The sequence below is a fragment of the Enhydra lutris genome, unplaced genomic scaffold (genome assembly GCF_002288905.1).
Source record: "Enhydra lutris kenyoni isolate GAN:26980312 unplaced genomic scaffold, ASM228890v2 scaffoldscaffold55, whole genome shotgun sequence".
In the NCBI taxonomy this organism is placed as follows: Eukaryota; Metazoa; Chordata; class Mammalia; order Carnivora; family Mustelidae; genus Enhydra; species Enhydra lutris.
This window is the reverse complement of record NW_019154139.1, coordinates 9,047,251-9,107,602: the sequence shown is the minus strand read 5'-3', so window position 1 is coordinate 9,107,602 and position 60,352 is coordinate 9,047,251. Positions and strand designations below refer to the sequence as shown.

The following is a 60,352-nucleotide window of genomic DNA, read 5'->3' as shown; positions in this document are numbered from 1 at the left end:
CAGTTAACACCTTAGCAAGGAGCAGATCCACGCCCAAGAGAGAAGGAAACCCAGACCTGGGACAAGCAAGCTGCCCGGGATAACACAGAGGGGAGATTTGAACTCAGGACTTTTCTCTCAGCACCACGATGCTTCCTCCTGACTTTCAAACCCCTTCCCGGGGTTGGACGGGGATGTCCCCATGCCAGTTTAACCGGATGGTACGTGCCGACGCCCCCCAGGGCAGGAGGGAAGCTCTCATGCCGAGGACCCTCTGAGATCTGAGATCGTGGGGTTGTGTTACCTGTTCTGACTCATCCCTTGGGTCTGGGGACAAGGGAGGTACCAAGCCTTCCCCAAGCCTTGCACCTCCGCGGCAGACCCAGCAGGAATCAGCCACAGCCTGTCCTGAGGAGCTCACACCCCGGGGGTATCCCTGACGAAGACTTGGGGGCTCCTGGCAGGTTGCCTGGAAGAAGTGAGCCTGCATCTTGAAGGAAGGACAGGAGTCACCGGGTAAGGACAGAGGAGAAGCAGCCTCTGATGACAATGAAAAAGGCCAGGAGAGAGCACGGCCTGGGGGGTGGACGGCCTATGCGTGGCAGGGCCATGGGGTTCAGGCCGTCCTTTCTCCAGAGGCCGAGGGGAGACGGGGCACTTTAGTGAGGGAATGTCAGGCTGTTGACAGGGCAGGTGGGAGGGGCCTGGGACGGGAGTCAGGCGGTGGAGATGGCCGAGGTGGGTTTCCAGACCCTTCGGAGAGGACCAACCCCTTGAGCTGACCCCCAGCAGGACCTGGGAGGTGATGCACACAGCAGAAGCTTCTATGACTTTGAGGAAGGAACATGAAGATGACGGGCATTTCAGGCACCCGGAAGGAGCGTGTGTCAGACTGTGCGGTGGTTCCACCATGAGGTCCTCTGGCCCTGGCCCGCCAGCTCCCACCCTGCACCTTCCTGGGCCAGATCAGGTCTCCCCACCCTCCTGGGACTGGGCCAGACCCCTTCGTGCATCTCTGTGCCGATGCTTTCCCTGCTGCCCGGGAGGCTGTTTCCCCAGGGTGAGAACCATTCATTCTTCAGGACCTGACTAGGATCAGCTCCCTCTCCAGGCATGCCTTCCCTGGCTCACCCTCTCCCCGGCACCCCTGCCCTGGGGCCATTGGGAAACTGGGGCTGAGGTTCGGACCCACAGACTCTGGTCTCAGGGTCCCAGCCATCTGCGCGGGGCCGTTTGTGGCCCTGAAGGGAGCTGGACCCAGCTGTCCCGAGGGAAGGAGCAGGACCCCACTCAGCCAGGAGCTCGAGCAGGTGGGTGACCCCTGCCTGGGGCAAAGACACACTGTGACGTCGGTGGGTCTCTTCTCCCCAAAAGTATCAGACATTGTACTTTACAACAGCAGTGGTATCAAGACGAATGGATTATTATAGAGCAAAACATTTTCTTAGAACCAAAAGTTAATTTTGGGGGTGCCTGGGTGGCTCAGTCCCCGCCTCACCCCAGTCTCTATCTCCTTCCCTGTGTGTCCTTCCCTTTCTTCTCCAGCAACACAGTGGGCTGGGCAGCGGCCGTGTGTACCATGCGGGGGCTGTGACAGGGAGACAGAAGGCGACCAGAAGTGTCACAGCTGACACTCCTGACTCAGAGGGGCTCACAGTCTCTGGGCTACAGCCAGCCAGCCCTGAGCTCCGGCCAGAGTGAGTCCTGAGACCCGGGCTGAGGAGGGGACCCTCCTGGAACGGGCTTCCCAGAAGGTTCCCCACAGTGGGGGGGCTGGAATCTTGCTCAAGGACTCGGGCTTCTTGGGACTATCAGGCTGGTCTTGGCCTGACGGCTCGGCTAAGGATGGCAGATTGAACACACACACCAAATGTCCCCCCTCGCCAAATCCCAGGAAGGCTACAGAGAGGGCATCCTTTTCCTTTCATTCTGAGGTAGAGACACAAGGACGGGGCAATCTGGATGGAGACCGAACTGCGCAGCCCTGAAGCTGGAGTTAAGTGAGGGTAGAGGCAGCTGAGTCAGGGGCTCAGAAGAGCCGAGTCCCAAGCCAGCTGGGACAGGCGTATGCTGAGCCCCAGCATGAGGAACGCCACACAGCCAGTAAGGGCTTGGCCCCAGCGGGCAGCACCAGGTGGGGATATTGGGTGGGGGCAAAATATGGAGCAGTCAGACTCCTGAACCCCCTTTCAGGACGTGAGAGCTCGGTGGCCACCTGCCCACCCCAGCCCCAGCAGAAAACTGGAGTTAGGTTTGCTGATGGAAAAGCAGCTGTCCCTGGCCTGGGGATGGGGCATCGAGCTGAAAACAGGGAGCCAAGTACCGGGGAATTCCGAGTGCTGGGGACCCTGTCCGCTGTCCCCTGTCCCCTTGCTGTACTCCCAGCAACAGCCAGGCCTTTGCCCCCCAGGCAGCACGCTGAAGTTCCTCTCCAGAGAGTCGGGTCCTCCCAAGGATAAAGTCCTAAAAATACTGACATACTGGGGCACCTGGGTGGCTCAGTCGATTGAGTATCTGACTCTTGATTTCAGCTGGGATCATGATCTCAGGGTCCTGGGATCGAGCCCCACGTAGGGCCCCGCTTACAGCAGGGAGTCTGCTTGTCCCTCGCCCTCTGCTCCTCCCCACCCCTGCCCCTCTCAAATAAGTGAATAAAATCTTAAAAAAAAATACTGGCGTAGAGTTCTCCAAAAAGTGCGCCCCCCTGCCCAAGCTCCCTTCAGTGGTGCTCAGGTGTCTATCCTAGCACACCCTGAGGACCCAGGTCCAGATGCGTGTCCAGAGCTCTGAGACATAAGTAAGAAGAATGTTAAAACGACGAAAAGCAGCAGCCACGTGACCCAGCAATTCCAGCCCCAGGAAACGAAAACCTAACAACCACACAGAAAGCATACACACACGTGCATTACTCAGAAGGCAGAGACGACCCCACTGTCCATCCGCGGGGTTGGCATGTAGTGGGGTACCCACACGACGGGGTCATCTCCAACCATAAAACCAACAAGGCTCTGACACCTGCCACAACCAGGATGAGCGTTGGGGACATCGTGCTGAGAGAAGGCAGACATCAAAGGTCACATATTGTATTATTGTATTATTCCTTTGAAATGAAATGTCTGGAATAGGCAAATCTGTAGAGACAGGAAGCAGATCGGTGGTTGCCAGGGGGAGGCGGGATGTCGAGTGATTGCTTAATGGGTGCATTTTTCTAGGGCGATGAGAAACTCAGAATCTAGAAGGAGGTGATGGGTGCACAGCACTGTAAACTTGGAAATGGATTTTTGTGTGTTATGTGAACTTCACCTCAACTAAAAATCCTCTAGGCTTGGAAAACACCTAGATGAACCTGCTAGGTTTAGCATCCCAACACAAAGACAATGAGAGCCTGAAACGCTGGGTTAGATTCTCCAGCAGTCCCATTTTAAAAAGGAAAAAGGAACAAGTGAAATTAATTTTAGTGTATCGTTTCTTGAACCCGGTATAGACAAAACGGTATCATTTTGACATGTACTCAACATAAATACTACTAACAAGATATCTCCTTCATATGAAGTCTTTGAAATACAGGTGTATTTCCCCACGCAGGACATCAGAACGCAGCCAGCCCCATTCCGGGGCTCCTGGCTCATGCTCCCCTCGCTGGAAGGGACAGCTCTAGGGTGTCTCACACTGGAGTCTCAGGACAGAAGCTGCAGAGTATGAGGGTTTAAAATTCTGTGGGTGTTGGGGCACCTGGGTGGCTCGGTCGGTGAAGCATCTGCTTTGGGCTCAGGTCATGATCCTGGGGTCCTGGGACCAAGTCCCGCATCGGGCTCCCTGCTCAATGGAGAATCTGCTTCTCCCTCTCCCTCTATTGCTCTCCCTGCTTGTGTTCTCTTTCTCCCTCTGTCAAATAAATAAATAAAATATTTAAAATATAAAGTAAAAATTCATGGGCGTTGAATCTATGAATTTAAAAATAAAGAGGCTATAAGCCTACTTGGGGTCATCTGAACAATCGCATTAGAAATAAGTCCTCAATCAAACATAGAATTACAGTGTGATTCAGCAATTGCATATCTGGGTATACATGCGAAGTAAGAACAGGAACTCGAAGAGAAACTCATACACTAATGCTCACAGCAGCATCATTCACCATCATTCACGATGGTGAAAAGATATGAGCAACCACTCACTGATGCCCCCGAGGAACGAATGAATAGAAAAGCCAAATGTGGTGTATACATACAATAGGGTATTATTCAGCCTTAAAAAGGAAGGAAACATTCAGGGGCACCGGGCTGGCTCCGTGGGTGGAGCATGAGACTCTTGATCTCGGAGCTGTGGATTTGAGCACCATGTTAGGAGTAGAGTTTACTAAAACGTAATAAAAATTAAAGGCAGGAAACTCTGACGTTGCTCCAACACGCAAACCTGGAGGGCACTAGAGTAAGTGCAATAAGCCCGTGGCAAAAGGACAAATAGTGTGTGGTTCCCTCCTAGGCAGAATGTGGAGGACTCAAGTTCACGGAGACTGGAAGTAGAATGGTGGTCGCCCCCAGCGTTGGGGGCGGGGTCTGGGGAGGGACAGTTTCAGCCTGGGAAGAGGCACAAGGTCTGGAGGTGGCTAGTAGTGCCCGTTGCACAGTGCCATCCGGTACTCGATGCCTCTCAGATATACCCACAGAAATGGTTAAAATGGTAAATTTTATCTTGTGTATATTCTACCCCAGTGAAGACAAATACATCCCACCACCCAGGTTTGGGTTCCTGTTGCCCAGGATGGTTGAGACTATGGTCACTGGTGGGGGGACCACGCAGGCGGTGACCCAGCTGCGGCCCCGCAGGATGGGGGACAGGGAGGTGACCAGAGGAGGCTCAGGGAGGAGGGAGGACCGCCCCCCTCCCTCCCACTTAAGAACCAGACCCGTCTGTGCTGAGAACCAGCAAGATCCTTCCCTGTTGTGAGTTTGAACTTGTGTTGCTTCCGCTGCTGGTCACATTCGGTTCTGTAACTCTCCTTCAGTTTTCATGTTGGAGGCCAGCATGAGCAGGGGAGGCTTACTCCTGGATCTGAGTCTGTGCGTAATTAAGAAACACTGTAATAGGGGCACCTGGGTGGCTCAGTGGGTTAAGCCTCTGCCTTCGGCTCAGGTCATGGTCTCGGGGTCCTGGGATCGAGCCCCGCATCGGGCTCCCTGCTCAGCAGGGAGCCTGCTTTCCCCTCTCTCTGTCTGCCTCTCTGCCTACTTGTGATCTCTGCCAAATAAATAAAATCTTTAAAAAACAAAACAAAACTAATAAAGTGACTGAAGACAACCCCAGGATCCATGAGAAATACTTTCCTTAAAAAAGCTCTCATGTTGGGGCACCTGGATGGCTCAGTGGGTTAAAGCCTCTGCCTTCGGCTCGGGTCATGATCCCAGGGTCCTGGGATCGAGCCCCGCATCGGGATCTCTGCTTATCAGGGAGCCTGCTTCCCTCTCTCTCTCTGCCTGCCTCTCTGCCTACTTGTGATCTTTGTCTGTCAAATAAATACATAAAATCTTTAAAAAAAAAAAAAAAGCTCTCATGCATTGCCTAGTTTTGAGCAATGCTATGACTTGGCTTCTAGGTTTGTGTCCCCCCGCCTTTTTAAAAAGATTTTATTTATTTATTTGACAGAGCAAGAGAGGGAACACAAGCAGGGGGACTGGGAGAGGGAGAAGCACGCTTCCTGCTGAGCAGGGAACCCACTGTGGGGCTCGATCCCAGCACCCTGGGATCAGGAACCAAGCCGAAGGCAGAAACTTAACAACTAACGACGGAGCCACCCAGGGGCCTCTAGGGTGTTTTTGTTTTTTAATATTTTATTTATTCATTTGACAGTGAGAGAGAGAGATCACAAGTAGGCAGAGCAGCAGAGAGAGAGACAGGGAAGCAGGTTCCTCACTGAGCAGAGAGCCCGATTCGGGGCTCGATCCCAGGACCCCAAGAGATCACGACCTGAGCAGAAAGTAGAGGCTTAACCCAGAGCCACCCAGGCGCCCCGCCCCTAGGTTTCTGTCCCTTGAGACACAGTCATCTCTGCATCCCCAAGGGGCCAGAATCCATGGCCAATTTCAGAACCATTTCCTGAGTGAAGAAGTAAGTGCAGGCAAGCATAGAAGGAGGAGGAATTTGTGAGCAGGAGAATCAAGGAAGGCTTCCAGGAGGAGGGGAAAGAGGGAATGCAGGTTGAGGAGTGGAAGATGGGGCAGGCCGGAAATAGCTTGGGGCTAAGCACCAGCCCTGGCCCAGAGGATATTGAGGGTGATGAGACAAGGCCCTGCCCAGCTGCAGTGACACACCTGGGACCCAGCTGAGTCCTGCTGTCCTGGTTGGTGGGCCAAGGGGACCGCCTTCCCCATCAAACACCCCAGCAGGGAGTTGCCCCTCCCTCCTCCTGCCCCACACCCAGGACAGTATCACCTCCTCTTCCAGCCCCACCCACCTGGCCCTGCCTCCATCACCTCGGAACTGAACCCCACTGCCCTACTGCGGAGCCACTCATTCACTTGCAAATATGCAGTGGGAGGGAGCCTGATTTCTGCCGAGAAGGAAACAAACTGCGGCTCTACCCGGGGAAAGACGGACTGCAAACAAGGAAATAGTAAGTATGTTGTACGACATCAAGCAGTAACAGGTATGGAAAACAAAAGAAATCAGGGGAGGGGTCCTTCTGCCACCTTCTCGGGGCCCTCAGCTAAGTCCACAATCCAGGCCCCTCCGGGGATGGACGCCTGGCTTCGGGAGGGCCTGGCTTTGGAGTCTCAGGGTCTCCTCCTGCAGGATGGGCTCAATGTTACGGGAGAGAACACTGCTGGGATGAGTGGGGCCCAGAATCCCCTGGGGCAGCTGGAACAGGCTGGCCCAAGGAGGGAGAAGTCATCCCGGCTCCAGCGCCCAAGACCCAGATCTATCTCACAGGTGTTTTTTAACACAAAGGTAAGAGGCCTGGCCTGTGCCCACCTCCCTGTGGGCCAGGAGTACAGGTAACAGATGGTCCCTCTGTGGCCTCAGGGTCTGCCATGGGACCCTCGTTGCCAGGGGCCTAGTGCCAGGAGGGCTGGAGATGGAGGGGACAACTGCTCTGAGCTGGGTGCTGGAGGAAATGCGGCAGGAAAGCAGGAGATGGGGGCACCCTGGTGGCTCAGTGGGTTAAGCGTCTGCCTTGGGCTCAGGTCATGTTCTTGGGGTCCTGGGATGGAGCCACGCGTCAGCCTCCCTGCTTAGCGGGGAGCCTGCTTCCCCCTCTCCTTCTCCCTCTGCCCCGCCTTGCTGCCTGTGCACTTGCGCACACACGCTCACTCTCTCTTTCTCTCTCTCTGTCTCTCTCAAATAAATAAACAAAATCGAAAGGAAAAAAAGAAAGAAAGAAAGAAGAAAAGAAAGAAAGTAGGCGATCTGAAGGTTTGGGCTGTCTCCATATGTGCCAGCTCCGGGTCCTCCTGACCTCCCCGTGCCTCAGTTTCCACATACATGAAGTGGAGATGGTCCCTCCCAAGGTGGTAGGAGGAGCAGACCATGGTGGGGAGCCAGTCCTCCACGAGAATGAGCTGTTTTTTCAGTTGGTGATAATCTCAGTGGCAGAGGCGGAGTGGCCCCTGGAAAAACGGGATGTGGTTAGCTGGGGCCATGTCATGTCCTCCCATAAGCTCCAGAGAAGCCGTTTCCTCTGAGCTGCCGTGAATATGATCAGGAAGCCGCTCTGGGGGCGGGGGAACACTGGATGGGATTCCAGGCTCAGCTCCATCTCCTTCCTGCTGTGTGGCGTGGCCAGGTCACTCCCCATCTCTGGGCCTCTGCTTCCTCTTTGGGGTCTGGTCATGACGATAGCTCAGGGCCCCAAGCACCCCCTAGGAGGCCAGCCCCAGGGACCCAGTTGCTTTGAACCCCCACCCCCTGGGGTGAGTGACATAATCCACTTAGGCAGCCCTGGCACCCATCCAGGCTCCTTCCTGTGCAGAGATGACCAACAAGATAAAGCGAGGCCAGCATGTGGGAACAAGGCTTCCGGGAGGCAGCAAGCACGGCGAGCAGTGCGCGTGTCCAGGCCAACAGGAAGGAGGGGCGGGGGTGGGGAGGGCAAAGCACATGCAGGTGGATATGGACCCCCCCCCCGGGGACAGACCATCTGTGGATGGCAGCAGTGGCGGCCCCTGGGTGGTTTTTGGGGGGATCTTAGTAACTGTCCAGGCTCCATTAGCCCCAAGTAGGCCTGCTGGCTACATAGGGCAGTTTAAGAAACATCCCTTCCTGGGGCACCGGTCTGGTCCAGTCGGTAGAGCACAGGACTCTTGATCTCGGGGTCATGTGTTCAAGCCCCATGTGATAGATACATAGAGCTTACGTAAAAGAAAAAGAAAACATCCCTTCCTTAAGATCACCCCGCCCTGCACAAGCCCTTTGTAGAAATTTGCTCCCATGGTCCCCTGGGGGTGGGCTACATGCCTCACTTTCTGGCAGTTTCTCCAAGAGGAGGGCCAGAAATGGGCTGGTGGGAGAAGGCAGAGAGCCCATCGAGAGGGTGAGAGCTGGGGATTGGGGGGCGCTCTGTCTGGGCTGGAAGCTCCCACCACCCTGGGTTCTGTGGACCTGCAGAGCCTGTCCACACCTTGCCCCCATGAACGTAACCCCAGTGGGTGACCTCAGCAGGGGAACAGGGGTTTGGTGGCCCTGGCAGAGGTCTGGCAGCACTTGCCCTGTGCCACCCCTCCAGTTAGCCTCTCAGCCTCGGCTGGTGGCCACGGCTCACTCCTCTGTATCAGATTGTCCCAGAAGAGAAAGGACCAAGACCTCTGGGCCAACCCGTGTTCCGTTCTCCACACTCATTTCTTCTGCCTCCTCACCCCATTCCCTGCATGTCTGTCTCCCCATTTTTTTTTTCGGGGGGGGGGAAGGGGGGACCAAGTCCCAGAGAGGTGACGTTTCTTGCCCAGGTCACCTCTGGTGACCTTCCACCAGGTCAGTGGAAACATGACTTGAACTTGAACCTGTCACATTGTGGTGATCCTAAGAGTTCAGAAACAAGAGTTCAGGACTTAAGTGTATCAGTTAACTGTTGCTGAGTAACAAACAACCCTAAGCCCTGTACCTCAGAGCACACACCAGCATGGATTAGCTCACGACTCCGTAGTTCGGGAAGAGCTGGCAGGGACCCTTTCTCTACTGCGTGCATTACTGTGTGGGGCGTCCAACCTGCCTCTCTCTGGGGTCTGGGGCTGCAGCAGGGGGAGCTCGGCAACCAGGGGTGGGCAGGGCCTCTCTCCTCCATGGTTTCTGGGGCTTCTTCCACATGGCCTTTCTCTAGTGATGTCCTCCTCTTTCCTTATGTGGCTCTGGCTTCGAAGCTGGAGGAAATGGACGCAGTAAAGCCTTTGAAAGCCTAGGCCTGAACTCTGTCACTCCCAAGTCCTTCTGTTGGTCAGTGCACACCCCACACAGGCTACCCAGATGCCAGGGGAGGCAAGATCACGGACTGCGTGGCGGAGTGACGGGGATGGGAGGAATCGTGGGCAGTCCTCCTTCTACCCTAGGATCCTGCCCTTAGAGTGGGCCACTGCTTGCTGTCAGACTCCTGTGTGATGGGCTTGGGAGAGTGGATGGTGACCCCTGGGATTGCAGAGGAGGGAGGGCCCAGGGAGCTCCAGGGCCTGGCTGTGGGAGGACGAGAAGGCGAGGCTGGCCCTGGCCAGGCCTAGGGGGCCAAAGGCCTCAGAGCCTCTCTTCAAGCCTCTGGGTCTTTCCCTCCCTGTCCCCATCTGCTCAGCTGCCCAGTCCCCCCAGGATAAGGCGGCTAAGCCCCAGTGGGGAATGAGGCAGGGCCTGCTCATCTGGTTGGTGACAACTGTCCACAGGCCCTGCCTGGGCTTTGCTGAGTGCTGAGCTGGCTGGGAACAATGCCGTGGCCCCCGCCCTGCCTGGCCCTGGGCCCCCGGGAGGGCGAGAAACTTCCTCCCAGCAGCCCCACCCCAGCCTCACGAGTTCTGAGAAACCGTTGGCTCCAGATTGTGACATTCACTGGTCAGCGGGGAGGAGGTCGTGCAGATCCTTCGCCCACCTCCGCCCTCGGACCTCCTCAGAGACCTGGCAGCGGCCACCTAGCGCGGGCTCTGGAGGTGGGTCCCCACCCTGCTGCTCATTAGCTCTGTGAGCTTGGGAAAGTTCATTGCCTCTCTGTGCCTCAGCTTGCTCATCCGAGAAATGGGAAAAGAAAAAGGCAGGCACGACCACTCTGCATGGGCCGTGCTCTAAGTGCTTTCATCCAGCTGCTCATCCAACCCTCCTGACAACTGGGGGGCCGGGGTGTGCGCCCCTCTCTTATTCACTCAACAGCTAAGGATTTGAAGGCACAGAGAAGTCAAGGGACTTGCCCGGGGTCACAGAGTAAATTACCATTCCAGAGCCCATGCTCTACCCACCCCCTTGCCTGCTGCCAACCTCCTAATTCCTTTTCCTAATCATTAAGGTGAAATGCACATCACACGAACCTGATGCTGCCCAGGTCTGTGGCACACTGTGCCTTCGTCCTGTTGGGCTGCCTTTGCCACCCTTCCCTCTCCAGAGTCTTCCCCAAATGAAACTATACCCTTTATTTTTTTCTTTTAAGATTTTGTTTATTTATTTATTTATGTTAGAGAGAGAAATGGAGCGGGGGCATGAGGGGAGGGGCAGAGGGAGAGAGAAGCAGACTCCCTGCTGAGCACGGATCCCCATGTGGGACTTGATCGCACATCTCGAGATCATGGCTTGAGCTGAAATCAAGAGTTGGACACTCAACCGACGGAGCCACCCAGGCACTCCTGAAAGGACACCCTATTTAAACCGTAATTCCTGGGGCGCCTGGGTAGCTCAGTGGGTTAAAGCCTCTGCCTTCAGCTCAGGTCATTATCTCAGGGTCCTGGGGATCGAACCCTGCATCACATGGAGCTCTCTGCTCGGCGGGGAGCCTGCTTCCCCCCTTCTCTCTGCCTGCCTCTCTGCCTACTTGTGATCTCTGTCTGTCAAATAAACAAACAAACAAAAAATTTTTTTAATGTTCTCCGGCCATCGCCGCTCTTCCTGTCTCTGTGAACTTGACTCCTCTAGGTACCTTGTGTAAGAGGAGTCATGCAGCATTCGTCCTTTTGTGACTGGCTCCCTGCGCTTTGTATCGTGTCTTCCAAGTTCGCCCGTATGGCCCCACGCGCCAGCATTTCCTCCCTCATGAGGGCTGAGTAATATTCCGATGTACATCCAGACCGTTCGTCCATCACTGGACCCTTGCGCTGCTTCCCCCTTTGGCTATTGTGAATAAAGATGCTATGAACATGCGTGCATCAGTATTTGTTCAATACTGCTTTCAGTTTCGGGGTGTATGTACCCGGGAGTGGAATTGCTGAATCATATGAGAAGTCTGCGTCTTCTTGAGGAACTGCTGTACTGTTTCCCACAGCGGCTGCACTGTTGTATTTTCCCTCTGGAAAGGCACAAGGGATCCTGATTGCTTCTTGTACCCCGGGGGAACTTCAAGTCCCAGGGAGTGTCAGCAGCCTTGGTGAGTGTCTAGCAGGCCTGGAGGTGGCCCGATAGCTCCCGGGGGCAGGGCGTGCAGGGCAGGGCAGGGGTGCTGGGAATCCTGGTGGGCACCAAGACAGCCTGGCCCCTGGCATTCCCTCCCGTGGACACTGAGCCCTGGCCTCGGTCCCTGGGCTCTGGCCTTCCCCACCCCTGCTCTGCCAGGACAGGCCACCCTGGGGCAGAAGGGATGAAAGGGGCCAGCGTGGAGCACATGTCTTCACTGGCAGGCTTAAGGCCAAGGGACAGTCAGACCCTTGGTCCCCGTCCTGACCTGCTGCATGCCCTCCGCCATCCGCCACCAGACAACCCCCTTCCCTGGCCTGGGTTAACTTCTCCCCTGCCAGGAGTGGTGTGCCTTGTGGGGACAAGTTCGGAGAACTGGCTTTGTGACCTGAAGAGAGGTGCCCATCTACTTGGAGGAATTCCCAAGGCCAAGCCCCTCATTGTACAAGTGACTCATTGAGGCAAGGGGTGTGGACTGTTCTAGAACCCTGGCCCCTGACTCCCACCCCAGCTGTCTCGACAGCCTGCCCGTGCCACCAACAGCCCCCCAGAAGGTATAAAGCCAGCAGGCCTCACAAAGTCTGGATCACTGAAGATGCGGAGCTGAGGCCGGGTGGCTCTGCCCTCCAGAGAAGGTACCAGAAGCAGGGTGTCTCTTCTGCACAGACCCCAGCCCTGGCAGGATGTCTTCACATCATGGAGCCCCCTACCTCTGTGGCCCCAGTCCCGGCTAGAGGCAGCGGTCAAACATCCTGAAGGATGGCCCAGAGCCTTGGGCCACGTGCACTGCCACGGTTGAAGGCCATGGTTGTGAGGTCTTGGGCAAAGCAACTAGCTTCTTATGGCCCTAGGCAGGCCCTAGCCACTCTCTCATCCATTTTCTCACTGGTGCAATGGACTAGGCTGAAACTCCATGGCCTTCAAAGACCCCTTCCACCTAGAAGGTTCCTGAAGGAAGTCCGGGGGGAGGGTGCGCTGTGAGCCGGTTTCGGAGCACCGACCATTTATGAGGCGCAGCCGCAGTGGTATGTGGTAACAATGGAGCCACTATGTCCTAAGCGCTGGACAGTCTGAACTTACTCATTTCGGACAATAATCCCACACGGTAGACACACTTTGCATTGCCCTGGTACAAAAGGAGAAATGGAGGCGCGGAGAGATGAAAATGACCCAAAGCAGCAACAATAGTGGAACTCAAGCCCCGCCGTCTTCCTCCATGTTCCAAGCCACAGTCTTATGGACCCCAACATGGCTGAGCTTCCTGTAGGCCAGACTTTCTGGAGGACCTGAGTCTCTCCAAGCAGCAAGCAGCAGCGGCCCGAAGTCCAGCCACAAAGCTGCTTGCAGAACCTGGGAGACGGGCCATCAGGGGCCCAGGAGAAGCCTTCTGTGTCTGTGCTAGTCAGGCCGCCGCGAGGGGCAGACGGGGGCAAAATGGAGTGCGGCTGGTGTAGAAAGTTCTGGAACATCTGTCACAGGAGGAGTTGCTAAAGAACCTGGGAGAAGGGGTGGAGTGGCTCTCCCCAAACTTCCGCAGGCCCCTGGGGTGCTGATGAAGAGACTGGTTTGCTCTGCCCCGTTCCAGGTGGTGGGAGGCAGCTCTCTTGTGGCCGAAGGTGTCGCAGGACCTGGGGCAGCGGCGGTGGTGGAGGGAGTGCCCCATCGCAGGTGTGAGCACCTCTGGCTGGGCGCAGCAGGAGATGCCTTTGGGGCCCCGCCCAGGTCTCCGGTGTGAGGCTCAATCAGGCCCTTCCAAGCAAGTCCAACAGCCCCAGGCCTTGACAGTCCCTGCATTTGGTGGCTGAACCGCTCTCCTCCAGCAGTCCCGCCCATCAGCCCTGCTTCGCTGCACAGCCGGGCCCCTGACCGAGGCGCCCAGCAGCACGCTGTTATTCCGATTCCAGGACGAGAGAACCTGCTGACCCCCCAGAACGCCTAGTACGGGCAAGGACTTGGCTGGGGCTGGAACCTCGCTGAAGGGCCCCCAGAGCCAATGCAGCAGGAGGATGGACAGGCCGGGACTCAGCCTCGCTCTGCTCCTGTCCCACCTCTGTTGACGGCATTCCAAGGCCCCTTCGCCAAGGCAGGTGCTGACTGTGTGAAGTGGGGGCGCTGGGAGGCAGGCCGGGTTTCTGGGGGCGCCGTGCTTTGCCCTGCTCTCCCTGCCGTGGCTCTGTGGAATGTCCTGTGAGTCTGTGGGGAGCGCCCAGCAGAGCTTGTGGGTGTAGAGGCATGTTCTGCGTGTGCACACGGTGTCTGTGGGTCTGTGTACCAGGCTCCACGTGCATGTGTGGGACACAAGGGGAGGGAGTCTCCCAGTGGGTTCTCTCGCCAGCAGAAAGGGGCCTGCTCCACGCGTGTGTCGGGTGTGTGCACACGCCTACGGGTGTGTGTGCGTCTACTTCTCTCCCCTGGTGTTACCACTGGTGCAACCCAGCCCCCGAGCCTCCCTCCAGTGGGCCACTCTTGTGGGCTGGCCGGAGGCGGCAGTGGGTATCACTGCCAATCCCTCCCTCGGCACCTGTGGTGTCCTCGGAGCTTGTGGGGGTCCTGAGGCTGAATTACTCCCTCCACACACACCCCCCCATCGGCCTGTCCTTACTTCCTAGCTATGATTAGTCCCTTCCCCATCCATCCTTAGTCTGCATGCCCTTTCCCTTCTTTTGCTCTGTTTCCAAATCTGCCCCAACCTCTGGGTCCGACTGAGGCTGCCTCCACCCTCCCAGCCCTGAGGTGGACCGTGGCCACCTCACTGCTGTCTTTCTGGCTCCTCCGCTGGTCTGGATTCCCCTGGGGGCCAGGGGAGAGTCTGGTTCCTCTCCGCTCCACTGCAGCCTGGAGCCCAGGGCTTGGCACACAGGAGGCTCCCAGTCAATTGAGTGGCTGTAGCCCGCCCCACCATGATCCTACCTTCCTCTCTCTCTCTCTCTCTCTCTCTCTCTCTCTCTCTCTCTCTCTGGTTGGCTGTCGGGTGGGAGAAGACAGGGAGGACATCTGGCACCTGATGCCCCCAACACCAGCTCTGGGGTCCAGGTCCTGGCTCTGCCTCTCAGCCATCAGGCGGGCTCTTCTGGTTCCTCACATGGGGATCCAGCGTGTGGGGCTGGTGGGGGCTGCCCGGGGAAGGAGGAGGGCTTGCTGACAGAGCAGGCTCCCGAGTTTCTAGGAGTGGTTGTCAGGGCCCAGCCGGGTATGCGGCTCAGGGGACCTAGGGCAGCTTGGCGGCCTGGGTCACAACCATATGCAACCACACAGTGGTCCCAGCCCTACCAGGACTGCTTCAGTCTCAAGGTCCCTCCTACCTGGAAGGCCGGTGCTGCACCCTCTGAGTTCCCGCCACCCCTCAGGCCTCCCATAGTAGGCACCACGCAGGAGGGCCAGGGAAGGATGCGGTCTGAGGCTTACACAACAGTATTTACTGGCCGCGTAGTATGTGCTGGGCTGACAGCAGCGGGGGCAGGGCAGACAGAATCCTGTCCTAGTTGGGGTTATGCTGGGGAGACAAGCAAAAGAGCAAGAAGCAGAGGAAGTTACCTGTAGGCTAGATGGTCAAAAGTGCTATGGAGAAAAAGCAGACAAAGTGATCGGGGAGCTGCACCCTAAGGGGTGCTCGGGGGTGGGGGGGGCTGCATTTGCACTGAGACTGGAAAGAGGAGGAGCCACATGGGTACCTGAGGGGGAAGAGAGGTCGGGATGGAGGAAACAGCCAGCGCATGGCAGGTGACGAGCACGGGGACAGTGTGGAAGCACGGGGCGAGGGAGGAACCAACCTAGACCAGGCAGGGACTTGAGACCCCCCGAGGCACTCTGACCTCATTTGGGCTGAGATGGGAGCCACAGCATGATCTGAGCCAAGGAGGGAAGTGATCTGACTTGGGCCTTCTGGAGTCACACCAAAGGCTCTGTGGGAGGGGGCAGAAACAGGAACAGCGTGGGGAAGCTACTGCAGAGACAGAGGCCGGAGCCGTGGAGGGCTGACGGGAGTCCCCACTGAGGGAGGAACACCAAGGAATTGTGGGGGAGGGCCTGGAAGTCCTTTACCCCGGTCCTGAACCCTTTGAGAATCTAGTAACAGGCACAGACCCTCTCCCAGAGACCCATGCATGTGTGTGTGCATGTGCACACACACACACACACACGTTCACACAAGCAAGTGCACGGTCACATCCAAGTGTGCCTAGACTAACACCCATGTTTATATGTGTGCATGTGTACGCCCACGTGCTCATGCACGCACATGCCATGCGACAGGGAATGTCCCGAGATTCCTGGTCCCCTGTCTAATCCGTCCCTTCTACTTAACACGTGTGGAAACAGGCTTGTAGAGAGACTTGTCCAAGGTCAGCCAGGCAGCGGGACCCAAACCAGACAAACCTGGAGCCATTGGCGACCCCTGCCTTAGAGTCCTCTGTCTCCCAGCACTGAGCAGGGTGTCAGGGCAAACCCCATCTCATCCTTGAGTCAAAGAGGCTGGGCCGGGAGGCTGGGATCCTGAGCACTTCCTGTCTGGTATCCTGGCCTCCCTGTGGGGCCTTTCTGGAAGCACTTTGGCACAGGATGAGATGGGGTTTGCCCTGGAGGCTGGGATGGGTGGAATGAGTGCTTAGAGATGGGCTGGCAGGCTGGGAAGGGCACTGCAGGTACAGTCCAGCAGCAGCAAAGGCCTTGACATGGGAACTCTCCCAATGAGGCATGAGCAAGCCCTCTGGGAACCAGAAGTCACAGTGGTCTCTGGGGAAGGGCACACCTGGGTTGGGTCTTGAAGAGTGAGTAGTAGACGATTTGCCAGAAAGACTAAGATGTGCTGGGGTGCGGGGCTGAGAAAGGTTGTAGAAGCAGCGTTTCCGAGGGCTACCTTTGCTGTGCTTCTGGGAAAGGCTCATTCCTGAATGAATGGAGGGAGTGCAGGTCGGGGAGGGCAGGACAAGGCTGCCCTCCCTCTGGTGACTTCGTCTGGCGGGGGAGAAAGAAGGAAGGGAACCTCGTTTATTGACTAGCCCTGCTGGGGCCCATCTGCGCTCAGGCCATCCTCGAGCCCATTCTGCAGATGAAGACGCCAAAGGCTTGGAGCCAGTTCACAACGCCCGCGGCACCGCCGTGCTCCCCGCCTGCCAGGAGCCTTGGCAGGGCTGGAGCTTGACCCTGGGCAGGGGTCAGGGACTCCTCACCTCGGGGACCCAGGGCCAGGAGGGAGATGACCCAGGGAGGGAGGAATGTGGCTCCCAAGAGCCAGGCAGCTGCTTCGGGAAGGGATAACAGACCTAGCAATTGTTCACAGAGCCAAATCGGCTCCAGGTGAACGAGGGCTGCCCGAGCTGTAAGGTGACACCGCCTTGGGCTGGCTAATCTTGTATCTGGGCTGGGCTGCTTTCAGCTTCCCAGTTTGCATAGCTTCCTGGTCAGGCCCTAGAGGAGGGGGGTGGGGAAGGAAGGCCACCTACCAAGCCCCCTCACCCCCGTCCTCCCCAACATCCTCTCTGATGGCTTAGAGGTAGGACAAGAAGTGAATCAGGAGGGAGAGGTTGGAAAGGTCCAGATGTCACTGATACCCGTATGATGTTGGGCGGTGATTATTCCCATTTTACAGAGGAGGAAACCGAGGCTTAGGGCTTTGAAGTGACCGGGACACCGAGGGGAGCTGGGGTAGTCAGTCACACCAGTGTTCAGCTTCTCCACCAGCTTGAACACCACTGTGTCCCAGACCTTTAAATGCGGGAGAAGAAACCGAGGCTTGTCTCCCCTCCTGGCCAGCTCTCTCAGACGTGGGCTCCCTGCGTTGGGAGGGTAGAGAGGTGGGGCCTGGTGCACCGGCTCTGCCTGCGGCCGCTGTATATGATTACACAAGTCACTAGTTATCTCTGTGGGGCTGGGAGGGCAGGCTGGCCACACACAGCCCCCACCACTCTTTGAGACTGTCAGAGTGCGTCCGGCAGGCCAGGTGGAGGCTGACTTTGGTATGGCCCCACCAAGGCTGACTCCCTTGTGACCTCACCAGAAGCCTGGAATCTAGAAAGGTCAGGAGAACAAAGACGGAGCAGTGGGGGGAGGATGGAGCACAGTGGGTCAGAACGAACAATCATTACCTTTTTTTTTTTTTTTTAAAGATTTTATTTATTTGAGAGACAGAGATGACAAGTAGGCAGAGAGGCAGGCAGAGAGAGAGGAGGAAGCAGGTTCCCTGCTGAGCAGAGAGCCCAATGTGGGGCTCGATTCCAGGACCCTGAGATCATAACCTGAGCCGAAGGCAGAGTCTTTAACCCACTGAGCCACCCAGGAGTCCCAATCATTACCTTTTTTAATGGCAGGTAATATGCACACTGATGGCATTAATCTTTTTTTTTCCCAGCAAATATTTCTTGGGTGTCTCTCCTAGACCCGGTTAAGGGTACTCAGGCGACTGTGGCTTGGCAGTCACTGTGCCAGCTAAGAGAGTGGCACGCCCTGAGGAGGGAATCTTATGTACAAGGACCCATTTCAGGTGCTTGAGGAGGGAGGCTTCCTTATCCCCATTTCATAGATGTCTAAACTGAGAGGCTAGTCACTTGCGTGAAGACCCAGACCCAAGCCAGATCTCTCCAGTTCCTGAACCCAGTCCCCCACCCCCCCTCCCGAACAGTGGGACCCTCCCCATGGATCCTTACCTTGCAGGGCCTGGAGGCTCAAGGACAGGAAAAAACATTGGTTTCACACCTTATTTTAAAAAAACCAAAAGGGGGACAAGCTATAAATGTAATGGATTGGTTTTTAGGTCACGACAAAATGGCTTCACATCAAATGAACTGCTTCCCCCTCCCCACAAAAAAAATATCATGAAGGAAAGTGGGTGGCAAGGGCTGGGGCTGGGAGCTTCCTTCCCACTGGACGTCTTTCAATAATTTTCAAATTTGTGCTGTGTGCAGCTATTATCTGTCCACCCAAATCAATTAAAAAATTTCAAGGGATGAAAAGGCGTATTTGTGGCTCAGGCCTTGGTCTGGACCTTCTTGGCTCCTAGTTTGGGAGCCAGAGCTTGTCATGGGGAGAAAGAGTACACACTTGGTGAGAGATTAATGCTATTGGCTGCTCCCTGTGAGCACCCCAGCGTGGAGAGTGAATGAGAGAGTCCCGAAAACCCGGGTTTGAGTCCAGGCTCTGGAGCCTCCCAGTCTTGTTACCTTGGGCACTCCTGGATGGGAGCTGTGAATGTAAAAGGATATGATACTTCATTCCCAGTGTGGCGCTAATGGGCCAGCTTTGAGGTTTCCAAAATGCCCAGAGCAAGCCAGACCTGAAACAGTGCCTCTCTCATGGGCCAAGGGATGCCCAGGTTGCTGCAGAAGAGGCCAGGGGAGGGAAGAGCTGATTCTCCCAGGGCAGGGGCAAGGAAAATGTCTCTGCCTCTGAGATGGCCCTTTCCAGATGACAGGAGTCCCCAGGCAGAGGCACAGGGAGAGGCAGGAGAGACGGAGGTGAGCCTGTGTGAGCTGTAGTGAAGGTTCTCCTGGGAACCTTTTCTATAGTGGTTAGAGAAGGGCAGAGAGTCAGCTGGAGGAGCAGGTAAGGAAGAGCATGCTGACATTTTGGGGTAGAATAGGTGGGATTTGCAGGGAATGACAGGATACCTGAAGCGAGTGAGTCATAAGGATGTTACAGAGGGTTCAGGGATGTGCTTAGAGTGATGCCAGCTGGGAATGATTTTTACATTTTCAGATGATTAGGTAAAAAAAACGAAAGAAGAATAAGGTTCCACGCACAGGAAAATTACATAAAATTCACACTTTAGTGTCCATAATTAAAGTTTTATCGGAACACAGCCATGCTCGTTCCTTCGCATATTGTCTGTGGCTGATTTTATACTACAGTGGCAGAATTGAGTAGTTGAGACGTAAACCCTACAGGCAGCAAAGCCTAAAATACTGACTAGCTGGGCCTTACGCAAAATAATTTGCCTACTCTTGGCTTAGAGGGAGTCTCCATGGACAGGAGGGGTGCGGATGAGGCTGGAGAAGAGACAGAGCCAAGCCACCAGGGCCTCCTGCTCTGCGTAGTCACTGAGCTTAAGCTGAGGGCAAGTGGGAGCTACTGAGGAGTCAGGGGGGAGAGTGACCAGCTCAGATCAACGTTGGAGAAGGGTCACTAACTGCTTTTCAAAGATAGATGAAGGTGGGCAGAGGACATCTGGAGCCAGAAGCCCAGCCAGAGGCAGCTCCAAAGGCCTAGCAAAGGCCAGTGGGACACCTCCCCCTCCCCTGTTGACGTCATCTGCGGGGACAGCCTTGAGGTGTTTTCTGCCCTTCCCACGCACCTTCGTCTGTAGTTTAGAGCCGTGCTCGCTGTATACCCAGGGTACCCCGCGCACGGGGCGGAAGCGACTGCCTCACCCAGGAGTCCCGGAGCGGAAGGAACTGCCAGAAGGGCGGGAAGCACGTGAAGGCCACCTCGAAGCCCAAAGCAGGACCATGAGGAGCCAGGGTATAAAGTGGTGGGCACTCGGAGAGCCGCTGGTGGCCCGATGGCAGGAGAGGAGGCTCAAGGGGTAGGCAGGGCGCGGACCTTGGGGCCTTGAGTGCCTGCTTAATTGTGTGGGGGAGGGGAGGCCTGCGCCCAGGAGCCCCAGGGGTCGAGTCACGGAGCCAGGCCTGGGGAGAGCGCTCGCTCCGTGGCTCTGGCATACGTGTACAGGTACCAGTCCAGGAGAGGGTTGGAAGGATACAGGCAGACAAAGGCCCGTGGACCCCTGGTCGGTATACACGGGCCACCCAGGCAGACACACAGACCTGTGTAGACTCGGTCTAAGGCCTAACGCTGTGTACGCACCACAACGGAAGACCAGGCCTCTGCAGCCCATCCGAGATGGTGTACACATAAGCAGAGCTCCCCGGAGTCCTGCCCGCACATGGGCTCTAGAGGCCCCTCCGCACGGTCACAGATCTGTGCACACAATCACGGTCCAGGTCCACGGAGGCACGGCCACCGATCCACGCGCACACCGTAACGCAGATGTGCACGCCCAGGCACTCCCGGGAACTGTAGGTCACCCAGTCCCATATGCGCACCGCAAAACACAGACGCACACATCCGCGCACGCACAGATCCGGACACGCAGACCCGTGCGCACACGAGACAGACACACTCTCTGACCCGCCCCGCCTCCCATCGCACACACAACCGCCCAGGACGCACCGGGCCGTGGGCCGGCGCACGCACGGTCACAGGCAGGGGCGCGAGCACACACACACACACACGCACACACACACACACACACACACTTGATCGCACGCGCGGGAGGCGCGGAGCGGCGGCGGCGGGAGACTGCGGCCCGAGGCGCCCCGGCCCAGCCCGGCGAGGCGAGCGGAGCGCGGCCGGAGGCGGAGGGGAGGGGGCTCCGGTGGGGGCGGGGCGGGGGCCGGAGCAGCCGAGCCGGGCGGGAGCGGGCACCTCTGCGCGCCGCGCTCGGGCCTCGCCTCCGCACCCCCTACCCGCGCGCCTCCCGGGGGGCCCTCCCGCGCGCCCGTCCGCTCGCCGGCCCCCAGCCGCGGCCTCGGGGTGCAGCCAGGCGGCCGCGCCGGGCCCGCGGGACAGGGTGGAGGTGGGGGCGGGGGGCGGGGATCGGGGCCGGGCTGGGGCCGCGACGCCCGCGATGCCGGGCGCCCGCCGCAGCCGCCGCCGGAGCCCGGGATGGGGCGAGAGGCTGCGGCGGACGCCAGCATCTCCCCGCCGGGGGCCCCGGGGGCCGCGGAGCCGCCGCCGCCGCTGCTGCCGCCGCTGCTGAGACCCAGCGGGCGATGGGTGAGTTGACCCTGGCGTCCCGGGGACCCGCGCCGCAGCCCCGCCATCCCCGCACTCCCGGCCCCCCGCCTCCATCTCCGCGCCGCCGCCTCCGCGCTCGCGGCACCCCCCCGTCACGGCTCCCACGGCCCCCTCCCTGAGCGTGACCCTAGGGGCGGGGGCGGGAGCAACGGGCCGGGGGGCTGGGGAGGGCCCGAGATAGGGGGCGGGATGCCGGGCCGGCTACTCGGCTCCGGCTCCCCCTCCCCCAACCCGGCTGCTCCGCGGAGCTTTCCCCGGCCCCGGAGGGCAAAGCCTCATCTCTCTGATCCCCTCCCCCGGCCTGGGCGGGGGGCGTCCCCGAGGCGCGGGGCTCGAGCTGCGCTTTGTGCGCCGTGCCCCCCCAAACCTCCGGCGCCACTCGGGGCTGGGGGCGGGAGGCCTCAGCGTCCGCCTCCCCCACCCCCAGACCCCGGGCTGCGGCGGCGGAGGCCGAGGCGCGGTCCCGGAGCAGGGCGGGTGCGGGGGCTGGGACTGTGGCTGCTCGTGGCGACCAGGCGGAGTGGGGAGAGCACCCCCGGTTCTTTTGTCGGGCGGGGGGGCTCCCGCTCTTTGCACGGCACTGCCCAGGGCGGGGGAGGGAACCTGGCTGGGGGAGGGCGCTATAAATATCTGCAAATAGTGAGTTCTGGAACCGGGGGTGGGGAGGGGAGCGCGCTTGGGTGTAAGTGGGAATGGCGGTGCCGGAGCCAGGGTGCAATGAGAAGCAGAGAATCAGAGATGGGTCTCGGCCAGCCCTGGTGGCCTGAGGTCAGGTGACTCTCCCAGCTCTGGAAGACTCCCTAGAAGGGATGTGGGCAGGAATACTACACTAGAGAGACCCCTCCATGGCCCCCCAGCACTGGCACTGCCCCCATCCCGATGGTACTCCTCCTAGCTCCTGGGACCCCCATCCACAGCTGCGGATGGGGAGTTGTGGGATCTGGGTGCCCCATCTCCCAGAGCAGTTACTAAAGACAGGGGGGTCTCCGAGGGCTAAGGAGAGAGGCACAGGGTCCTCTGAAAGTTTGAAAGAGGTGCTGCAAGCCCAAGGAGGAGAGAGAACTTGCTGGAAGAGTTGGCTTGCTCAGGAGAGGAGGGAAGGGCACTTGAGGTAGAGGGAATGGCAGAAGCAGGCTCTGAGCTGTGAGTGCCTGGTATGTGTGGAGAGTTGGAAGGGGCTGGAGGGGGCTTCGGGTCAAGCAGGGCCAGGAAGGAGACCCAGGTGGGGGGTGAGACTTCGGGCCCTCCCAGGGAGCTGGTACTAGCTCCTGAGGATGGTGGGGACCGGCTGGGGCTGGGAGTGCTGCCATCTGGCTGGGCACCCCCTCTGGAGTCTACCCTGTGCCCCTGTTGTGGTCAGGGCTGCCTGACCCACATCTGGGATCCCTCTTACTGTGGTGGCTACACCACCACGAGCAAATCTGCTTTCTGAGGCTCAGTTTCCATATCTGTCAAATGGGGAGAGTCTGCCACAGGGTCACGGAGAGGTCTGGATGAGATGACAGGTTTAGGGTGCCCGGCACCTGAGAAATAGTCGGGAAATCTCTGTCTGCTGTGTCAGGATGATTACCTGGAACACTGATGTCACCTGGTGGGCCAGGCTCCCTTCACTGGCTCACCTCATCCCAGTGTTATGAGGCTCATGTGGGGCTGGAGGTGACTGGGGAAAGCCAAGAGCTGGGGGAGTTACATGTCCAGGTCCTCACGTTATTCTGGGAGAAGAAAGGAGCAGTGGGCAGTGGTTGGGGCGGGGTGGTCTGCATTGACAGCCTGTTTGTCCCCACGGGCCCCTTAGCCATGGCATCCAGCAGACCCTGCTGTGTTCCCCAAGGCCAAAGCCTCTTTGTTCTCTGTGCTGCAACCCTTCTGCTAGCCGGCTCTAGCCTTGCACGGGGGACCAGGGCTCCCTTCTAGAAGGTTCTCCAGACATTGAGACCAGCAAACACAGTGACCTCCTGTGAGGGGCACTGTCGTGGGCAGCCAGGTGGAGACCTTAGCCCCAGGAGAATGGACTCTAGTTGAGCAGCAAATATTCTTGGGCGTCCATGATCTTGCCTAGCCCCGTGCTGGCTGCTTAGGGGCAGAGGGAGGATGACAGTAACTGCACCGTGGGACGGTCAGGTGCAGCAGTTAAAAGCATGGATTTCAGATCCAGTGGTCCAGGTTCAAATCTCAACTCTGTCGCTTCTTACTGGGCAACTGGGGACTATTGAACTTGGCCTCTCTGGGCCTCAGTTTCCTTGCCTCTAAAATGGGAATGATGCGTAGTATTGCTGTTTGAACTGCTTGGTTCTGTTTCTAGTGAGCATTCATGCCCCCTCTTTCAGAATAAGTCTCCTGGTTCACCCCTGCCTCCTTGGAGACGACGCAGCCTGCCTCACTACTAGATCAGTGGTCTGCATCGCTGTTGTCTTCCTTTGCTGTCTGTGAGTCCATGTAGGCAGAGGCCTGCCTTTCCTTGTCCGTTGCTGGGGCCGGGGGACAGTGGTGTGCTGGCAGCGAGTCTCTGGGAGAAGAAGGTCCTTGATGAACACTGATGGCAAGTTTCTGTGGTGTCTGTCTTCCAGCAAGGCCACTTTGAAGCTGTACCAAAAGCTTACTCATGTCACAGTGGGTGCTGGTACATGTCAGCTTCAGCACCCAGGCATTCAGTGGGTGCTTAATAAATGGCAGTTGAATGAGGAGACTGTTGGTCAGGTAGACTTGGGGAGCTGCTGGGCCATAATTTAGCTGGGAGGAGAGGAGGACGTTGGATAGGATGAGGCAGGAGCAGAGATCCCTCTGAGCCAGTAAGTTCAAATAAGTGAGATGCAGGGCAGGGGGATGGAGGGCTGGCACCTCCCTTCCTGGGAGCCTCCACTCCTCTGACCCTGTCTCACTCCTTCTCTAGCCTTCCCTTGACCTTGGCCTGGTTTGAGCTGTCTGCACAGAATGAGCCAGCTAGATCCCAAGTTTCAGCCTGGCCGAGCTCTGAGATGGGGTCCAGATAGGCCACAAATGTCCAGTTCTGTTCCGTTGCTTATGCTTTTTCCTCTGCCTGAATGTCTGTTCCGCCCACCTCTTCCAGTGTCCCCTGAAACACTGTCACCCTTCAAAAGCCTCCTCCGTGGTGTCAGCCCTCCCCAGATCAGTCCCTTCTTCCCCTTCTGCCGTCACACCCAGCCTTACAGCCCCTCTCAGGCATGCTGCCTGCCCGTCAGAATACCAGTTCCTCTCATTTATTGCATCTTTACTGCAGCCCATGACGGAGGTACCGTGATCATCCCCTTTGCCGATGGGGAAACTGAGGCACAGGGTCCTGTTAGGGATGATCCATCCTCTCCATCCGAGCTGAGCATCCGTTGTGCAGGGAAACTCCTTGCTGCGGGCTGGCGGAGAACCACATCTGTCTTGCTCATGTGTGTGCTATTTCGTGTCGGGCTAGACTGTGAATTCCGCGTTGTATAGGAGCTCGAATGAATGAATGATTATGTGAATTAGTGATTGTCAGCCCCAGGGAGTGCCCCTGTTCTTCTCCCCATCCTTCCTTCCTTTGTCGTCCCCATTAGGGGAGACCAGCCCTCAGGAGGGCCGTCTCAGACCACAGAGGGATGGTCCCAGGGACCTCCTTATCCACACCGCTTGGAAGGGGAAGTGAGGCCCTGGGTGGGGCCGGAAGTAGGTGCGGTGGAAGGCTAGCGGACCATCCTGCTGTGGTCTAGAACAGGGGCACATGGGGGCCCCATGGCCCTGCCGGGAATCCAGGAAGTGAACAGGGTCCCAAAATACTTTTTCTTACAGCGCCTCAAGTGGAAAGTACCCTGTGGGCTCACTTTATTTTCATCTTTTCTGTACAAATAAAACTGGAACAATGGGAATCATTCACGGACCTCATCACTCCGTTGTTTTACAAATTTAGAACTTATTTGGCTCAAGACTATGGTTCCCACTGAAGTAGGAATCCCCAGGGAGGGCCAGGGTGAGGGCCAGGACAGGAGGCCAGAGCCCTGCTGCCACCGGGGCCGCCTCCGGGTCTGCCTCCCAGCTGCCCTCTCCGGGCAGGCTGGGAACTTCCCAGAAGGAGCAGCACAGATGGGGGTCTGAGCAAGGGAGGGCCTCCAGAGGCAGGCTCCAGGATTCTGGTTGACAGAGACCCGTGATGGATGACTTCCCAGCCTGTTCCACCCCACCTTGACCTCTGAGTCATGATCATTTGCTGCTATTTCTCGAGCACTTACTATGTGCTGGGCATGGGGCCAAGCCCTTTGCATTATCCCAGCGACGCCTCCTAACTTCCCTCGAAGTAGGTACTATTATTATCCCCATTTGGCAGTTTGAGGGTGCCTGGGGCCCAGGGCTCAGGGCCAGGCCAGGGCAGGGCTGGGATCGTATCCAGCCTGTAGGACCCCAGCCCCTGATGGGGCTCCGAGTCTAGGCCCCTAAGTCACTCCTCTGAGAATGGCTTCTGCAGTGACTTCTAGCCTAGACCCCCTGGCCCTCAACCTGGATCCTGGGACCCTGCCCCGCCCCCCGACCTGTGTTCTCTACCTCTGCTCCCTTCTACCCTGACCCAACTCTGCACCCACCACACTGACCCCCCCACACCCTTTTTTCCAGACACCTACTGCTGCTGTTTCCTTCTGGAAACGGGTCCCAGCTGGCCGTGGACCCCACGTAGCTTGCTTAACACCCTGGACAAATCACTCATGGCCCCACTCTGGCTACCCCGGGCCTGGCACACAGCCTGGGTGAATCATGGTGGGTGAGTGATGGTGGCCAGGGGAGGGGGAACAGGGAGGGCTGCCGATGGCTGGGCAGAGCTGGGCAGAGCTGGGCTTGGGCTGCACAGGCAGCTGTGTCGCTGGGGGCTGGCCCCTTGCCTGACATGGAAAAGGCATTTGATACATATTTCTTAAGTATTTGTTGAATGGTGATAGTGAGAGAGGTGGGTGCAGGCCCCTTCCGGAAGCTGCACAGATTGGTGGGTTTGGGAGAAAGACTGAGGGCGGGGGCGCCTTCCCAACTATCTCCTTGGGCTGTGATCGTGAGTGTTTGGGGCTTGGGGCTCATTGACGGCTCGAACGGGAGCGAGATGCTGGTGCTTTCTTGCGTGATTTCATTGCAGTTATCACAGGAGCCGTGGGCCGTGGGGCTCAAGTAATCCTCATTGCATTCTAGGGAAACTGAGGCCTAGACAGGGCGGGCAGCTTGCTGGGCTCATGGCTGGGAGGTGGTTCTGCCATCTGGAGCCTTGGCCCTTGGCCGGAAGAAGCAGTGACTGTGCCGCTCTCTGTACTGCCCAAAGCACCCAGCACGTCATCCCAGTTGGTTCCAGCAGGAGTCGGAGGCTTAGCGCTAGGTTTTCAACTGTGCCCATATCCGGGAGTCAGAAAACCTGCCCCTGAGGGGCCTTCTGCGTCTCTAAGGGGTAGTGGTGGGAAGAGAGCCCTGCTCCCGGCCAGCGGCAGAGAGAAACAAAGAGGCGAGTTGGGGGATCTGGCACAGAGTAGGTGCTCAGGAGCCCTTTTGGTGAGAGGAGGCGGAGCCAAGCCTTTGGTCCCATCTGGTCCTTGGAACAGCCCACCACGGGCTTCAGTCTTTGAGCCGAGACCCACAGAGCATGGTTGACTGGCTCAAGGTCACACCTGCCACACCCAAGGTGAAGAGCAGAATGTTGAGGTTCCACCAGGGGTGGGAGGTCTGGGAGCCGGGCAGGTGGAGGTGGGTGTGCAGGAGGAACTGGCCCCAAAGGGCCCGCGGGCAAACCTCTCACAGGGGTGTCGAGGACAGCCACTGGGGCCCTGGCATGTCACTGCTTTCAGAAATGTTTGGAGCCACACCTGGGTATGGGCAGTGGCCCTGTACCTGCCGCTGGGGGGCAGGTAATGGAATCTGTAGTGCCTCCGCCTCCAGGCACTGGCCCACGCATGGAGACTGGAAATCCAGGTGCTGGCTTTCATGGCCTTTGCAGACGCTGTCCCTCCGGAAGGGCCCTCCCCCCCTCTCCTAGCAGGTGCTGGCTCATCCTTGAGACTAACCCCCTGCCACACCAGGAAGCCCTGCTTGACCCCCCCACCTCAAGGCCGAGGCTGATCCTCCCTGCCAGGACTTCCCTCTGTCTGCTCCAGGGGATGCCGAGAAGCCCGAGGGCTGGGCAGCTCTGCCAGGGGCCTGGTTCTAGTGCAGGGCCTCGTCGGAGACGCCCATGGAGTAGACAGAGAAAGAAGGTGCAGAGCTCAGGGGACTGTCAATTCAGCCCAGACAGGGGACCAGGCTGGGGAACCTTGAGGCCATGTAGCCAGCCAAACACGCCCATTTCACAGAGGGAACATTGGAGGCCCTGAGGTGCTTGGGGCTGACCTGGAGTACCACGGGGAGTGGCTAAGAGTCGCTTTGTGGCTCGTAGGAGGAGAGCCCGGGGCTGTGTGGCCGCACCCCTCCCGCTCTCCTTTCCCAAGCTGCAGCGTCTCTCTACAGGTTCCAGGTCAGGTCTTGCAGGGGGACTGCTGGGAAGAAGCCCAGGAGAGCACAGTCCCCAGGGCTCAGGTCTGCACTCGGCCCTCCCATGTGGAGGGCAAAGCTCCTTAGAGAAAATGCTTGGTGTCTAAAAGCTGGCGGGAAATCCACATGGATGGTTCATTTCCAGCAAAAAGATGTGCAGGAAAAAAAAGTCTGGGAGAACTTAGGCCAAGGGGATAGCTCAGGGGATGGTGGGACAGTGGCTGATAGAGTCCTGTTGTTTCGCTGTGATTTTCCAATTCTCTAGGACGCGTGCGACAGCTTTATCATCAGAAAGAAACGCAGCTATAATCTAAAGGAGAGCGGTCTAAGAAAAGGTGCCCTGAGAACAGCCCAGTTCCCCATTTGTTTGACTGTGGGGTCACTACCCGTGGGTGGCTTCCAGGGGGACCAGTGGGAGCTGCCTGGCCCCAGGCCCATCCCCGGAACAGGTGCATCTGTGGCTGACAGCTTGTGTTTCTCTCATCCTTGCAAATGGGGTCAGTGAGACTCCTGGCATGGGGCTGCTGGCATGTGGCACCCCGAAAATCCCGTTCAAACCTCTGACCTTCCTGCGGTGCCTCAGGGCCTTGGCCTTCCCACCTCCATCGGGAAAGCCTGCTCACTGCCCCCCCCCAGGTGCTGCCATCCGCCTCTCCCAGCCAGAGATGGCCCCGAGGCTGTTTGCGTCACCTCCGTCCCAGGTGCCCAGTGGGGGTGTTGACAACCGTTGACCGGAGTCCTTACTGTCTCCTGCCCCGAAGTGCCTTTCCAGGGGTCCTCCTGCAACACAGTCAAGTTCTGCTTAGTGGAAATGGTATTTGTCCTCACAGCCTAGCCCTGATCCTGGGTGAGGATGCAGTCTCGGTCTCCCCCAGGCCCCCCTGCTCCTATGCTCGGTATAGAGCTCTCATTCATTCGTTCGGCTGCTGTCCAGCAAGTGCCCCGGCTCAGGCTAGGTGCCGGGGGCACGGATCTGCAGACCTCGGGGTGTGACCATGTGTGTGTGTCTTTGTGCATGGGTTTTGTGCACATCCCCTGCCCCTCCCCACAGTAAGAGCAGCTCCCTCGTTTATGACCTCTCATCTGGGCCGCCCTGCTAATTCATTCAGCAATGAATTAGACCCGCTAAGGAGGTTCCAGGCCCTGACCCCAAAGAAACGTGACCCAAAGTCTCTGTCCTTGGGAAGTGCCATCTTGGGGGTCGTTGTAGTGCGGACAGGTGAGGGCCCAGGCCAGCACTAGGGATGGTCGGAAGCTTCGTCCTGGAGAGATGGGAAGGCACAATGGGGAAGGGCATTCCCGCCCGGCTGCGGGCGTGCACTCCAATCCCCGCAGCCCTGGGATCCTGGGCCTGGGAACACCGTGCTGGCCCTCCTTGCTGCTCTCATGGCTCTAAAGCAGGCCTAAGGGGCAATAGAGCTGGAGAACATGCTCCGGGGCTGTGAGTCCTCCTGCAGGGTGGTTGGGAGGGAATACAGGGCCCTGGAAAGGAAGCACATTGACTAGAAGATAAAAGACAGAGCCCGCTGACAGGCAGGAGGACCTGGGCTGCAGAACTTTCTGAAGGAGAACCTGGGGACCAGACCCTAGAACATAGCATCGAGAAAGTAGCACCCCTCGATTCAGCCCAGAGAAGCTGGGTCACGGAACTCAGAGCAGCAGACCTAGAATGCGGCCCTACCCACGGATGTCAGCCAGCAGCTGGAGGATCCAGTCCCCCAGTGGTCAGTGGGGAAACTGAGGTGGTCCAGGGATCGGGAGGTTCTGGAGCCTGGGGGAGCGTCGGTGCACATGCTCGTGGGCTCTGCTGAGCCGGGTCCTCCCCACAGCTTGCTGCTGCCTGACCTCGGGCAAGTCCTGTCTCTTCTCCAAGCCTCAGTTTCCCCATCTGTGAGATGGCTGTGTGACAGTGAGACGAGAAGGAACACGTCACTTGGGAAGGGGGTGCTGCTCTTGGTGCGCAGGCTCTCCTGGGCGGTTCATGGCATGGTGTGGCTGAGGCCAGGATCCTGGCCACCCGCCTCCTGGAATCACCTGTCCCTTAATGGCGATGGCCTGCTCATGGCCGTTGCTCCTTCTCCTTCCCCACACTCAGTGGGACCTTTGGGAACTTGCTGCCTTTCTTGGGATGGTCTCTGGATCTAGCAGGTGGGAAGGACCGAGTGATTAAAGGAGCAAGAACAGATTGGTGGCTCCGTATTAAGGAGCAGACGCCTGGTGCCTGCAGCCCTGCATGGTGTCCCCTGCCATTTGGTGGGGGCCTCCTGAGTGTCCCCGGTGGATACGGTCAGGCCCTGACCCGAGGGAGCTATGGCCCCTCCTAGGCAGGGATGGGCTGAGATTAATTGGGGAGGAAAAAGAGAAAAGGCTTATTGTTCCAGTTTCACGGGGGTTCCCCAGGGGGCTCCCCAGGTGTCCAGAACGGCAGAGCGAACCAGCTGTGCACCTGCTCCGGGCCTGCCACTACCGCAGGAGAGGGCTTGGATTGCTCTGGTTCCCGAGCGCTGGAGCTGTGGGCCCAGGGCCAGGAGCAGCCGCGTCACCTCCCCTGATCCCTGCAAGGACCCTGCAGGCGGGTGTGACCAGCCTCCCCTTTCATGCCTCTGCGCCAGTAGGGTCCCAGAGCTGTGGGGGGCAGAGCTGGGGTTCCAACCCGTTCTTCCAATCCACAGCAGCTCATCGAGCCCCTACTGCATGTGAGGCAGGGCGCTAGGTGCTAAGCACCCCAGGGTGAACCGTGATCACTTCGTTTTTCACCTTCTTCCTTCCTGTGTCTCCTCTGGCCTGTCAGCCATGGTGTTGCTCTGGGGTCCTTTCCCGTGTTCCCCTTTTCCTCCACCGCCCTCCTGTGGCAGGGGACCCTGTCCCATTCATGTAGATGAGCCACATCCGGGTATGCCGTGCCCAGGCTGATCTGGACTTTTCCAAGCCCCAGCCCAGGGCTCAGAGCCCAGTAGCACCTACTGCAGGTGCGGTCTGTGGGTTTGGGGGGAGGGTCATGTATTCATATAGCAAGCCAAGGTCGCACCTCCTTTGCATCAAGCGGGGAGCTGGGGCCCCAGGGGAGCCCGGCTGCCCCGCCCAGTGTGGGGTGAGGAGCCCTGGGGGGCAGGCCAGGGGCCTCTGGGGGAAGTGCGGCTCCATAGAGCCCACTTGGAGACAGACAGTGAAAGATTACCCAGGAACTCCTTGGAGCCTCCTACGGGATCTGTACTTTATCCCGAGAGTAGGAGTTCCCAGCTGGGAGGGGGCAGCATTGGATGTGGCTTTTGCTTGGTTCATGGGGACCAGGCCGGGGGCCCCCTGGGAAGGCCGCTGCTCTCTTGCAGGTGAGTGCTGGCCATGGTGCCGCCAGCGTGGGACAGTCGCACCAGGGGACGGCTGGGATGGAGAATGTTGGGGCATGGAATAGACGTGCCTGGTTATGGACTTGTGGAGTCCGCAAGGGGGAGGATGGAGGATGGCTCCTGGGCTCCTGGGCTGGGCAGCTGGGTGGACGGTCCCATCGTGTCAAGGTCCAGGAGGAGGAATGTTGGGAATGCCGTAAGTCATCCCAGCGTCCCTGGGTGCCATGCTCAGGTCACAGGTGATCAGCTCCAGTTGTTGGGACAACTGTTTGAGTGAGTTCTTTGTGCCTGGTTTTGCAGCCAGGGGTCCCAGGCAGGATGGGAGCCAGCTCTAAGCCCGGGCTGCTGCCCCCTGCCTTCAGCCGGGCCCCGATTCTAAGGGATCTCCTTCTCTCTGTCCTTTAACCCCCGGCACCCTAGCTTCGCATCCCTCACCTGTGCCCTGTACCCAGGGGGAGGCCCCCCTGGGAGCACTGCCACTCCTGCCTGGGTGCACGGACTGACCTCTGCGTGGGCACCCCTCCCCCGCTGTGCAGGGGCATCCTCCCCCCACCCCCCAAGGTGCAGCTCATGGAACAGAGCCTGTCTACACTGTGGCTTGAATCTGTGGCCCTCCTGGCCCGTGCAGAGAAGGCCGCATGAAGACAGGCAAGGCATAGGGCGCATCCTCCCCTCCCTTCCCCCACCCTCGGGCCTCCGGGCTGGAGACGGAGCTGAAGCTGTGCACTGAAGTGGCCCTTTGTACATTGTCCCCCTGGAGGCTGGGGGAGCCTGGTGGGTGGGGCTGGCACTGCCCGCGCTGATCTCAGCAGGGCTGAGGAGCAAGGTGGGGCGTGAAGAGGGGGGTGCTTTCTCGGCCTGGGAGCAGGAAGTAGCACCCTGCTAGGTCTGGGTATGCACTGGCCTGACCTGCTGCCCCAGGCCTCCCAAACTAGATGATACTTGTCGCTCAGAGTCTGTCATCACTTGCCTTGAGAGTTTGGTCGTCACGCACAGCGGTTTCTGGAGCGCCTGCTCTGGGTCAGGCTTTGTCCTGGCGGGTGGGGAGCCGCGGAGACGGTGACTGAGGCTCAGTGTGACCCTGCTGTCCTGTGCTGACGTTCTGAGCGCTGCGGTGTGGGTGGGGGAGACAGACCACTAACGTGTAAACAAGGAGAGAGCTAGCTTCCGCCGTGGTTGTGGGGGAGCAGATGACCCGGGGAAGGGACAGCTGCTCTAGCCGCCGGGGCAGGAAAGCCCCTCTGAGCAGGCAGCCGCATTCCAGACAGACAAGACAGGCCCTGAGGATGAAAGGTGGGCACTGTGGCCAGAGCCTAGTGGATGAGTGAGGTGAGGGCAGCAAAGACCCAGGGACCAGAGTGGCAGGGTCTTTGGGCCCAGAGAGGAGTTTGGGTTTCATTCTGAGCCAGACTGGGGGGTGGATTGGGGTGCGTGTAGGGTCTTGTGGGAGGCTGTTGAGCTGGGGGTGGGGGGTCGGGGGTCATGTGGCTTGATGGGGACTTTGTAGTGACAGAATTTGCAGGGCCTAATGCCAAAGGAAAAGGTAGTGCCCCTTGTTCAAAAAGGAAGAATGTCAAGACAGAAAGAGGAAAAAAAGCAGGAAAGAGGCCAGTGGGGAGGAGGAGGAGGCGGCGTGCGGTTGGGTCCTGGGAGCGATTTGGAAGGAGGCGCGGACAGGCCCTGCGCTGCCCCCGCCAGGCACATGGCGAGGCCTTCTGGAGCAGCAGGGGATGAACTTTTTAGCTCAGGAATGGTCTGTGTCGAGGCTTCTTGGATGCGACCCTGTTCAGTCCTCATGGGGTGAGGGGCTGGGATGGTCCCGAAGTGCAGATGGTGACTCTGAAGCCCAGGGATAGGAAGTGACCCAGAAAGCCCTCAGTCCAGCCGCAGGCCTTGCTTTCCTCAAGGTGCTCCATTCCACAGCTGTGACAGCTGCCGCTGGGCGGGGCTACTCTGTGCCCCGCCCCCTGGGCTTGTCTCCTCTCACTTCCTGCTCTGCTCCTGCTGGGAGTGGGACTGATGGTTTATTTGGGTTTGGAAGTACAGGAATCTCTGGGGAGCTGCAGGGGGCTCCATGGGGGGTGGTGTGTGAGCGATAAGCCTGCATGGGGTCTGGGTCAGTTAATTTTGTGGAAGGACTGGTGGCATATTTTATGAGTTAGAAGAAGCTAGGTTTTTCTCTTTCCTCTCCATTGGCTGCACTGTTAAGATTAATAATCTGCCCGGTTGATGGTCACGGGCTCCTGCTGCCCCTCCTGCTTCCTCGGCCCCACCTGGCTGGACCCTGCCCTCCTCTTTCTCCTTCCTTCACCCAGCCCTGTCCCGCTCCCAGCCATAGACCCCAGTGTGCACCCCTGCAGAGATGAGGGGGGGCGGGAGATCCCCCCATGCCCTTAGGAAGTCCTTTGATCCCTGCCCCCTGGGCCTTCAGCAGACCGATGCAGACACTTAGGCATTCGCGCTTTCATTGTCCTGTACCAGGAACAGGATCCAGGGGCTCACAGCCTGTAGGGCAGGCTGACTGGCCACTGGGATGTTTCTGTCCAGGCTGGGGTGGAGGGTAGCTCCCCAGGGGAGGCAAGGGCTAAGCTGAATGTGAGAGAGGAGTCCCCCAGAGACCCCACATGCATCCCCCAACCCAGCAGTACAGATGCTGGAAGTTCTGCTCCCCGTCCCCCTTCTCTGCCAGGGTCTGATTTACGTCTTCACCCTCTAAAGAAGATGCTCAGAGAGGGTAATCCTCACAAGGAATGAATGTGTTCGTTGCTTGTGGTGGACTGGGGCATAGAGCCAGGCAGTGCAGTAACTGCTTGGGGAGGGGGTGGTCTCTTCCGGGCCCCCAGTTTCTCATCTGTGGCCGGCCACGCAGACTGCAGCCTCTGCTCCCACCACTGCGGAATACCCTTCCCCCGCAACATCCCCCCCTTCCTGGGCTGTTGAGTATGGAGCCCACTTGCAGTGAACAGCGCAGGGTCTCTGAGGGGCAGTCAGGATTCAGGCTCCTCTCACGGCCCGCCAAGCCCCCAGTTTGTGTGAGACACCGGGTCCCGTTCTGTCCCACCTTTTTCCGCCGGTACTGCGCTCCTCCGTTTCCCATTCGCAACCCACCAAAAATGCCCCTTGGTCCCTTTGGGAGTCCGGGAACAGTTCAGGGTGACCTCCCACCCAGTGAGGGAAGAGGCCCCAAGAGGGGAAGGGCACATGGTTTACCGAGCACCAGGTACTGACAGGCCCCTGAGGCGGAAACTGCGAGGACACACACACCCACATCACCAGCACCTGCCACTTGGCCCCTCACCTGGAGACTGCAGGTGTGCACACACCCACATCACAGGCACCTGCCACCGGGACCCTCACCTGGAGACTGCACGCGCGCGCACACCCACATCACCAGCATCCGGCTTCAGGCCCCTCACCTGGAAACTGCACACGCACACGCACACGCACATTCCCAGCACCAGGCCTCAGGGAGCAGCTTCTGCAGGATGGGGCTGCCCTCGCCGTGTTCCCTGTCTCTACCTGGGACAGATGAGGAGACCAAGGAGACCGCAGCCCCTGGGAGGTGAGGTGACTCAGCCAGGTAGAGGTGGGGCCCAGGAATCCAGCCGGTGAACCAGAGCGGGTGCCAGGCCAGGCTGCCTGTGTAGCCACGTGACTGCCACTGGTTGTCGGCCTGGGGGGCTTATGAGACAGTCAAGTCCTGAAGGCCAGACACAGGGCTGCTGCAGCTGGGAGGGGACGCTGTGGGGTGCTACTGCAGGGACCCAGGGCAGGTACTAGGTCAGGTGAGGGGAAGGGGGGCCTGCGGAGGTCCAGGCATGGAAGAGGCAGGGTGGAGGGGGAGGGAGCAGGAGGCCCTAGGATTGGGTCAGGCACCACTTACAAGATGATCCAGGCGGGCCACTCAGATCCCCTGAACTGTTTCCTTATCTGTAACAATGAAGGGGGCCAACATGGGGCTGGAATTAGAGAAGGGGGCCGAGGCAGTTAGCACCCTGCCAGAGGGCTGCTGTGGGTCCGGCCTCTGGCACGCCCTCCTCATTCACCCATGTGGACAGGCTGACCAGGGACAGCTGTGGGTGGGGGCGTTTGGCATCTCTAGGCCATGCAGCTGGGCCCACCTGGCTGGAGGCCAGGGTCAGGCTGACAGCAAGTACGCAGAACCCCCTGGGCGGTGGGTGCAGTTGGCGTGGGACCCTGCTTTGCTCGGCTCAGAGTTCGGGGGCAGCGGGGCCAGGGAAGAGATAATGCGCCCACGGAGGGCAACACAGGCACTAGCCAGGTTCCCTGGTGGACTGCCCGCCCCCTGGAGCCTCCTGAAGTCCAGGCCTCGCCAGAGAGGGTTCCTGACTTCTTAGAGCACCAGACCCTGAACCTTCAGGGTTCTGAGATTCCACCACTGGCCCCCATCCAGGGTGATCTATGCCCACTGGTGTCGGTGGGGAAGGGACTCTGGGGTTCCTGTGGCCTTTCAGGAATCCAGGGCTTTGTGAAACGTGGTTTCGCCTCACCTCCCTGTCGTCTGGCCTCACAGAGAGCTGCCCTGGTGGTGGTGGTGGGGGTGGCTTACACCATTACAGGTGGAGGGGAGCCTCAGGTAGGGGGTCTGGGCCATGCAGCCCTCCTGGGCACAGAGCTCTGGTGACTGGTCACCTGCTGGAACCAGGGAGGTGGTGACCCACAAATGGCAAGGCGGCGGGCTCCTGCTGGGGGCCAGGGTGACAATGGGCGGGGCCCTTGCCCTGGGCAAGGCTGAAGGCAGCACCCCAGAGCTTGACCCCCGAAGGAGGACCCCTAGGAGCGGTGAGTGCGTGTCAGTGCCAGGCAGACCCTTCAGCTCCCTCAGGCCATCTCCACTACCCGATGGCTGGGAGGGAAAGTGGAGTTAGGCACACAGACAGCCTCTGGCAGCTGGGCCATTCAGTAAGTGCCTGGTGCCGTGAAGAAGGTGATGATGATGGAGGAGCCGCCTTCTGGGAGGAATGTTCCAGACCCACGGCTCCCCAGACTGGTCCAGCCTTGCCTGTCCAGTTAGAGTGTTCAGCTGCGTCCGGATTACTGCCTCAGGAGGGCAGCCACTGAGATGGGGGCCCAGGCTTCTGCCCGAGCAGCCCCTGAGGTGTGGGGTGTCCTTGCCAGCCCCGCTAGGCTCCGCAGGCCCTTCACAGACTCAAGACGCGCTCCCCCTCCTACCACCCTCCCACTTGGCTGTCCCTACACTGGGGGTTTCCTCCTCTGGGAGGTGGCTCCTTCTTGGGTCTCAGCAGAAATGTCCTCTCTTCGGGAGACCCTGACACGTGGCGTCCTCTGTTGGCCCATTTTCTTGTTTGTCCTCTGTCCCTCCCGTGGACTGAGCTCTCGTGGGGGCGGGTGGGGACCCGTCTACGCCTCTTGTTCCCTGCTGCACCCCCAGCTCCAAACCAGGACTGATCCTGCTCTCTCTCTCCACCCTAGGCAGAGCTGAAGCACCGCCGCCTATGAGCCTCATATCCCCCTCCCAGGCCCAGCCCCCAGCAGGGCAGCTCTGCCTCTTGATTCTTCCTCCGGTAAATCCGTGACTCTACGGGGCCCTGCTGACGGGGACACAGCCATATCCTGGGCCTGAAATTCCACCTTAGTGCTCATCCCTTTGGCTTGTCGCAGACATTCACAGAATGTCTGAGCCCAGCCTCATGCTGGGTGCCAGGAACACAGGGTCAGCAGTGTGGGAATGGAATGATGGGGCCAGGGACAAGGCCAGTCGCTGCGGAGGTTTCCTGTGACAGGGCAGAAGCAGGGGCTGGAGGAGATGCGATCTCTGGCTCAGTGGCTGCTGTCACGCTTGGGTGGCCGCCACCCACTCCTCCCACCTGTGCCCCGGTGGCCCGGCACCCCTGCTGGGACGCGTCCATATTCCCTCTCTGGACCACTGCAGAGACACAGGCAGGCCAGAGCCATGGCCCGCCCTGGCATGGCCGTCCCCCCAAGCCCCGCTGTGTGTGTGAGGCCATCAGAGCCTTGGTGGCCCTTCTGAAATGCACGTCCACCTCCGCCCTGCTGGGTTTTTGGGTCTTTTTTCAGTATAGACATTTTTCCACAAACAAAATCTTAGGAGAAACTCTATTGTATGAAATCAAAAAGCTGAGAGCGCCTCTTTTTGATTGTTTGTGGGGGGCTGACCCAGGCTTCGCGACCTCTCCCCGTCGTCATCTGTCTGGTACCAGGAGCGCCCTGGGGATTCCCCAGAACTTGGTTTGGGGACACCTGTTCTCAGTGCGCACAGTGCCCTTTCCATGGTGCGTTGGTCTGTCTGCATCTTCCCCTCTTTCCCTCCCCAGAGCCGCCCACCAGAGCCCCCGCTTCCTCCGCAGATGCCTCAGTGTCTCTCCTGTGGCCGACATTTGTCCTGCCCCTCAGCAGATCCTGTTTGATTCCTGCCGGGTGGTTGGGTCGTTACTCTCCCAGGCAGCGTAACAGACCCTTTAAACACATGAGATCCTCGCTGCAGCTCTGGGACCTAAACACCTGCCTCCACCTTGCTTCCTCCCGCTGCCTCTGCACAGGGAGGCCCAGGTGCCTGCCCCCTCAGGTCGTGTCCAGCACCCCCCAGCACCGCCAACCCCACCCCCCATCCCCGGCCTGGGCTCAGCTCCTCTGTGGCTCTGCTCCTCCCTTTCCTCCTTCCCAGACTCTCCCCACATCCCACCTCCAGCCCACCTCTAGCCCCTGAGGCTGGGTCCCTCCAGCCACTCCCTCCCTCTGTCACCCAGTGTTTAAGGAGCCTCTGCACCACAGATCTCCGCTGCTCCCCACCCGGGCCCTAGGTCCCAGGCTGGATGCCCCAGGCCGCCACCTTGCCTCCCGTACCACTGCTGTCTGATGAGCACCGTCCCCTCTGGTCCCGCTGTCTCCTCCCGAGCCCAGCCCCACCTTTCCTGCAGCTCTCTGCCCCCTCCTCCACAGTCCTGTCTAAACCCGCGTGTTCCAGTTCAGTAGCAGCTAGCACGTGTGCCTATTTTTTTTTTAATTTTATTTATTTATTTGACAGAGATCACAAGTAGGCAGAGAGGCAGGCAGAGAGAGAGGGGAAGCAGGCTCCCTGCTGAGCAGAGAACCCAATGTGGGACTCGATCCCAGGATCCTGGGATCGTGACCTGAGCTGAAGGCAGAGGCTTAACCCACTGAGCCACCAGGCGCCCCGCACGTGTGCCTATTAAACTAAAATTTAAATCAAGTTAAATTATAAATTAGTTGCTTCATCTCCCCGTCAATTTTAAGGGCTCAGTAAGCACATGGGGCTAGCGGCTGGGGTGCTGGACAGCGCAGCCTGGCTCTTTCCGCCGTCACAGAGCGTGCTGCTGCGGGGGCTCTGGAAGCTGCTCCTGGCCACCCTCGGGCACGGGCTGATGGTGTTGTTGCACTCAGAGCCTGCAGGGTCTGGGGCTTAAGCCAGTGGTACCTCCTCCCCCACCCCCCGAAGTGGAGTCCGCATGGGTGTGCACAGGTGAGCAGAGGAATGCTCTGAGCTTTGGTTTCCTCATCTGTAAAGTGAGGATAGTAAGTCCCCCATCCAAGGATGGCTGGGAGGGTCAAGTGTATGTAAAACATATGCTGCCAGCTGGTGCATAGCTCGGCGGCCGAGACGTTAACATGAATAAGGCAAGGTAGGGGCCCATCTCAGGAGGCAGGGGTCACAACAGCAGTGAGCCTCAGTGCTGGACAGTGGGAGCCGCTGCAGGCTTCAGGGCACACCCGCCCCACTGGCTGATGTCTGAGCAGGACTAATCTGTTTAGCCTCCAGCACTGTCTACTAGGACATTCTGAGCTGGTGGCAGTGTTCTATGTCTTCACTACCTGTGGGCCTCTGGGGACCAGACACTGATGTCCTCAGTGGGCCCATGACCAGTGGGGAAAGAGGAGGAGGCCCCAGCGAGCCGAGGGCAGGTTCCAGCCTTGGGAACCAACTTTCTCAGGCACATGCTAACTGCTCTGTGGGCAAGTTCTCAGGCGACTGGCAGGTGGCTGGCGTCCGGCAGGGTGGGGAGGGGTTTGGAGGAAGGAGAGCGGGCCAGGGCACATGAGTTGGTTGGGGGGGGTGTTTGCCATGAGAGCTCCAGAGCATGGGCATTGGGCTGAAGCTTTAGCCAGCCCCTGCCCTGCAGCTAAGCCAGCAGAAAGAGTAGGGCCCAGATCCTAGTGCCCAAGGGAATGGCGTGGGCACCCCATCTGGCTGGTCCAAGAGCTGGCTCCCAGTGTAGCTGTGCCTCTCCTTTAGGCCTTGGTGTCCTTTATCTGTGGATGGGAGCAGTAGCAGCTCCCATCTGCCCCACGGTGAACAAGGTTTGCCAGGATTTCGCAGTTCCTGGTCAACTGGGGTTCTTGGCCAGGGCTGGCCCTTTGGGCCGACTTCTCTCTGGGAAGTGCTGGGGAGTAGAAGTCCTGGGGACTGGGGGTCAGGGTACAGCAGATCTCCCTCAGCCAAGCTGTTCGTGTTTAGCCTGGGGCAGAACCCCTAAATTCAGAGCCCCGCTGGGCCCCATGTCTACCAGTCACCAGGTGCAGGGTGCTTGGGGAATCTCGGTTTGCATCTGCTTCATTACCACAAGCCCTGTGTGGCTGAGTGAGTAGCTTAACCTCGAAGCTCCATGTCCTCATTTACAAAATGGAGACTCACATACCTTCCTCTGGGGAGGCCCCAGGAATGGGCCCCTGATTTCTCCAGCTGGTGCAGGGGCAGCACCTGGCACACTGCGTGTTCTTGGGGAATGTCTGCCAGGAGCCCGGACGATATGCTGGCAGTGGGATGACCCCGCATATGGCTTGACCCTTATGGAGCTCTGCCTGATGGACAGCAGCCGAGGGAAATGATGAGAGCTAAAGAAATAAACAAAACATCGTTGTTTATCTTGCATCTTTCCGGAACTCGGGAATTTGTCAGACTCCGTAGCTGCCGCCTCCACCGGTCTCTCCGTGTGGGATCGTGGAACCTCACATGAGAAGGACTCTCACCTAGCCTCAGAGTCTTCTGACTCCTCAGGCACTGACTAGTTCTGCCTGACCCCAAGAGGGGACCCGGAAGCAGTAGCAGAAGCTCCAGGGAGGCTGATGTAGGTCAACAGAAGGAAGAATTTCTACCAGCCCAGCGTGCTTGGAATGGGTGGCCCTAAGACTTGGTCAGCAGAGGCCAGATGGGCACTTGGCAGGGGCACTGGCCTGGGGTGAGGATTTGGACAATGCTCTTACTCTGTGGCCTTTCAGACCCCAGGAAAGGAGTCTGGACCCTCTGTGGGCCTCCAGATTCCCTGGGCTCTGAAAGCCAGATGAGTCACTGAGGATGCCCCATAGGGTGATGGGGGCCAGTCAGTAGTAAGCAGCCTTCCAATTGGCTCAGTCTTTTAACAAAGCTGGCCAGGAGCAAGGCCTGGCATGTTCAGTCATGTCGTCTGCATTTGGTTGCCTGGCAGGAAGGGCAAATGGAAAGAAACAGGCATTTTTAGAGCATCTGCCAAGTGCTGGGCTCCATTCAGGATGCTTTGAAACCATGGCTCATCCATCTCTCCCACAGGACTGCAAGGGAGAGAGGGTATCTTCCTTTTGCATCTAAGACTGAGGCCCAGAGAGGCTAAGTAATTTGCCTGAGGGCACACAGTAGATTACAGGTCTGAGCTTCAAACCAAATCTTCCTGATTTCCAGTGACAGTGAAGGCCGGTGTTCATTGAGCACCTACTGTGTGCGTAGGCACAGTTACTAGTCCTTTGCGTGGATTAATTCATTTGTTATATCTCCATTTTACAGAGAAGGAACTGAGGCTGAGAAAGGTAGGATAACTTGCCAAGATCAGAGGCAGTGTTCAGAACTGACACTGCAGCTACCGTGCCTTCCCTGTGTGATGGGCAGGGTCTTTGGGTCACATAGGGTGAGACTAGAATGGGGTAGAGATGAGCACAGGGAGGCAGACTTCAGCTCAAAATCAAGATCCCCTTTCAAGCAGATGAACTAGTTGGTGGAGAGAGGTGGAGGGGGGTGCATTCAGAGGTGCCCCCAGGCTGGGGTTTGTAGATGGACCATTTCCTGCCCAAGAGTGGAGATAAGGTGAGCTGTGCACCTCCAAGATTTCCCCCAAGGCATTTTCAGAGCATTCTGAGCACCTGCTAGGTGTCAGACCCCTTTGCTGCTGGGCACAGACCACAGCTGATCCCTTCTCTCTCTCAGTGGAGGAGTTGAGTGCCCCATGGCTGTTCAAGAACTGAGGACACCAGGGATCAGGTGTCATGAGGCAGGCTGGGAAGTGGGCCAGAGTATGGTGGGCAGGGGAAGTGGCCATTAGGACATGAGCCACTGAACCATGGAGGAGGCTGGCAGGGGGCAGTGAGAGGCTGGTGGAGGGTATTCCCAGGGCTGAGCTAGGACCCTGGTCAGCGCAGGATAGCTCAGGACCATGGAGAGCTCCACAGGAGCCTGCCGTCTCTCTGATGACCGCTGTCAGGGTGTGTCTGAGGCTGCTGCCATCCACGAGACTACTGCCAGCCTGGCCAGGCCCACAATCATAGCCTGTGATCTCCAGGGACCACCTGTCCTCTCTGGTCAAGAGCCGCACCCCTGGACTCAGCCTGTGCCCTGACCCTGAGATCATGGATGGGTTGTGGGGTTCGGGCTCATCTGCTTTCCTCCCTCACCCAATCAGCCTTCTAAGCAGAGCCCAAAGGAAGACTGCACAAGCAGGAGAAGGAAGCAGTAGGAAGAGGGAGGGAAGGAGGGGCACCTTCCAGGGCGTGGTGACAGCCACAAGTCAGCACAAGAAGAGGAGGCCCAGGGTGGGCTGATCCTGCCACCATCCTGGGTCAGGTTCAGCTATAGCCTCCCCCATCCCTGATTATCTGCTACCAGGAAGCACCAAGCCCATCCCTCCCAAACTTCATGTAGGAGACCCAGGCCCCTGGGATGGTTATAACTCATGGAGTATGTGTGAGGGGTTGGGGCAGGCTCCTAGAGGCCCTGAAATTTTCCCTCCTTTCCCCGGCACCCCCAGAAGCAGGGTGCCCTGCCCCAGCCCCTCCACCATCAGGCTCAGGTTCTGCCTAGGCCTCACTTGCTGAGCCCCCGCCATGCTCCTTGCTCCTCTGAGACAGGACAGCACCCACCAAGGCCCTGGCTTTGCCAGGAGCTCACCTCCAAGCCTTTACTCCTACCACACCCCCACCTGAAGGTTCTCTGCCAGGCTGGGATCTAGCAATAAGAGTAAGAAGAGTTAAAATTTATTTTGTAGTCACCTATGCACCAGGCACTTTACATGGATTTTATTAAACCCTCGTTTTATAGATGAAGAAAAGGAGGAAAGTTGTGAGCTTGTCCGAGGTTACACAGGTAGGAGATGGCAGAGCCAGGATTTGGGGTCTCATTCCAGAGTCTGTGTGTGCAGCAGTGATGGTGAGCACACAGAGGAGGCCCACGGCAAAGCGGGGTGCTTTTGTGGAGCACCTGCTGTGTACAGCTCCCTGCGGCGGGGAGCTGGTATTCCAGCTGGGAAGACAGAGGTCAGGGGACGTGAGCTCAGCATGGCGAGTATTGGGAACAGGGCAGAGCTACGGATTGGTCTCTCTGATTTGGTGTCTCATTTGAAGCAGGCAGGACAGGAATGATTATATCCATTTTATAGACAGGGAAGTCGAAGCTCAGAGAGGCCAAGTATCTTGAGGTCCAGGTTGACAGTGGTGATATAAACCCAGAGGCTGATGGCGGCGGGCTTCAGGAAGGGTGTTGGCAGAGCTCAGTATGGTTCTTCAGGTCCTAATCCAGGGCAGAAGCCTCTTGGTTTCAAGAGAGGCCAGCCCTGACACAAAGCAGGCACTGGAGAAATAGTGAATTTTACTGAGATGAGTAAGGGCCTAAGTATGGCCTCTGAGCTGCCCAAGGTCATCCTCAGCAGCAGGAGGGACCTGGACAGGGGTTTCGTCCTCAGGGAGCTGACTGCCTATGCCTTGGAGGGCAGTGGGCGAGCCCATTAGAGACCCTAAGTCCTTCCTCAGCTACACTTGCTTCTCCAGGCAGGTCCTGGCCACCACACCGGACTTGGGATCCTGAGTTTGGGCGTGGGGACGGGGGGCTAGCTAATGCATGCTAGCAAGCAGGAGTGGCAGGGAGAGAATGGTGAGCTGGAGAGTGCCCCCCCAAGCCAGCTCCTCCTCCCAGAGCCCACAGGGGCATGCCCGATCCAAAGCATTGCTCACCCCACCTCCATCCATCCTGTGACGCTTCTAGACCAAGCGTACTATAGAAAGGACATGAGATTTGGATCCAGAGACCAAAGTCAACAGCCAGGCTCTGCCATTAGCTGCAAGATGACTGGCCACGCCCCTCACTCAGCCTCAATGTTCGCATCTGCTGGGAGGGTTGCCGCCTGAGGGTGAGAGCGAGCACCTGCAGACCCCGCCTGACTCCAAGCCCAGCTCCCCCAGTTCACCATTTCCGTGAAGGCTGCTGAGGGGTGGCTCCACCGCAGTCAGAGGCTTCTCCGTCCTTCTGGGTCCTGACTCCTTGCTCACACTTCACGTCCAGGTCTTCAGCAAATCCAACAGAACCTGATCACTTTTCGCACCCCCCCACCCCACACCGTGGTTCAAGCCTCCCCTGTCACACCTGGACAGTACTGGGTCCTCCTCGCAGCGCTCCCTGTTCCACCCTGCAGGCAACCGCGTACTCGCAACAGAGCAGCCCAAGTGAGTGTATGCGGACCAAAGTCGGGTCATGTTCCTCCGCTGCCCAGAATCATCCTGAAAGCCACATTTCCTGCCGTGGCCCCAGCCTCTGCGTGATCTGGGCCCACCCTGCCTGTCTCCCTCCTGAGCACTGGCTGTCCTTTCTGCCCAGAACCTTCTTCCCTTGCCCCCTGGTCTTCATCAAGTCTCTGTCTTCTCAGGGAGGCCTGTGCTGAGCACCCTGTTTGCCACTGACCCCCAGTCTACCTCCTAGCCCTTCCCCAGCTCTTTTTCTGGAGCACGACTCTTTCTCATGTGTGGTATTTCTTGACTCCTTTATTTCTAGTTGATCGCAGGCTCTGGTCCTGCTCACCGCTGTGTATGCTGCATGGAGGTGGGGGTCCTCGTCTGCCTTGTCTCCTGGCCTCCCCGGGCCTAGCACGGTGTCTATCAGCGGGCTCTTGATAGGTAGTGCTGTGTGAGTGGATGATAAGGGTCAGCTGACACCCTCTGGGGGTATTGTGTGGGTCAGGTGTGACGGTGGCTGTTCCATCTACTGGTCTGTCTTCACTGGTCGCCGGTAGACTCTTTGTGGGTATTGGGTTGAGCGTGGCAGATGGAAGGGGTTCAGGGTAGGTTTGCCACTGGATGAAAGCTCACTGGGGACCCCACAGAGTCTGACCTTTACTACTTACGTGACACTGGGCAAGTTATGTCACCTTTCTGGCCTCGGTGTCCCCAGCTGTGAGATGGGGATGACAGCAGTACCCACTTCGTGTTGAGGATTCAGTGAGATCTAGTGTGGAATGTGTTCGGGACAGTCATTGGCTCGTAAGCATCAGTGACCATCAGCTTTGTTGTTACACCTGATGGGATCTCGAGGAAGCTTTACAGTGGAGGTAGAAAGTCTGCCAGCTGGGCCTAATTGGGCTCCACGGATTTATTTAGCCACAGCTGGGCCACCTGGAGGGCTACATCTCAGCTGTAAGCGGGGAGGGAGGAGCAGACACAGGAACAGAACTGTCCAGGTGGCCTTTCAGAAAAACCTTGTCATCTTTCTGAGTCTCCATTTTTCCTATCTGTAAAATGGGTGGTTACGTAGCCTCCCGGTGGGGATGGGAGATGCATGAGACCTCAGGAACCAGTGCCTCACTTGCTCAGTTTCCTACTTAGATGCTGCTCAGTCCAAAAAAAAAAAAAAAAAAAAAAAAAAATGTATTTCAAGCACTTACTGAAATATATGAAGATAAGATAAGGGATTGGGCCCAGAGGAGTAAGACTGAAGCTGAAAGTGAAGGTGTCCCAGAAAATCTGATCTGTGAGGCAGTGACTGGCTCCTGGCCAACCACCAGGTGCTTCGGCGTCTTCTAAACAGCCCGAGCAACTAGGGAGATGCACACACTTCCGTGATTCTCTGCAGCAAGCCAGGCTGGGGTCTTATCCAAAGGCCCAGTGAAAGGGAGATCCCAGGCACTGGTGAGTCTGTCCTCCGAAGGGCACATCCAGCCAGGTGTAACCAGATCCTGAAAGCCAGCCTGGCCGGGAAGCCAAGGGACAGCTGGGTCAGGGTGACCCCCCACGGGGCTGTGGGGGCCCTTCCCGCACAGCAGGGCCACTGCTGCTGGGGGAGTGAGTGGGAGCGGTAGCCTGGCCCCACCCTCCAAGGTCAGGGCCAGTTCAGCCCCACGGATTGGGGTGTGCTCCATAGAGCACAGGATTGGGGTGTGCTCCGTAGAGGCAGGTTTCAGTTGGGAAGAAAGGGCCTGCCAGAAGGATCAGGGTTGCCTTTACTAGGTCCTCGGGGCCCTCTGGTGGGGCAGTCTGGAGGCTTCTGCTGTGCTGACCTCCGTCTGCAGTGTTGCCTGATGCCTGGTCTCTGCCACAGCAGGAAGTCCCGTCTACCCATCTTTATCGGGCTTCTTGCCCTTCCACTCTCCCCGCTGGCCTGGTCTGCCTGGTCTCACTTTGCCAGAGGAGGGCTGGGATCCATTATAGGGAGAGGAGGCTGGAAGACCTACTTGCAAATGTGGCCGAAGAGAGCCCCTCCCTCCTGCCCATGGCGACTAGTGGTGCCTTCCACCCCGCCTGCACTGGAACAGCTGACATTAGACCCCACTCTGCATTGTGCTGCCTGACTGCTGGCAGTCAGCTGGAGGGCTGGGCATTCACACTGGAGGAGGTGGGTCCCTTCGGATCTGATAGCCCAAGTACCCTGGCCCCGGGCTTGGTGGCCACTCCACTGTTCCTCACCACCTTACTCAGGACTCCTCACCGACATGAGGCTGGGGAGGGGATGGAACACAGGAGTCCACCCAGGTTCTTGCCCCAGTTTTGTAACATCAAGTGGGTCCCTAAAGCCTTGTAGGTCTTGGTTTCGTCCTCTGTAAAATTAAAAGATCAGAAAAGGTGGTTCTTAAAATTTGTTCTAGATCAAACATTTCATGATTCTGTGCCTTAGGACCATATAGCTTAAAGAAAATGATGTTGGAATCTTCTAGCCTTGAAAATATGGAAGTTTATTGAGCACCTGCTGCCCACTGGGAACGCTGTACCCATTTCACAGGTGTAGACGCTGAGGTTTAGAATGGCGAGGAGCCTTGGGGCACCTGGGTGGTTCAGTGGGTTAAGCCTCTGCCTTTGGCTCAGGTCATGATCTCAGAGTCCTGGGGTTGAGCCCCACGTCGGGCTCTCTGCTCAGCAGGGAGCCTGCTTCCCCCTCTCTCTGTCTACTTGTGATCTCTCTCTCTCTCTCTCTGTCAAGTAAAAAAGAATGGCGAGGAGCCTTGCTGAGGGTCACAGAAGTTTGAAGCCAAGTGTGCGTGTTTCCACTCTCCCCTGCTGTCCTGAGTTAGGAAGTGGAGGGGAGAGTACGGTAGCAAGGCACCCAAACTACCCAATGAGAAGTGAAGAGAAGCCACAGAAAGGAACATTTGAAGGGAAAAAATGTTCTATGTGGAAGGATATTGCCTCACTCATGGGGATCTATGGAAGGGAAGATGAAAACACCAGATGCCAAAGGCCAGGGTCTGTCCTAGTCCCTCCCGAGACTCAATAGATCATCCAACCAAGTCAGTGGTGCTACCTGGGCCCGTGGGTGTAGCCTCCCAGGCCGCCGGCCCACCTGCCTGGGCTCTAGGCAAAACGAGGGGGACGATAGCAGTCAGAAGTGCGTCCTTGGGGCACCTGGGTGGCTCAGTGGGTTAAAGCCTCTGCCTTCGGCTCAGGTCATGATCCCAGGGTCCTGGGATCGAGCCCCGCATCGGACTCTCTGCTCAGCGGGGAGACTGCTTCCTCCTCTCTCTCTGCCTGCCTCTCTGCCTACTTCTGATTTCTGTCTGTCAAATAAATAAAAAAAAAAAAAGAAGTGCGTCCTTGCTCCCCATGTTCATTCATGAGATAAACAGCACATGTGAATGAAGTGGGGGAGACGAGGAGTGTAGAAGAACCCTCTGTACCATCTCTGCCACTTTCCCGATACACTACGAATATGCTACAATAGAAAGTTTACTTAAACTGTAAAAAAACAATATACAAAGCTTTCCACTCCACAGCCATAAGCTAATTGATAAATCAAACTGTGTAAGTGAATAGAAAGAATGGTTATATTCATGAGTCACTCATGAATAGAGAGATTCATTCAAAAGAATCGTGGATTATGGTGTGGGATTTAAAAGGAAATGGTGGATTTATTACTACTGATACGAAAATCTCTTTAATCTGTCATTGAGGAAAACAACTTGATTGTACTTTAGTGCCCAATATGATAATATTTATGAAAAATAGGAAATCAAGAACAGAAATATTGCATATGAAACCAGCAACACACCTCAAAGAGATCAAACTGTTTATGCCTGGAGATCAATCTAGAAAGGGATAACGAAGGGGAACTTTTACTTATTCTTTTATTTATTTATTTATTTTTAAAGACTTTATTTATTTATTTGACAGAGGTCACAAGTAGACAGAGAGGCAGGCAGAGAGAGAGAGGAGGAAGCAGGCTTCCGGCTAAGCAGAGAGCCCGATGCGGGGCTAGATCCCAGAACTCTGGGATCAGGACTTGAGCCAAAGGCAGAGGCCTTAACCCACTGAGCCACCCAGGCGCCCCTACTTATTCTTTTAAATATGTCCGAATTAAATGTGTTTCCTTGAGTCCTATGAACTTTTTCAATGAAAAGGAATTAAAAAGATTTGTTAAGGGCGCTTGGGTGGCTCAGTCAGTTGGGCATCTACCTTTGGCTCGGGTCAGGAACCCCAGGTCCTGGGGTCGAGCCCTGCATTGGGCTCCCTGCACAGCGGGGAGTCTGATTCTCCCTCTGCCCCTCCCCTGCTCATGAGCTCTTGCTCACTCTCAAATAAATAAAATCTTAAAAAAAAAAAAAAAAAAGAAGATTAGTCCACATTTGCACAAAAGAAAGAAAAGGAGAGAAAAAGAGAGGAAAGCACCCTGGGCAGGGCAGGGAGGGGAACCACACAGGGCGCCTGCAGCCCACTCTGCTCCTCCCTTGGGGCGGGTTCTGGGTTGCAGAGTTGGGCTTTTCCCAGGCTGCATTGTTCCTAGTGCCAAGTCTAGCCATGAAACTGGTCTGGTCCGGGTAAGCAGGCCAGGTGGGGAGGCTCAGGCTGCAGATGGCCGGGTGGGTGTGGTGACCTGGTACTGAGGGGAAGGGCTGTGGAACAGGTGGTCCTGAGCGGGGAGGGGAATTTCCTTGATGCCTCACCACCGCAGGGTACTTGGTACAGCAAGTTGGGGACCAGGAGGTGACTTCTTGAAGGGGCAGCAGGCACCAGCCAGGACATTCACAGACACGGTGGCAGCAAAGGCCCCCTCCAGTTCCCTCCCTTAGGAGAGGGGCCTCAGGCTCTCCTCACCCAGATCTGCAGACCCCTGACCTGTGTGCTCTATCCTTCTTCCTGCAGGATGAAGATGAGACGCTACAAGCTCTTTCTCATGTTCTGTATGGCCGGCCTGTGCCTCATCTCCTTCCTGCACTTCTTTAAGACCCTGTCCTATGTCACCTTCCCCCGAGAACTGGCCTCCCTCAGCCCGAACCTCGTGTCCAGCTTCTTCTGGAACAATGCCCCTGTCACGCCCCAGGCCAGCCCGGAGCCGGGCAGCCCCGACCTGCTGCGAACGCCGCTCTACTCCCACTCGCCCTTGCTCCAGCCGCTGTCCCCAAGCAAGGCCAGCGAGGAGCTCCACCGGATGGACTTCGTGCTGCCTGAGGACACCACCGAGTACTTCGTCCGCACCAAGGCGGGAGGCGTCTGCTTCAAACCAGGCACCAAGATGCTGGAGAAGCCCTCCTCGGGGCGGCCCGAGGAGAAGGCCGAGGGGGCCGACGGCTCCTCCGCCCGGGGCCCGGCCCGGCACCTGCTGAGCGCCCGTGAGCGCCCGGGGGCCCGCGGCCCGCGGCGCAAGTGGGTGGAGTGCGTGTGCCTCCCGGGCTGGCACGGGCCGAGCTGCGGCGTGCCCACCGTGGTGCAGTACTCCAACCTGCCCACCAAGGAGCGCCTGGTGCCCCGCGAGGTGCCGCGGCGGGTCATCAACGCCATCAACGTCAACCACGAGTTCGACCTACTGGACGTGCGCTTCCACGAGCTGGGCGACGTGGTGGACGCCTTCGTGGTGTGCGAGTCCAACTTCACCGCCTACGGGGAGCCGCGGCCGCTCAAGTTCCGCGAGATGCTCACCAACGGCACGTTCGAGTACATCCGGCACAAGGTGCTCTACGTCTTCCTGGACCACTTCCCGCTGGGCGGGCGGCAGGACGGCTGGATCGCCGACGACTACCTGCGCACCTTCCTGACACAGGACGGCGTGTCGCGCCTGCGCAACCTGCGGCCCGACGACGTCTTCATCATCGATGACGCCGACGAGATCCCCGCGCGCGACGGCGTGCTCTTCCTCAAGCTGTACGACGGCTGGACGGAGCCGTTCGCCTTCCACATGCGCAAGTCGCTGTACGGCTTCTTCTGGAAGCAGCCGGGCACCCTGGAGGTGGTGTCGGGCTGCACGGTGGACATGCTGCAGACGGTGTACGGGCTGGACGGCATCCGCCTGCGCCGCCGCCAGTACTACACCATGCCCAACTTCCGGCAGTACGAGAACCGCACGGGCCACATCCTGGTGCAGTGGTCGCTCGGCAGCCCCCTGCACTTCGCCGGCTGGCACTGCTCCTGGTGCTTCACGCCCGAGGGCATCTACTTCAAGCTCGTGTCCGCCCAGAACGGCGACTTCCCCCGCTGGGGCGACTACGAGGACAAGCGGGACCTCAATTACATCCGGGGCCTGATCCGCACCGGGGGCTGGTTCGACGGCACGCAGCAGGAGTACCCGCCGGCCGACCCCAGTGAGCACATGTATGCTCCGAAATACCTGCTCAGCAACTACGCCCAGTTCCGCTACCTGTTGGACAACCCCTACCAGGAGCCCAGGAGCACGGCGGAAGGTGGGCGGCGGCCCAGGGCTCCCGAGGGAAGGCCCCCCGCCAGGGGCAAATCAGATGTGGTTGAAGGCTAAGGCTGCGTGATCTCAGAGGGCCAGGGGCAGGGCGGGGGCTGGCAGCTGCCCCTCCTGATGTTTTCCTGCCTCCCTCTGCCATCTGGCTGGTCCTTGAGAAGACCGGGAGTGGATGGGTGAAGGAGTCTTCCCTACTCAGGCCCTCGTGAATCGGGGTTGGGCCTGTGAGCTCACAAAACGTCCTTCCCCATCAGGAGAGGGAGTCCAGCCCTTCGCACTCCCAAGAGCCCTGTGGCCGGGAGGTGCTGGTGGAGTGTGCATGGTGGTTGCTGGGTAGTGAGGGAGGGTGGGCAGGGTGGGGAAGGGAACCTGCAGGAGCTCCCCAGGGCCAGCAGGTGGGAGCTGCAGCCCCTGCCAGGAAGAAACCTACCATTTGGCCTCCGGGGGCTTTGGACCTGCAGCGGAGAAGTGGACGTGCCAGGAGGTCCTGGGGCTCTGTAAATAGATGCTTTTGGCTCCAGGAGGAAAAGGGGACACCAGCGCGGGAGGGGAGGAAAAACAGCAGCCAGCTGGGAAGAACTGCAGTGTTCTCGGGAGAGCTGAGCCAGAAGGAGCCGAGAAATCTGCCCCATAGTCCGTGTCTCCCCCCCGCCACCCCGTGCTTGACAGCACCTGTGGGGTAGGCGGGGTTCTGCAGAAGTGCAAGGAGTCTTTATTTTTGTTCCAAATCTGGCCTTGACATTCCTTCTTTTCTTTTTATGTTGCTGTCTTGTGGCAAGGCGAAGAGTCCAGTTCTCAGGGTGGGATGGGAGCCAGAGGCTGGACCATCAGCCAGCCTAGTAGGTTGGGCCTGGGAGGGGGTGCGGGGACGGAGGTGGTTCCCCATCACCCCTTCCCACTGAAACCCACAGCCCCAGCTCCCCACCATCTCTGGTAGGATCACCCTTGCACCCCTCCTTGGGGCTGGCTAGAGTTAGGAAGGCCCACAGGGCTACCCTGGGCCCAGGAGGGACTTGAAGGCCAGCTGTATGTCATCTCATTCCTCTTTGCCTCTTGAGGGCAGGGGATGTATTGGTTAGATTCTAAGCTGCTCTAATTAAGAGACCCCAGAATACAGTAATTTAAGCAAGATAAGCTTGTTTCTAGCTTAACTATCTAGAGAGCGATGGTCCACATCCAGTAAGGCAGCTCTGCTTTCCTTCATATGCACCTTCCACTTTTGGATAGAATGGTTGCTTCAGTTCCCACCATCATATGTGCATCCCAGCACAGGGGAAGCAGAGAACAGCAAGAGAAGCACATGCCCTTTCCCGTTAAGGGCATGAGCCAGAAATGACTCCGTCACTTCTGATTGCATCTCACTGGCCAGGTCTTAGTGACATGGCCACAAGTAGAAGGCTGCAAGGGAAGCTGGGAAAAGTAGTCTTCAGCCACATGCCCAGCTTCAACTTAAGAGTTCTCTTAGTAAAGGAAGGAGGAGAGAATGGAGACAGGAGACAAGGAGCGTCTCTGGCACAGAGGGAGGGGGATGGGGAGAGAGTATAGGAATGACTAACGCAGTCCTAGGATCCTACTGTCTCATTCAGAGCTCCTAAGAGCACCTGCTCCTGCCCCCACTCACTGCAGCCCAGGGTTGGGGGGCAGTTAGAGCCTGTGGTTGTAGGAGTGGTGATACTCCCCACTCCCAAGGCACCCGTAGATGTTCACCCAGCGATGCCAGGATGCAGAGCCTGCCTGTGGAACGGTACATGTTTGTGCGTGTGAGTGTGTATTTATGGGCATGTGTGCATGCTTGGTGTGTACTTGTACGTGTCTGTATTGGGGTGTCCCTGTAAATATAGGCTTCTGTATGGATGTAGGGGCAGGGCCCAGGCCTCCCCTTCCCCGGGACCCGGAGCCTGTGGCCACACCTCCTTGCAGCTCCTCCAAAGTGACTTGGGCAGAAAGCCCCTGGGGAGCTGAGAAAGCAAGGCTGAAGGGGGTGTGGGGGTCTGTCTGTCTGTCTGTCTTTCAGTCCAAGGAATGAGAGTCCTCCTGACCTGAGGGCTGAACAGCTGAGAGCTCACTACCTCCCCAGCCCATCTTGGTCCCAGCCATATCCTCCCATCCCGTCCCACCCAGCCTCCAGCCTGGACTTGCTCTGGATGTCTTATTGGGGTTTCCTGATGGGCCAAGAGAGAGGGGTGTCTCCTTTGCCACAGCTCTGTCCCAGGAAATGTCTGGTGTGGGCGTGGTCTTCCAGGGAGCAGGCCACTGAGCAACCTCTGGTGGGCAGACAGGAAGCAGGTGGAGGGTGCTCTGTGGCCTCCACTCTCCCTCCGCAAGGGGGTCCGTGGTGTGCCCCGAGGGAACCCCTCCCTTGGAGTCATAGCAGCCCCCCTCCCAGTCCCTCTTGGAGCTGAACAAAGAGGCAAAAGTGGCAAAGGCGGTCAGAATGTCCACCAGGGCCTGCCTTCCTAGCCACCTTCACTCATCTCCTGGGCTGGCAGTTTCGGGGGGCTCCTGAATCAGGCCTGAGCCCCAGCCCAGGGTGGGTTTTCTCATCCATGCCCCTGGCACCCTCAGCTGCTCTGGGGATGCCCCCTCCCCAGGCTGGCAGGGGTCCCTGGCTTCCAGTTCACCAGCTCCAGGGCAAGGGGAGGAGAAGGTGGGGAACTCAGACCTACCAGGCCCCACCTTCCCTCTCAGACCCAGAACATGTTCATGGTCACTGCCAAGGGGAGACCTGGTCATTGGGCGGAGAGGGCAGCCATCAGAGGGGTGGGTGGGGGCAAGACGGGGTTGAAGAGTTTCACTTACACTCACATCATACACTGGGAAATTCGGGGGGCAGGGGAGCCCAGGGCCACTCCCCCAGTATGAAAGGAAACCAAACTGTGAATGGGAGTGTGGGCATACTGCTCACCCTGTCACGGTCAGCAGGTGTCTCCCTGGGAACCACTGGCCCTGTGACCTCTAGACTCAGGAGGCTCTGCCCACCCACAGGTCATGTCCTCTTGCAGAGGCAGGTTCATAGGGGCGGACTTGGGAGAGCTTTGGGGCCAAAGGTGGCAGGCGGGGAGGGGAGACGGGACTTCTCCAAGCAGAAGGCAGGGCCCTGGGAAATGTATAATTTAAGGACGCCAATGATAATAGTATTATTTTTTTTGTAAGGGAAAATCAATATGTACATTCTGAAATCATTTTCTCTGTAAATGGTTGGATTTCATTTCACCCTTAAAGGGATGCTTAAAGGAAAAGATAATATTAATAATAAAAGCAGCTACAAAGTCTTAAAGGTGCACATGTGGGGCAAATTTGGGGGTACTCTGGGTCAGGGAGGGGTGCAGGGGAGTGGTTCTGGTTCTTAAAGACCACCTCGCCACCAGGGCTGGGCCAGCGGGGTGCGGGGACATGCAGAGTCCCTTCACTGAGGGATGCGCCACACATGCGCGCGCACGCTACCCCGGGAACATCCCCCACTCCACCCACACCTGGTGGAAACGCTGGACAGCAGAAAGTGCTGGAAGGAGGGCTGCAGAAAGAAGTGGGCCCAGGACTGGCGACACCCACCCTCCCAGGTGGGCCAGTAGAGCTTTAGAGCTCTAGATGAAGGCTCTGCTGTCTCTGCCCAGAGGAGCGCCGTCCCCCTAGTTCTGCTCAGGGGATCCAGACAAACACTCCCACCTCAGTGCTCTTCCCCTCTATGCCTGTCACAGGTTCCTTTTTTTCCTCTTAAGATTTTATTTTTTAAGTAATTTCTACAGCCTGTAAGGGGCTCGAACCTACAACCCCAAGAGCAAGAGTCACATGCTCCACCTACTGAACCAGCTGCGGTCCCCCATCAGACGTTCGAAGGTCACACGGCCACTTGCAGACAAAGGGGGACTGCACCTGGATCCCCAGCACTGGTCCTGTCGCCAGTCCCTTGGGGCAGGCGAGGGTGGCAGTGTCTCTCCTGTAGACTTGTGCTCTGATGGTGCCAGGGACCATGGAAAGTGGGGGCTTCCTGGAGGCTTCCTCTGGACCCGTAGATAATGGTATTGTCCTGGGGGAGGAACCCTCTGGGTATTTTCTAAGGAAAGCCTCAGAGATGGTGGGAGCGAGCACACTTTTAAACCCTGCCTCAGTCCCTGTGGGGTGGCTGGGCAGCCACCCTGTTAGAAGGGGACACCAAGGCTGGAGCTAGGGAAGAGAGCCAGTGTTGGTGGCCGTAGCAGGGGCTAATTTCCCCTGAGCACCCACATGACTAACTCAGACGCCTGGACTCCAGCCACACTCCCAAAGCCTGGGAAGGTGCCTGCTGCAGGTGCTCGGGGTAGGTGCGGTGAGAATTGCGGGAGAGTGGAGGAGATGCAGACAACCCACGGAGCCAAAAGAGGGTGATGGTGACCCCCCGCCATTGAGATAAGTTTATAACCTCAAATCATGTCCCAGAGTGCATCATCCTCATCACAGACATCTCCTGACATTAAGTGCCTATTTGGTGCCAAACTCTAGGCTAAAAGATACCCCTCCCCATTTTTCCCACTGCACAGCTGCGGAGGGAGGCTTGGACGCATTAAATAAGGCGGTGAACGCCATGCTGCCCTTCCTGCATCGGCACTCACGGGGGAGGAGAGGGAGGAGGCCGGAAGGGGTGTGGACATGCAGAAGGGGGAGAGGATGGTGGTGATGCCCGTCCTCACGTTCAAACACCATCCGAGCTCCTAACCAAGCCAGGCACCGTGCTGGCTCAGGGCACATGGAGCGGGTCCCTGCAGTTGGGGGGGAGCACAGTCCAAAGGGAGCAGTGGCAGGTCAGCACCCCTCAGAGCAGTTAGGTGAGGGCTGGCGTGCAGTCGTCAGAGCCTAGGAAGCTGGCCTTGTGCTCTCTGGGAGCGTCGGGCACAAGTGTCTCCCTCACCCAGTCATCCAGCAGGCATGGGAGTAGTGGCAGCCTCTGTGGCCTTGGAGGGGATGCATATTCCCTCTAGATTCAACCTCCTGTCCATAAAATTGGTCCATAGAAAGCTCTAGTGCATCTGGAGGAAAACAGAAAATAGTGAAATGCTTTTGCAGCCTGTAAATCCATCGCGTTGGGGAGACAAGAGCAGCAGTGGCCCCTGTGGGCAGCAGCGATCACCGAGGCACTCCTGTGGCTGCTTTCCAGGTTGGGCTTGAGCCCCAAATTCTGAAGGCCCGTCATCCTAGAGCTCACTGGGAGTCCCCACCCAGGCACCCCAAATCATGCAACGTCCACAAATCTGGTTACAGTTCAAAGCAGTGAAAGGCCTTGCCTGGGCCAGCCCCCTGGGCTGCATCCTTGGCCCTTCCCATTCCCTTGGCCCACCCTTGGCCCTTCCCATACCGTTCTAGTGAATTCCCAGAAGCTCAGTTACAGCAAAAAACCGCACTCCTTTTTTTTTAATTTTTAATTTTTTAAAGCTTTTATTTATTTGACAGACAGAGATCACATGCAGGCAGAGAGAGAGGAGGAAGCAAGCTCCCCGCTGAGCAGAGAGCCCAATGCGGGGCTCGATCCCAGGACCGTGGGATCATGACCTGAGCCAAAGGCAGAGGCTTTAACCCACTGAGCCGCGCAGGTGCCCCAGAAAGTGCACTCCTTTAAATTACAATAATTGTTTAAGTTTTATGTCTTAGTTTACTCTCCCAAATATTTATTGCTTCTACACAAACCATCCTGAAATTTAATAGATAAAATAGCAATTTATTTGCTGACAGTTCCACAGTTTGATTCGGGCTCCACTGAATGGCTGGGGTCTCCTGCCCAGCGGCACGTGGCCATCCACTGCAAGGACCCGCCCACCTGCTGGGGCCTGACCTGGATATCCGGATAACAAAGGAAAGGATACAGCACAAAAAGAACGAGCCTGTCAGCCAGCCAGTGATTACACGGGAGAGGAGAGGGACAGTAACACAGGCAGGCAGGTGAGACTCTGGGAAGGACCTCCCGTCACCTCTGAGGTCTCCTGCCAAAAAAAACATGGCTTGAACCTAATCTCAAGGAAGAATCACATAAACTGAAGTTGAGGGACAATTCGCCCCCAACCTGACTTCTCCCGTGCTCTTGATTTCCCGTAACCCTGTCCTTCTGCAGAAAAAGTCCAACCCTACGTCAGTACCACAAATCACCTTTCAAACACCTATCCTAGACTGCTGACAGCTTCTAGAGACAAATCATCAACAGGGGCACAAGTCATTGCCACCGTGGCCTCGGCATGTGGCCTGGTTGTTCCTATCATCCCAGCCCATCATCATGTGTGAGCCCAGCCAAGACCAGGAGAGCTTCCCCGCCAAGTTCAGCCTAAACATGTCAAGTCTCATGAGCTCAATTGCTTTGGCTGCTGGGGTGATTTGTTACACAGCCTAATTGTGACCACAAGATGACTGACAGTTTGCTTTCAATTAATGACAGGAAAGCCAACCCAAATGAATAGAGCAGAGAAGAAATTGATTGACTTGCTAACAGGTTAGTTTAGTAACAGTAAAGGCTTCAGGTCCAGCTTGAGGTGGAGCTCAGTGTTACATTGTCATCCGGCTCTCTGCTCAGTTCAGCTCAGCTCCACTTCCAGTCTCATGTTGTCCCTGTTACAAGACAGCCATAATCCTCATGCCTGCAAGATGGCTGCAGCAGCTCCAGACCTCACAGCATCTCATCTTGTGTACTTAGCGCAGAAGAAACAGAGCTCCTCGGGTTACCTGGGTGGCTCAGTGGGTTAAAGCCTCTGCCTTCGGCTCAGGTCATGATCCCAGATCGAGCCCCGCATCGGGCTCTTTGCTCAGCAGGGAGCCTGCTTCCCCCTCTCTCTGCCTGCCTCTCTGCCTACTTGTGATCTCTGTCTGTCAAATAAATAAAATCTTTAAAAAGAAAAAAAAAAAAAGGAAAAAAGAAACAGCTCCTCTCCAGAAAAGTCCTGAGTCTGCATCTCAGTGACTTAGATAAAGTCATGCAATCATCTCCGGACCAATTGGTGAGACTAGAGGGTGGGGGTTGGGTAGAATACACTGATTATCTTAGATCTTCCAGAGGAAGGAGGATACCCCAAAGAAACGTGGGGTGCAGAGGTCATCATCGATACCTCAAGTGCCCCAATCAGGTCTTTCCCCAGCCCTTGCCCAAGTCCTTCCCTGGCATGCTCATCTGCGAGATGAAGATCTTCATGGGACAGGCCTCCGTAGTGGTTGTGAGTGCGCTCAGAACTTGGAGCAGAGCCCAGAGCATCGGGAGAGCCTCAGAAGTGTGAGCCATCATCATCACGACCAAGGCCTCACTCTCCATTCCCTCACGTGGTGTGTCTGACACAGGGACAGGCATCCCTTCTCTGCACTCACTCAGCCTCTCTGGCTTCCTCTTCCCCCTTTCTGATGTTCCTTCCTGGTTGCCTTCCTGGGATCCTTTAGCCCCCTGTACCCCTTTAATAAGGGGGCTCCCCAGTTCTTAATCCTGGGCCCACTGCTCTACTCTTCATGATTCTTGCCCAGGTGCCAATGGCTCAGTCTCTCCAGGGAATCCTCCCTGCTGGGCATCCAGCCCATGGATTCAAAAGCTTGTTGGATTAGTCCTCGAGGTGTCAAGGTCACCTGAAACACCATGCGACCGAATGAGTTCAGCTTCCCCCCTACCCCCACCAAGGCTCTTCTCCTTGTTCTGTATTCTCCATCCCGCTGATGATACCTCATCTATCCATTCGCCAGCCAGAAATCTGGGTGTCATCCTTGCATTCTCCCTAATACCACCCAGGGTCCAAATCCCAGATCCCCACTTGCTAATCACCTGACCCTGGATGTGTTCCTTAGACTTAAGCCCTCCTTTCAGCATCTGTAAAGCAGAGATGATGACTCCTACCTCCAAGCATCGAGGGGGTTAAATGGTGCATGTAGATCAAAGCAGAGCTGGGCATGCAGTGGGCACTCAGTAAATGCTGGCTGCCGTGGACATTTGCAGGCGCTCTTCTTGGGATCTCTTCCTACCAGAATTTCTTAATCATGCATTTTGGTGGGACCGACACACGTACACAAATGTGCACACTCAGAGAGGCACATACCCAGCTCCTGAGGAAGCCCTGAATGGCTACGCCTGTTGGTACAGCCACTGCCTGGTCAGGGCAATTACTTTAGGATGGACAAGTGAACCGATCCAGGTTAGTGATACAGAAGTAAAAATGGCTGGAAGCTCCTGGGAAAGGAGTGCTTTTCTTCCAAGAATGATGGGAAAAGAGCACCCACTACCGGAAATAAGAGAGAGGAGCCTATAGCTTATAGCATTGGCTACTGGGTAGAGCCTCACCCAAAATCCACAGTTGGGACTTCTCAATTACAGGAGCCCATAAATTCCCTTTGTGAGAGACACTTTGAGCTGGGTTTTCTGCTACTTAAACCAAAAGCCTTCTAACTCCTCTAAAGAAAACCTTCCTGAGTTAATGCACACTATTCTCTTGGCCCAGAACCTTCTGCCGCCATTTTGTACCTGTTAGGGTCCGTAACCAAAGGAGCGAGACTGATACAAAGCGAAGGTCAAGCAAAGATTTATTTCGCGCCGAACATCGAGAATTAAACTGACCGGTCAGCGCCGTCTCTTGCAAAGAGGCGACCCCTCCCAGCCTCACAAACTAACTTTTATAGAGGTAGTTTAGCCGGGCTATACACAGGTGGCCAATGAGATTGCAATATACAGAGAAAACTACACAGGCCTGCTAAGTCTGCCACACACAGAAAAAAACTGCTAGGTAACACCCGGGTGGCCAATTGAATTTCAATTTACCCCAGTAGATATATGCGTGACCCACTGATTGGATGTCTTCACCTGGCCTGACCCGCCCTTGTATCTGGGCTTTGCAAGTAAGTTCCTCTGGGAGGGGCAGGGGCAATCTAAGTTTACTGCATAGGGTCAATTTAAGTTCACTACATAAACACAAAATGACCCCCTCTGGCCAACCAGGCCCTTAGATTGTACCTAACCCTTCCCAGGAGACCTTGCTGGGAAGGCCCCCACTTCTGCCTCCCCATGCCCAGGTTAGGGGCTGGTCCTCTGGGCTCTCATGATGCCTCCAATGTCTGCAGCGCTGCCCTTGCCACACGGTTTCCTGATCGTCTGTGTTTGTCTCCCACACTTGGGAGCCAACAATTCCCGGCCCAACTCAAAGGCTATTTATGCAATGAATGCTGCCAGTAAGGAGAGGCACTGGGATTTGAACCCAGGACCGTCTCCTATGCTGTCTAATGGCCCCCACTTCCCAAATACCCTGCTCCCTGAATGTCCCACTCTGCCTGGCCACACACTGGGCTGCTGTCGCATACAATCTCCCTGCCCACCTAGGGCAGTAGGGATTCTACAACCAAACTTCGTCCTCTGTAGGGCCTTGCCCACAGGATTAGCTGCGCCCCCACTCCCTCCCCCACCTCAGTTACTGGACCAGCCCAGCCAAGATTTGCCCCTCAGTCCCCATGGCGTAATGAGAACCTTTGGTGTGCCCTGCTGGGCAGCCTTTCTGAGGACCCAGCATGCCTCACACCAGGCCTGTTTGGATGCTCTGCCTTCTAGAGATTCACACGGGACAAGGCCAGGCCCTCGTCCATGTGACTGCACATCACATAGTCAAAAATAACTGTCTCCATCCCCTGATATGCTCTGCCAGTCGGTCCACGGCTGTCCAGGAACAGGACTTCTAGACGGTTTCACCATTTGGTTCTACCAAGAGTGGCCAGGGTCTGGGGAGCAGGTTGGTGGAAAGAAAACACAACATTCTTGAGATTTGTAGGAGGCAGAGAATTTCCTGACTCAGCCAGTCCAGCCTATTGTGACATCCTGAGGCAGAGGCTCTGAAGGGGGACACTCATTCTATAAAGCTCTCAAAGGGTTCCCTTGAGCACCAACATTTAAGGCAATCTGATGAGGATGCTTAGAAGCGATTTTGGTTTTGCAAATTAAATTCATCTCTCGGGAAGCTCCCAGGCTAATGCAGTTAGGTGCGTGACCCCACTCTATGACAATTAGTCTTTTTGGTCAGACACCCTCAGTTCCCCATCTCTCCCACTCCATTCCATGCCACCTCTTGCCACCACCTACCTTTCAACTCAA

General features: G+C 57.4%; 1 protein-coding gene across 3 annotated transcripts; it reads left to right on the top strand.

Annotated features, from left to right (window-relative positions):
* The first annotated feature begins 21,200 nt into the window (after window positions 1-21,200).
* LOC111157690 (mannosyl (beta-1,4-)-glycoprotein beta-1,4-N-acetylglucosaminyltransferase) lies at window positions 21,201-53,558 on the top strand. 3 transcript variants are annotated; one of them, XM_022519315.1, is made up of 2 exons: window positions 21,201-21,309; window positions 48,750-53,558. In XM_022519315.1, the coding sequence occupies exon 2, from the start codon at window positions 48,751-48,753 to the stop codon at window positions 50,350-50,352; it is 1,602 nt and encodes a 533-aa protein (XP_022375023.1). In that variant the 5' UTR covers window positions 21,201-21,309; window position 48,750; the 3' UTR covers window positions 50,353-53,558. The 3 variants fall into 3 exon arrangements, with proteins under 3 accessions (XP_022375023.1, XP_022375025.1, XP_022375024.1); XM_022519317.1 differs by lacking the exon at window positions 21,201-21,309 and adding an exon at window positions 30,674-30,703; XM_022519316.1 differs by lacking the exon at window positions 21,201-21,309 and adding an exon at window positions 30,975-31,139.
* The last annotated feature ends 6,794 nt before the right edge of the window (window positions 53,559-60,352 follow it).

Excerpts from the sequence above, each read along its gene's own strand:
- LOC111157690 (XM_022519315.1), top strand. The coding sequence starts at position 48,751 with ATGAAGATGAGACGCTACAAGCTCTTTCTCATGTTCTGTATGGCCGGC.